The sequence below is a fragment of the Equus quagga genome, chromosome 6, assembly GCF_021613505.1.
Source record: "Equus quagga isolate Etosha38 chromosome 6, UCLA_HA_Equagga_1.0, whole genome shotgun sequence".
Taxonomy (NCBI): domain Eukaryota; kingdom Metazoa; phylum Chordata; class Mammalia; order Perissodactyla; family Equidae; genus Equus; species Equus quagga.
The window spans coordinates 59,386,540-59,458,628 of record NC_060272.1 but is presented as its reverse complement, the minus strand read 5'-3'; the positions used below and the strand labels follow the sequence as shown (position 1 = coordinate 59,458,628).

General features: G+C 37.9%; 1 protein-coding gene across 2 annotated transcripts; it reads left to right on the top strand.

Annotated features, from left to right (window-relative positions):
- Window positions 1-13,569: 13,569 nt before the first annotated feature.
- Window positions 13,570-53,681, top strand: SUCLA2 (succinate-CoA ligase ADP-forming subunit beta). 2 transcript variants are annotated; one of them, XM_046664796.1, is made up of 11 exons: window positions 13,570-13,707; window positions 19,859-20,039; window positions 26,652-26,751; window positions 26,944-27,106; window positions 31,674-31,802; window positions 34,440-34,578; window positions 45,910-46,071; window positions 46,166-46,308; window positions 48,189-48,309; window positions 48,772-48,860; window positions 52,904-53,681. In XM_046664796.1, the coding sequence occupies exons 1-11, from the start codon at window positions 13,618-13,620 to the stop codon at window positions 52,976-52,978; spliced, it is 1,392 nt and encodes a 463-aa protein (XP_046520752.1). In that variant the 5' UTR covers window positions 13,570-13,617; the 3' UTR covers window positions 52,979-53,681. The 2 variants fall into 2 exon arrangements, with proteins under 2 accessions (XP_046520752.1, XP_046520751.1); XM_046664795.1 differs by having other exon boundaries at window positions 13,590-13,755.
- The last annotated feature ends 18,408 nt before the right edge of the window (window positions 53,682-72,089 follow it).

The window sequence follows — 72,089 nt, the reverse complement described above, 5'->3', positions numbered from 1 at the left end:
ATCAAAACTGGAAATGGAGGTATTTATAACAGGCAGCTCTGTTTAATAGCTAAACATAGAGAAGTATAACATTGCTTAATCTTGTCATAACCTAGTCCCAGTCTTCTTTTATTTTGGGGGATAAACTAAAATACAATCCATTTTTCAATGGAGACCATCCTAACAGAAATAGATCCGGATTCCAGAACTACTAATTTACTTTTTTCACATTGCTTTACAATTTGGGCTAACATTTGTTGAGCACTTACTCCAGTCACTGTTTCAAGTACTTTTGCATGTTAACTCATTTCATTTGCATAATGACTTAGGGCTGGTATTGACGTACATCTATTTTAAAGGTGACCAGCGCTAGTGGTCTAGTGGTTAAGATTCCTCTGTTGGTTGTCATACTGTGGTGGCTGCATGTTTCTGTGATGCTGAAAGCTATGCCACAGGGATTTCAAATTTCTGCAGGGTGAGAGGATGGTGTAAGGAGGCAGCATTCTGCTCTGCTGTACACAGGGTCACTAGGAGGTGGAATCAACTTGACGGCACTAACAACGTCAACAATTTTGAAGGTAAAGAAATTGAGGCATGAAAACTTTAAGAAACTTTCCCAAAGTCGTATGGCAAGTAAGTGGTAGAGCCAGGATTTGAGTCCAGGTGGTCCAGCCCTAGATCCCACACTCTTATCCACAGGCCGTATGCACTGCATTATTGTGTCCTTCTTATTATATTACATATGCATGATTAGTGCACTGAAAAAAGATGTGTATACTAAAAAACAAAGCTATGACTGATTCCTATTATTATTTTGGTCCATGAAACTTTTACATTTGATCAACTTAATTTTTTTCTTTTGAAAATAATTTCTTTTGAGATAATTTCAAATTTACAGAAAAGTTGTCAGAATAATACAAACAACATTATTTTTCCCCGAGGAAGATTCACCCTGAGCTAACATCTGTTGCCAGTCTTCTTCTTCTTCTTTTTTTTTTTTTATGTGAGCCACTGCCACAGCATGGCCACTGATGAGTGATGTGGGTCTGTGCCTGGGAATTGCACCTGGGCTGCCAAAGTGGGGCACAGTGAACTTAACTACTAGGCCACTGGGGTTGGCCCTACAAAGAACATTTTTACTCTGAACCACTCATGCAAAAGAAAGCTATAGCATGATTCCCCACCACCCCAAATACTTCCATGCACGTTTCCACAATCAAGGACATTCTCTCATGCAGCCACAGCTATTATGGGCTGAGTTGTTTCCCCCATATCCTCACCCAATTCATATTTTGAAGTCTCAATGTGCAGGACTTCAGAATGGTATTTGGCGATAACATATTTCAAGAAGTGATTAAGCTAATATCAGACCATTAGGATGGGGCCCTTATCCAATATGTCTAGTGTCCTTATAAGAAGAAGAGACCTCAGGGCTGTACCTTCACCGAGGGACAACTATGTAAGGACAAAACAGCAAGAAGATGCCTGGAACAGACTCAGTCCATTATAGCCCTCAGAAGAAACCACCTCTGTGTAGAGCCAGGTGGCTTTGTGGTTAAGTTCGGCCCTGGGTGCAGCTCTAGCACCACTCGTCAGGCCATGCTGTGGTGGCATCCCAAATAAAATAGAGGAAGACTGGCAACAGATGTTAGCTCAGGGCCAATCTTCCTCACACACACAAAAAGGACATAATGAAACATGAAAAATAACAAAAGACTTTATTGTGAAATACAAAATATTTGAATAAATTTAAAATGTGTGCAGATTCATGGCAATACTGTGTAAATAACTGATATTATTTTGTGGGTTGTACCTAAGAGCTTATCTTTGAATTTTTTTTAAATAGTATTAGACCTTTTTCTTGCTTGTAGATTTGTCTTCTTGTTTGGCATTGCACTTTTTCTTTTTCGCTAACATTTCTTACTTCATTAAGAGAGATATCAGTTTCCAAACACGAGGATGCATATTTGTAACTGAGCTTTGTGTTGCATTGTGAAAACCTTCTACACTGTTGTTGTTTATTCTTGGCATATTGTCACATGCCTGTTGATAGCTGTTCCAAAGTTCTATGGGAAATGTGGGTTCAATCCTGCGCCACTATATAGACCATCATAAAGGGTAAGAGTTATATAATAAAAAAATGGGCGTACTGTGTCAATGGAGAAATGAAACCAAAGTCCACCAGCTGAAACTAAACTGTCAACCAGTTATTTTACCTTTTATGGCAAAATTGCCTTATGGCCAATTAGTTATGTGGTGAAAATATTTGTGGCAAAAACGTTTGCAGCAAAGATGTCTACTACACAGATGCTTACCGTGAAAGTGCCTAGAACCTGCTTTTTAGTTACTTTTCTTGCTTAAGCACTGACTAGAACTTCCAGCACTTTGTTGAATAAAAGTGGTAAGCCCAAACATCCTTGCTTTGTTCCCAGTCTTAGGGGAAAAGCATTCAGTCTTTCACCATTAAGTGTAATGTTATGAGGCTTTTGTAGAGGCTCTTTATCAAGTTGAGGAGGTTCTCTCTATTTCTGTTTATCTCAGTTTTTATCATGAGTGACTGTTGAAATTTATAAAATGTTTTTTCTGCTTTGATCAGTGATTTTTCTTCATTATCTTATTAATATAGTGGGTTGTGTATTTTCAAATATTAAAATAGTCTTGCGTTCCTGGAATAAATCCCATTCGGTCATGGTGTATAATTCTTTTTATATGTTGATTAATTGTATTTGCTAATATTTTGTTATGGATTTTTGCATCTATATTCATGAGAGAGATTGGCCTGTATTTTTTTGTTGTTGTTCTGTATTTTCCTGGTTTTGGTATCAGGGTAACACTAGCTTCATAAAATTAATTGGGAAGTGTTCCATTTTCTATCTTCTGGAAGAGGTTGTATAGAATTGGTATTAAATCTTATTTAAACATTTGATAGAATTCTTCAATGAAATCCTCTGGGCTTGGAGATTTCTTTTTTTGAGTTTTAAAATTACAAATACAATTTCCTTAACAGTTACAGGATCTACCAAATTAAATTGACTTACAATAGGGTTATGTCCCTATAAACCTATTCTAAGTTGGAAATATTGTGAGTCAAAAATGCATTTAGGGGCCAGCCCCACGGCTGACTGGTTAAGTTCACGTGCTCTGCTCCAGTGGCCCAGGGTTTTGCCAGTTTGGATCCTGGGTGTGGACCTAGCACTGCTCATCAGGCCATGCTGACATGGCATCCCACATAGCAGAGCCAGAAGGACCTAGAACTAGAATATACAACTATGTATTGGGGGCTTCGGGGAGAAGAAGAAGAAGAAGAAGAAGAAGAAGAAAGATTGGTAACAGATGTTAGCTCAGGTGCCAATCTTCAGAAAAGAAAAGCATTTAATAAACCTAACCTACCGAACATCATTGTTTAGCTTAGCCTACCTTAAACGTGCTCAGAACACTTACATTAGCCTACACTTGGGCAAAATCATCAAACACAAAGCCTATTTTGTAATCAAGTGTTGAATATCTCATGTAATTTATTGAATACTGTACTGCAAGTGAAAAACAGAATGGTTTTCTGGGTACTGGACTCTGCAGAGCGTCAGTTGGTTATTCTCATGATGGCAGTGCTGACTGGGAGCTGCGGCTTGCTGCCACTGCCCAGCATCGTGAGAGAGTATCTTACAGAATATCACTAGCCTGGGAAAGATCAAAATTCAAAATTTAAACTACAGTTTCTACTGCTTTTGAATCATCAAGTCAAAACATTGTTGTCAAACCATCGTAAGTCAAGGATTGTCTGTATCTTTTCCATATTGGGTGAGTTGTGGTGGTTTGTACTTTTGGCGACATTGGTCTATTTCATCAAAGTTGTCGAGTTTATGTGTGTGGTATTATTTATGGCACTCCCTTATTATCCTTTTGATGTCTGAAGGATCTGTAATGATACCCCGGCTACATTTCTCATATTGGTAATTTGTCTTCTCTAATTTATGTCTTCTTTCATGTTTTCTTTGTCAGTCTTGCTAGAGGTTTGTTAATATTGATCTTTTCAAAGAATCAGCTCCTTGTTTCAATGATTTTCTCTACTATTTTATTGTTTTCGATTTCATTTATTCCTGCTCTTATTTTTATTATTTTCTTCCTTCTGCTTGCTTGGGGTTTACTGTGCTTTTCTTTTTCTAGGTTCTTGAGGTGAGAGTTTAGATTATTGATTTGAGAATTTTCTTCTTTTCTAAGGTAAGCATTTGTGCTATAAATTTCCCTTTCAACTCTGCTTTTAGCTGTGTCCCACAAATTCTGATACATTGTATTTTCACTTTCATTAGTTCAACATGTTCTCTTTTAAACTCTAGTCCTGGACCCCACCCTCAGAGATTCTGATGCAGTAGGTCTAGGTGGAACCCAATAATTTGCATTTCTTTTTTTTAGTGAGGAAGATTGGCCCTGAGCTAACATCTGTGCCCAACTGCCTCTATTTTATATGTGTGATGCCTACTACAGCATGGCCTGATAAGCTGCGCATAGGTTCGTGCCTGGGATCCGAACCAATGAACCCCGGGCCACCAAAAGGAGCATGTAAACTTAACCACTACTGTACTGGGCTGGCCCTTGTATTTCTTTTTTTATTTGCAGAGAACGATTCACCTTATGGTAACACCTGTTGCCAATCATCCTCCTTTTTTCTTCTTTTTCCTCCCGAAAGCCCCAGTACATAGTTGTGTACAGTTTTAAGTTCTTCTGTTTCTTCTATATGAGCTACTGCAACCATAGCATGGCTACTGACAGATGAGCAGTTTGGTTCTGCATTGGGGAAGGGAACCTGGGCCACTGAAGTGGCACATCGAACTTAAACTGCAAGGCCATCAGGGCTGGCTCTCTTTGTTTTTAATTTCCTTTGAGACTTTCTCTTTGATCCAGGATTATTTAGAAGTGTTTGCTTAGTTCCAAGTGTTTGGAGATTCTTCTGTTATCCTGGTTACTGATTTCTAGTGGTCAGAGAACATACTCTGTATGATTTCATTTTTTTCAATTTGCTGAGATTTGTTTTATGGCCCAACATATGATCTATCTTGGTATATATTCCGCTTGAAATGAATGTGTATTCTGCTGTTGTTGAGTGGAGTGCTGTATGAATGTTGATTAGAGCATGTTGTTTGATGATTTGTTGAGTTCTTCATTTCCTTGCTGGTTTTCTGTCTAGTTTGTCTATCAATTATCAAGAGACGGGTGTTGAAGTGTCCAACTATAATTGTTGGTTTTTTAATTACTCCTTTCACTTCTTTTGTTGTTGTTGTTGCGGTAACATTGGTTTATAACATTATATAAATTTTGGGTGTACATCATTATATTTCAATTCCTTTGTAGATTACATCATGTTCCCCACCCAAAGACTGATTATAATCCATCACCACACAGGTGCCTAATCACCCCTCTCACCCTCCTCCCTTCCCCTTTCACCTCTGGTACCACCAATCCAATCTTTATCGCTATGTGTTGTTTGTTGTTGCTTTTGTCTTCTATTTATGAGTGACATCATATGGTATTTGACTTTCTCCCTCTGACTTATTTCGCTTAGTGTAATACCTTCAAAGTCCATCCATGTTGTCACAAATGGCCGGATTTCATCATTGCTTATGGTTGAGGAGTATTCCATTGTGTATACATACATCTTCTTTATTCATTCATCCCTTGATGGGCACCCAGGTTGCTTCCAAGTCTTGGCTATTGTGAATAATGCTGCAATGAACATACAGGTGATGTATCTTTATGCATTTGTGTTTTCAAGTTCTTTGGATAAATACTCAGCAGTAGAATAGCTGGATCATATAGTAGATCTACTCTTAATTTTCTGAGGAATCTCCATACTGTTTTCCATAGTGGCTGCACCCCCACCAGCAGTGTATGAGGATTCCCTTCTCTCCACATCCTCTCGAACACTTGTTGTTTCCTGTTTTGTTAATTATAGCCATTCTGATGGGAGTGAGATGATATCACATTGTAGTTTTGATTTGCATTTCCCTGATAGTTAATGATGTTGAACATCTTTTCATGTACCTGTTGGCCATCTGTATATCTTCTTTGGAGAAATGTCTGTTCAGATCTTTTGCCCATTTTTAAATTGGGTTGTTAGGTTTTTTTTGTTGAGATGTATGAGTTCTTTGCATATTTTGGATATTAACCCTTTATCAGATACATGGTTTGCAAATATCTTCTCCCAGCTGTTAGGCTGTCTTTTTGTCTTGTTGATGGTTTCCTTTGCTGTGCAGAAGCTTTTTAGTTTGATGCTGTCCCATTTGTTTATTTTTTTCTCTTGTTTTCCTTGCCCCATCAGACATAGTGCTTGAAAACATGCTGCTAAGACTGATGTCAAAGAGCATAATATGTTTTCTTCTAGAAGTTTCATGGTTTCCGGTCTTACATTCAAGCCTTTAATCCATTTTGAGTTAATTTTTGTGTATGGTGTAACATAATGGTCTACTTTCATTCTTTTGCATGTGGCTGTCCAGTTTTCCCAACACCATTTATTGAGGGGACTTTGCTTTCTCTATTGTATGTTCTTGGCTCCCTTGTCAAGAATTAGCTGTCCATAGATGTGTGGGCTTATTTCTGGGCTCTCAATTCTGTTCCACTTATCTGTGTGTCTGGTTTCGTGTCAGTACCATGCAGTGTGGTTACCATAGCTTTATAGTATGTTTTGAAATCAGGGAGTGTGATACCTCCAGCTTTGTTCTTTTTTGGGGGGGTTCCTTTGGCTATTTGGGGTCTTTTATTGTTCCATGTGAATTTTAGGATTCTTTGCTCTATTTCTGTGAAAAATGTCATTAGAATTTTGATAGGGATTGCATTGAATCTGTCAATTGTTTTAGGAAGTATGGACATTTTAACGATGTTAATTCGTCCAATCCAAGAGCATGGAATATCTTTCCATTTCTTTGCATCTTCTTCAATTTCTTTCAACAATATTTTATAGTTTTCAGTGTACAGATCTTTCACTTATTTGGTTAAGTTTATTCCCAGGAATTTTATTCTTTTTGATGCAATTGTAAATGAGATTGTATTCTTAATTTCTTTTTCTACTACTTCGTTGTTAGTGTATAGAAACACAACTGAATTTTGTATGTTGAGTTTGTATCCTGCAATTTTACCATATTCATCTGTTATTTCTAAAAGTTTTTGGTGTATTTTTTAGGATTTTCTATATATAAAATCATGTCATCTATAAATAATGACAGTTTCACTTCTTCCTTTTCAGTTTGGATCCCTTTTATTTCTTTTTCTTGCCTAATTGCTCCGGCTAGGACTTCCAATACTATGCTAAATGAGTGGTGAAAGTGGACATCCTTGTCTGGTTCCTGTTCTTAAAGGGATAGCTTTCAGTTTTTCTCCATTGAGAATAATATTAGCTGTGTTTTTGTCGTATATGGCCTTTATTATGTTGAGGTACTTTCCTTCTATACTCATTTTATTCAGAGTTTTTATCATAAATGGATGGTCTATCTTGTCAAATGTTTTCTCTGCATCTGTTAAGATGATCATATGATTTTTATTCTTCATTTTCTTTATGTGGCCTATCATGTTGATTGATTTGCTGATGTTGAACCATCCCTGTATCCCTAGAATAAATCCCACTTGATCATAGTACATGATCTTTTCAATGTATTTGATTAGCAGCCTGATAGACTTTGGCCTTGAATAAAACATTAGCGCTTCCTGTGTCTCTGCCTGATGGTCTTTGGTTTTGAACTGCAATATCAGCTCTCCCCTGGGTTTCCAGTCTATTGGGTCATCCTGCAGATTTTGGATTTGCCAGGCTCCATAGTTTAATGAGCTAATTCTTTAAAATGAATCTCTCTCTCTCTCTCTCTACATATTCTATTGGTTCTGTTTCTCTAGAGAACCCTAACTAATACAATATCTATATCTATCTCTATGTATTGAAAATTATGAGTTTATACCAATACTTAATTCCAAACAAGAGAAAATTCTAACTTTCTCTCTTTCTATATTTTAACTCCCTTCTTTGATAGAAACTTGGCTCCCACTGTTCTTAATATACGTATTTACTTGTTCAATTCCCCTTACAACAAATTTTTGAGAGATGGTAGAATACATTTTGTCAATTTTCCAACAGACAGAAGTAAAGTATCTTGAGGATGGAGTCATTTCTCTTTCTAATTCTCATCAGGTGCTGTATAGACTTGGGGTGGTGCTGACACTGCCTCAAGGGAGATGTTCTGGGAGAGCAAGATGGGAAGCTGCCAGGGCTGCCAGGGGCATAGCACGTGTCCTTGGGGGTTTTTAAAGCTGAGTCATGGAAAGTGACAATAATGATTATAGCTGCATTTGCACAACATTTTAAGGTGCTTTAACATACTTATGTTACTTATTCCTAACTCTAATCCTGTCAGATGGTCAGGACATTCTTTATTAGCCTATTGTGGTAGGCTCAATAATGGCCCTCTTAAAGATATTCAGGTCCTAGTCCCTGGAACCTGTGAATGTTAACTTATATAGCAAAACGTACTTTCCAGGTGTGATTTAACTAAGGATCTTAAGATGAGGAGATTGTTCTGGATAGTAGTGGGCCCTAAATGTACATGCATCTTTGTAAGAGAAAAGCAGACAGAGATTTGACACAGATAGAAGAGAAGGAGGCAGAGGTTGGAATGAAGCAGCGCAGGCTAAAAGGTACCAGTAGACACCAGAAGCTGGAAAAGGCAAGGAACAGATTTTCCCCTAAAGCTTCCAGCTGGAGTATGGCCCTCCTAAGGCCTTGAATTTGGCCCAGTGATAATGATTTCGGACTCATGGCCTCTGGAACTGAGAGAGAATAAAATTCTGTTGTTTTAAAGCCACCAAGTTTTTGGCAATTTGTTACAGCAGCTATCAGAAATGAAGACACTCACTTTTACAAACATAGAACCTGAACTCAGAGAGTATAAGTGACTTGCTTAAGACCATATGTCTAGCAGGTGGCAGAGCAAAAATTCAAATCTAGGTCTGTTGACTTTAAATGCAAAGCTCATCCATAGTGGCTGCCTCCTCCACTGCTGAGCCCCTCCCCTTCAGTGAGACAGAGAGGATAGCAGCAAGACAGGAGTTGTTGTCATCCTTGGATGCTTATTAGAAACACTAGGGGGACTTTTAGAAAATACCACTCTAGGTCCCATCCCAGAAAACTGAATTGGACTCTTCAGTGGCAGGACCCAAGCAAAAATATATATATATATACTTACATATATACTTATATATAGACATATATATATATTTTTTTAAGGATTTTATTTTCTCCCAAAGCACCCCTGTACATAGTTGTGTATTTTTAGTGGTGGGTCCTTCTAATTGTGGCACATGGGACGCCGCCTCAGCATGGCCTGACGAGCGGCGCCATGTCCGCACCCAGGATCCGAACCAACGAAACCCTGGGCCATGGAAGCAGAGTGCAAGAGCTTAACCACTCCGCCACGGGGCCAGCCCCTCAAGCAAAGATATTTTTAAAAGCTCTCTAGGTGACTCTAGGGTGCAGCCAAGGTTGAGAACCAGTGGCGTAGTGATACCAAGTTCATTCCATATATTCATGTGTACGAGAAACATGACTATTTTTCTACATCTGAACTTGAATTCTATTATTAACCCTTATTACATCAAGTGCCAGAAAACTAACCTCTGTTAAATCAGGATCTATCTCTCTCCCTTCTCCTTAGATCTAGGAGATAGATGCAGAGACAGGTCAGCAGAGACCCTCTAGTCCTTGGTGTTGCCATCTAACTAAGCTGGCATCTATCGATACATCCTTCTTCCCATGTGCTCTGGGACACTGCTCCTTACAAGCCTATCCTTCCTTGTTCCTTCCTGCTGGCTCTCAGTCCTTTTTTATATAACTCTCAATGGTTCTGGACGCCCTTGCAGGCTTTCCCAGCTCTTGTGGGGTCGGTACTAATTCTGGGAATACGACTCAACTCCATCTGCAGGGGTGCACCAGCCTGCCAGAGGTTTCCACTCCTTTGCCACCCCTGTGCTCAAGGGATTTTGGGTCTCCCCCCAATGCTCCTTGTTTTAGATTCCCAAGTCTCTTTGGAGGTGAATTGTGCTTCATCCTGGACACAGTGGCCTTGGCAAGTGCACAGCACAGGGACGCTCATCACGAAACCATCAGACAGTGTCTTGTTTCCCTTTCACTCTCCTCTTTACATCTTCTCTAGGGGCAAAGTAATTCCAATTCTATTTCTGAGGCTTAAAGTTTCCTTGAGTCCTTCTGGACTTTGGCTTTTGAAATTCAAAGTTCAGTCTCTTGCAATTGGAAGCCCTTGCATTTGGAACTCGAAACCCGTCCTCTGCTGGCCTGCACATTCTTCCCTTTAACTAATGAATGCTATTAAGTAAATGGAGTGAAAAGTAAGTGGTTTGAGAAAATGATAAGAGGATATGAATCTCAGTTTATTGTCTTAAATTCTCATCCTGCCATCCAGAATTGGCTTCAACTATTGTGCTGGAACAACCAAGTAAAAGCTGTGACACTGGGCAAGTTACTTATTGTTTCTGAGCATTAGTGTTCCCTTCTGTAAAATGTGGTGTTATTGTGAGGATTAATAAGAAAACATATGAGTTTCTCTTTCTCTAGGTGGTCTAGATGAGTGTTTCTCTTTCTATCATCTCTGAGACTTCAAGAAAACTAAGAGAAATCTTGTGTAAACATTTAGCTGTTCCATGTTGTGTTACTGATCTTCCTTCACTCCTAAACTTTAGTTCAAAAGACTACAGAACTTCCTTGACTTATGCTGGGGTAACATCTTGATAAACCCATTGTAAATTGGAAATATTGTAAGTTGAAAATGCTAACACCTAGCCTGTCTAACATCATAGCTTAGCCTCGCCTACCTTAAAAGTTCTCAGAACACTTCCATTAGCCCCCAGTTGGGCAAAATCATTTAACCAAACCTTATTTTATAATAAAGTGTTGAATATCTCACTTAATTTATTGAATACCATACTGAAAGTGAAAAACAGAATGGCTGGATGGGTACAGAATGGTTGTAAGTGTGTCAGTTGTTTACCGTCACGATTGCGTGGCTGTCTGCAAGCTGCGGCTCACTGCCACGGCTTAGCATCACGAGAGAGGATCATACGACATATCCCTAGCTCAAGAAAAGATCAAATTTCAAAATTCTAAGTACGGTTTCTACTAAGTACGTATCACCTTGGCACCACGGTAAAGTCGAAGAATTGTAAGTTGAACCATTGTAAGCTGGGGACCATTTGTATATATATCTGTTAACTGTTTCTCTCACAGAGGTTGGATGGGTAAAATGGAATAAAGTGAAAACCAGAGAATTCTGAAGATGTCTCATGGCAAAATAAAGGATAGAAAAAAAAAAGAAATGTATGTAACAATGGCACTAAAAACTATGCGTTCAGTAAATGGCTATTCATCTCAGCCCTCAGCAGAAGTTCAGTGAGCAGATATATTGAAAGTTGTTTCTGTAGCACTTTGTAATTCTATTAATTCTATAGTTAACAATAGGACAGTTTAGCTAAGGCTTTGCTTGGGCATCAAAACTTGGAGAGTTTAAAAACTTTAATGATTTTAAAAGACTGAAAAAATTAGTCTTCTCCCCCTCAGGAAATTTCTTTCCCCTTTTTCCTGCATTCCACCCCACCTTTCATGTCTTAGTAGAAGGCAAGGTCAAGGCAAAGATCAAGGACAGGAATGCCATTGTATTTGAGGAACAGCTCTTTCCCTTCTTCTTCCCCAAGCACTCTCCCTTCCCACCCTCCACCCTCACCCCAGACATCAGCATCTATTCTACTTAGCATATTCTGCTATGCTTTACTGCTCACTACTAGTTTCTAAGGTCCTTGTAGATAGGGATTGCAAAAGTTTTTGCTGTGAAAAGAGTAGTTTCTTGGGAAAGCAATTTCATTTTTAAAGACTGATTGTGTAATGATGAAACACCCAAGCAAGTAGGAGGCCCATCTTCATTTTACCTCACTCAATTCTTTAATGAGGTATCAGGAGGTACAGAGCTCTGAACATAATCAAGAAGCGCTTTCGAGGAGGGGGGGGGTGTACCTCCCCCCTTGCTTAGGCTTCCAAAGGAGCTGGGCCCCCTGGGGACCTGCATGTTCTCTTTCTCACTCGGTGCTCTTATTCCATATTTCTGCTGCTACTGTGTCTGCTTAATTTAAGCCAGGATCGCACAGGACATAGCAGTGGAGATGTTTCCGTTAATGGGTCACCTGTGACCTGGACTTGGCGTGTGAAGCAAAGTTAACCCAGTCAGGCTCTTAGCAGGGTTATAGCCTTACATCTTATTTTAGTACATTGACTTATTCTGGGTTTACCCACAAGCCCTTTAAATAACTGGCCTTGGACTCAGATGGTTGGTTGCCTGTGGTACCTCAACTACTGTGTTTACTATCAATTAAAAAGAGCTGGCTTGAAAATAAAGTGCGCAGTATTCATATCTGATGGGGTACGTGTTTCTAACAGAAACTGATAAGTCCCAGCCCCGCTTATCAGACAGAATATCCAGACTTTATATGATTGGCTCTGATGGGCAGTAGAAGGGTGGAGCAAGAGACATCTGAACTACCGATGTCTGTTTCCCCCTCCTTTTCTCACTGCGCAGAATATCTTAGTGATGAAAGAAGCCTTGAGGTCAGCCCCCCTTGAGTGCCAATGGAAAGAAAAAGTCCTTAAGAAAGTCCTGCCTTTAAGAACTCAAGAGATTTTGGGAGCTGCAAAAAGCCCCTTTCCATTCTCTAAGTTAATAGGCTGCTTGTTTTAGATTTGCTTTTTCTTTATACAATGCTATTCTGTGTATCGAGTCATTGTGCATCAGAAGTAGGTGCCAGAGGCTGGCTAATGCTTGTCAGCAATACCTACGTACTCCTAGGTTAAGATCTTGCCCACGGAAATCGCTTTGACACATTTAAAGCTTGATGTCCAGCGCAGAAGAGGTAACCAGTCGCTCGTCCAGTGGTCAATTCTTTGATGGGGCACATGTCATCTCAGGGTTTTCCTGCACAATGTGTGCATCTGACTCATCTACAGAACTCTACGAAATACAGATGTCCTGACTCCATTCCTTGGATGGGGTCTGGTGAAGGTATTTTTCAAAAAAGCTTCCCAGGCACTTCTGGTGCGTCGTATGGATTGGTACCTAGTGGCTGGCCATCTTCTCTTTGAGCGCCGGAATCGCTCTGTTTTATTCACCGCCGGATCCCAAAGGCTCAATGCAGTGTTCAGCACAAAGCAGACATCCAGTACTTATTTCTTGAGTGAACCCCATCTTACAGATGAGGCAACTGAGGCTCAGAGAAGTTAAGATCACATAGGTGGCGGCGCTGGTCCTTTTTCCACTACATCTCCCCAGGTCATGTTTAGGTTGCTTCAGGCCGTAAGTCGGATACTGAGGCTGCGGCGTCCAGTAGCAAAGGTAGCTTTGCTCTACACCCAACACGTCCACCTTCTCTTGAGTCAGTCAATTTCTGTCTGTCCAGCGCAGGGCGACTCCCAACAGCGGAGTTAACCTAAGGCCCCGCCCCAGTGGGTGGGGCCAGGAGCGGTGAGCGCGCCGGGAGCTGTTTCGTCGCCGGCCGTCTAGCGCTTCTGCGGCTGCGCGCGGCGCCCAGGGGACGGGGTCGGACTCAGAAATGGCGGCGTCCATGTTTTACAGCCGGCTGTTGGTCGCCGCCACCCTTAGGAGCCACCAGCCTCGGACAGCGCTGCGAGCCGCTGCCCAGGTATTGCGGACCAGCCCGCCATCGCTTCGAGGGTCGGCGGGAGAAAGGGTGAGGTGGGAGACCTGGCTCCTGTGGGCGAGGTGTGAGGGGCCCTGAGGCCACGCTCGGGGTCACTTCGAGTCGGTGACATTGGGTGACATGGGGTGTCCCGCCGGGCCCGCGGGCGGCTTGCCCGGGAGTGCTCTCCGCCAGGACTGCGAGCGGGCCCATGTTGGGGCCACTCTGCTCGGCCTTCAGTCCGCGGGAGCTCCGGCGCCCCTGCTGCGGCTGGTCACCGGGTTTCCGAGGGCGGCGGGGAGCCAGGGTGGGCTCGGTGGAGGGGAGGGGGCCAGGGCAGTGTCCGCTGCCGTTTCCGCGTCCGCCCAGGCCCCGGCCCCTCTTTGAGGAGGGGGAAATGCCCTTCGGACGTACTTTGTCTGCTTTGGGAGCTGTCATGGGTGGGACTGACTGCGCTGGAGCAGCAGGGCTTGCTGACCGGCCTTTTCTGGGACGAGGCAGGGAAGTTTCCCACCTCCCCATCGTTTCTGGGTACTGTTCTTTTTCTTCTAATTGTGTATTCACACAATTAACAAATTGTGGTAATACGATGTTACTTACTAGCTTACCAGTTGAGGAAGTAAGAAAATGATCTCCTGGATCACCTCGTTTCTGGAGAGCGTATAGCCACAGTTTTTGTTTGTTTTTTGAGCGTTTACTGTGTGCTGGGGCCTGTGCTAAGCGCTTTACATGTAGTCTCTTCTTAGGCTTTTCAGTAACACTGTAAGGGAGCCGTCAATATCCGCATCATTGATGAAGAAGCTGTGGCTAGGAGAACAAGTAATTTGGGCTAGGACAGGAAGCAGGTAACATCAAAGCTGAGGTTTAATTTCAGAACTCTGGCTCCAGAGCCTGTGTGCTTGAATCTGCTCTACACTTTTTCCAGAACTGAAGAATTGGCCTGTTCTTCCCAACGTGGACACCGAGAAACTTGTGGCATGGCGTGATCGGCTTCATAAGTCAATTCCAGAGTTTTAGGTTATATTCTTAAGTAACCTCAGACGTGCCAGAAATGAATTGATTTAGATTTTTTTTTTAAGCTATTCATGCTTTCAACCTAGACGTAGTGAATTCTGTGAGTTTGCTTCCTAACGGGAGCAAATTGTCATGTTGTGAAAGTTTGTATGTTTTTAATGTTTTTCCCTTTTTCTTTTTTTTTTAAAGATTGTCTAATATGAGCTAACATCTGTTGCCAATCTTTTTTTTTTCTTCTTCCCAAACTGCCCCCAGTACATAGCTGTATGTTCTAGTTGTAGGTCCTTCTGGTTGTGTTATGTGGGAAGTCCCTCAGCGTGGGTTGATGAATGGTGCCATGTCCCTGCCCAGTATCCAAACCTGCCAAACCCTGAGCCTCCAAGGAGCTCGTGAACTTAACCACTCGGCCACGGGGCCGGCCCTGCCTTTTTCTTTCTTTTTATTTTATTATATTTTTTAATTCTTTTTTTCTTTGGTTTTGTATGAGAGGGAGGTTAAAAAGGTTTGGTTTACAAACCTTGAACTTCCTTCTTATGGGTCTTAAAGGGTGCTGTCTGATTTTTAGGAAATAAGAAGTTGGTGAACAGATTTGTTTTCATCCTAATCATAATCTTTATACTTTTGGAAATTCCTTTAAAAGTCTTTGTCTCTCTGTATGAAGATAACCTACTATATTGTCTTAAACATCTTCTCTTCCACTCTTACCTTAAGTAATATAGCTTTAGAGTTTGGAAGGACCTTAGTCTAACCCCTTAGATGGGCACACAAAAGTGCAGGGTCTTGGGAATCTTGTTCAAGATCACACATTGAGTTTGGCAAATTTTCTTAAACATTTTGTTTGGTTCTCTGACCCTCTTCTAGTTTCTCTGTATCTTTCATCCAGTGTATATTTAATAAAAATAGTTTAGGTTAAGAGCAGAGTAAATAATTTAAGGTAGTTTCTTGTTTGTTGTGAATCGCACTCCCCAGTAACTATGTTTTTCCACTTCTGAATATGTATTTTTTTAAACTAGGTATGTGATTGGATGGGTGGTGGTATAGGGATTTGGCCGGGAATTGGTGGCCTTTTTTTTAAATTAAAGTAAAGTTGACATACAAGTTTATGTTAGTTCCAGGTGTACAACATAGTAATTTGACATTTATACATATTACGAAATGAACACCACAGTAAGTCTAATAACCATCTGTTATTTATTTAGCTTAATACCCTCTAGGTCCATCCGTGTTGTGACAAATGGTAAGATTTCCTTCTTTTATATGGCTGAGTAATATTCCATCGTATACAGTCATGCATTCCTTAACGATGGGGATATATTGTGAGAAATTCATCCTTAGGTGATTTTGTGGTTGTTCGAACATCACAGTGTGTACTTACACAAACCTAGATGGTTACCGCTATACACCTAGGCTATATGGTACTGATCTTATGAGACCGTCATTGTATATGTGGTCCATGGTTGACCTAAATGTCGTTAGGTGACGCATGGCCTTATATATACCGCATCTTTTGGCACTAAGAATCTTCTCAGTGATAATATCAAGAAGGATAAATACTTAAATGTGGGAATCCTTGTGATTATGCAGGAATTTGCATTATCAGCATAACTCAAAGTGATGATATTTCAAATTACGACTTCTAGTGGTTCAGGGAAGGGATCATCAAAATACTTCAAATTTTAAAAACTCTTTAAAGTGGTATAAAAGCTATCAGCAATACCTTGTGAGTACTGCTAATTCTTTGTAAATACAGGTATTTGAGAGAAATCATAAAAATTAGAATTTTGCACCATGGGTTTATCCTCAACTTTTTTTGGAAAAATTTCAAACTGATAGAAATACTCCAACAAGTACGGTGAACACCTGTATTGCCTTTACCTAAATCTCACCTTTTCTGTATTTGCTTTATCTTTAAAAAATTTTATGCATATATATTTATATACATAGGTGTTTATAAAATTACGTTCGTTTATTTTTGCTGAACCATTTGAGAGTAAGTTGTAGGTATCGTGGCACTTCATCCCTAGGTGTTTCAGCATATGTCTCTTGAGACTAAGGACATTCCATTAAATAACCAGAATATAGGTATTATATTTAGGAGATGTAACATTGCTATAACACTAATATCTAATATATAGTTTACATTCGTATTTCCCCAGTTGTCCCCAGAGTGTGCTTTATAGCTGTTAGATTTTTTTTTTTAACTAAGATCAGGCCTCTGTGGTGTTTTCTCTGGTCTATCCAGCTAATCAGGTGCCACCTAGTGACTGTGATTGCTCTTTTATGTGGTGCAGCTGTTTATACGTGTCTGCGAACTCTGGCTGGGACCAGTCGGCCTTATTCTTTTAATGTCCCTAGCACAATGTCTGGCATATAGGCCTTCAAAAAATGTTTGAGTGTATGACTATTTTTGCCAAGCTTATGCTGGTACTCCCCTCCCCTTATTTTTATTATTATTTTGAGGTACAATTTATGTGAAATACATAGTCTGTGTACAATTTGTGTACAACTTAAATGGGTAGCTAGATTTTTATGTATGTATACATCTGTATAGCCATGACTCAGATGAAGGTATGCAATGTTTTCAGCCCTCAAGAGGCACCTGTGTGCTCTCTCCATGTCAGTATTCCCCAACACAAGGTAACTACTAATTCTGACTTCTATCACCATATGTTAATCTTGACTGGTTTTGAACTACATAAAAAGAAATCATATAAGTATGTATTCTTGTACCGGCTTCTTTCCCTTAAAATTATGTTTGTGAGATTAATCCATTGTTGTATGAGCAATAGTTCTTTTTTGTTATTGCTCTGTAATATCCTGTTATATTAATATACTAAAGTTTATCTCTTCTCCGGTTGATGGGCACTTGGGACATTTCCATTTGTTGTCTATTATAAGTAAGCCTGCTATGAACATTCTTATATATGCCTTTTTTAGACTAAGCACCCATTTCTGCTGGGATTTCAGAAGGTAGATGTATCCTGAAGTTTGGGAGGTTGCTGGCTCTTAATAGTAAGGTGCCGCTAAATTAGGGAATTGAGCTACCCAGGTGAAATGTTATCCAGGATTTTAGCTTACCAGTTGAATAAGAAATATGTTGCTATTATATGTGATTGACTGTTAGACTAGTGGTTTTCAAACTGTAGTGTACTTAGGAATCAACTGAATGACTTGTCACAAATGCAGATTTCCTGGGGCCCAGTCCAGAGATTCTAATTTTGTAGATGAGAGTGGGGCCCTCGACTCTGCATTTTAGAAGCACCCTGGGTAATTTTGATACAAATGGTTCGTGAACCCCCTTTAAGAAACAGACTGTTTATATGAGACTCCTTTAAATTCAGTTCTTGTGATATTGTGTGTTTCAAATGAAACATGTTTCAATATTCTGCAGTCTCTGTGGAGACAATGGAAATGAATGGAGAACACCTAAATGTGTGATTCCGGTGCAATCTTTCAAGGCTTTCATACGCTTAATTTGTTTACAATTTGCCATATAAAGTTGATCAGATTGAGGAGTTTGGAAAAAGGGAGGGAGTTGTTTCTACATGTTGTTAGGGGTTAAGACTAGGTTCTAACTTAGTGGGGCTTTGGGACTAATAGATGCCAGAGATCTTACTGATCTTCATCTTTCCTTCAACACTTCTCATTGTTGTGGCCCTGCCACAGGAAACTGAAACGCCAGCTCTCATACACCTTTCTCTTTCGGCTATGACTTAGAAGCTGGTGGAGGGACGTCTTATTTCTTTTTCCTACTTATTTCTTTTTGAAAGAATATTTCTTACTCTGCTCCACTGAGGGACATTTTAGTGGAAAAAACACTAAAATAGTACTTCCTCTTATCCTTTGTTTTCTCTCTCTTTACTCTTCTTACCATAATCTGGTGTATGATGTTTGCTTATTGTCTCTGTCGTCCTGGCCCGCCCTGCACACCCTGCCCCCCAACAAACATGCATTAGAATGTAAGCTTTAGGTATAAGGATTTTGTTGGGTTCACTGCTGTATTTCCACTGCCTAGGTGCTCAATAAATATTTGATTGAGTGAATGAATGTTCTACATAGATTGAAAAAGGGAAGAGTTTGTAGTTGGCAATGCTTTCTGGAAGCCTTAGCAGTTCAATTGTGAAGGACAAACCCCTGAACTGGGTTTGTAAAGGAGGTATCAGTTAAGGGAATCATTTAGAAGGAATGCCTTAAAGATGACGTTGCAGTTCATTTCTCTGAGATGTTGTTTGCAGACTATTAGATGGAAAGTTTCATGGAGGAAGTTTACTGGAATGTGATCTTTGGATCAATACCTGTGGGAGAGTGAAGGAAAGATCATTGAGTAGAGGGGGAAGTAGAACTGTGATGCAGTTGTGGTAGGACCTCTGTCATTCCTTTGGGAGACCTCCAACTAGGATGGTCCTTCTGAATTGTCCCAAATTGGGGTAGAGTGCCAGGTCTTTATATTCCTCCCTTGACCCTCATTGACCAGTGATTGGATGCAGGCTGACAATGGGAAGGAGGTGTGGCTTTGGGCAAGGAGGCGCCAATGAGAGAACTCAGCTGAGAGCTGTCTTCAGCCAATACTCCTGACAGCTGGGTCTATTTATGCCCTGGTCTTAAAGGGAGGATCTGGACAGCACAGCACAACACAGCATGCACTACAGATGAAGCAGGATTTCGAGTCTTGAGTGTATGAAAGAGTAATGATACCATCTCATTCAATTATCCCATATCTAGTGCCAGGCAGTTTGTTAGGTGTTGGAAGAATGGTGAAGAGAAGAAAGTTGGGAAGGATTTTTGGTTTGTTGGAAAAGATGAGACTGATTTCAGATTTGTTGAATTTAGCATGGAGGTACAAATGCTCTGTAGGTCATTAGAGGCATGGTAGTAAAGCTCAAATGAAATACGAAGACTAGAGATGATGAGGAAATAGTTAAAACTACAAGGATAACATTTGATATTTAGCTGGAAGGTTAGCTTTTAGCTTTATGTTGTAATTTAGGTACTCTGAATATTATATTTTGAAGATTTAATTTAGCAGTTTTATTATAGTCATGAACAATCAAGTACTCTAGATAAACAGTATTTTGAGAAGGTGTTTTCAATAAGAATAACTGCCAAATGACTGTCATAAACATGTCCCCAATTTCTCTAGGTTCTGGGAAGTTCTGGATTATTTAACAACCATGGACTCCAAGTACAGCAGCAACAGCAAAGGAGTCTTTCACTACATGAATACATGAGTATGGAATTGTTGCAAGAAGCTGGCGTCTCCATTCCCAAAGGACACGTGGCTAAGTCACCAGATGAAGCTTATGCAATTGCCAAAAAATTAGGTACTAAATTAAAAAAACTTGTGACACCTTGACATGGGAATTCTGAAATGATGTGAACTTTACTTTTGGTTTAATAACAACTTTTAGCTTTTACTTTATTTTTTAAAAAATAAATTTTATTTACTTAAAGAGGAAGGTTGAACTTTAAGATTGTTGACATTCTAAAATTATTATGAGATTATTATGAGCTCCCACAGTGCTAGTAATTTAAGAATCACTTATTGGCATGAGGAAGCTGGAGTCCTATTTTTAGTTAGACAATAATGATAAGGAAGGAAATTTTGTTTACTACTCTGTAATTTAAAAGGCTGGTGGTGTGATGATTCTTCAAGGAATTGGTGAAGGAAAATCTTCACTGTTTATGTGGTTGTAAAGAGGGGTCCAATATCCCTCTCCCTTTTTTTTTGACATGAAAAAATATGGAACCAAAGGGGAAAAAAAAGAAGTTGAGTGCTAGAATGTAAGCTCCATGAGAGCAGGGTGTCTTTGTCTTCTTTTGTTCACTGATCTATCCCAAACTCTTAGAAGAGTGCCTGCATTCTGGAAGAGTACCTAGACACTTAGGTATCAATAAATATTAATATTTGTTAAGTGAATTACGTAGTTGCCCTTCTTTGCAAGGAGGTTCTTTTATTGATAACAGAAACCTTAATAGCTTTTGTTAATTTGAATTTATATTAGTCTCTTAATTAAAAAATAAATTTGGGGCCAGCCCTGTGGCTGAGTGGTTAAGTTTGCACACTATGCTTCAGTGGCCCAGGGTTTCACGGGTTTGGCTCCTGGGCGGGGACATGGCACCACTCATTGGGCCATGCTGAGGCAGGGTCCCACATAGCACAATCAGAGGCACTCACAACTAGAGTATGCGCAACTATGTACTGGGGGCTGTGGGGAGAAGAAGAAGGTGGGGGAGGGGAAGAAGATTGGCAACAGTTGTTAGCTCGGGTGCCAATCTTTAAGGAAAAAAAATAAATTTTGACTCTAGAAAGTGTGTTTCAAGTTACATTCTTAAAGATTTAATACGAAAACATAGAAAATAAGTAATGTACTAGGAATACACTGCATTTTCTTTTTAGGAGTATTTAAATCCCACCAATTTTATGTAGGTTAGCACAATCTCTCTTGTATATACATTTGTTTAATAGAGCTTTAGATGTGCTGTCTTGAAGACAGCTTTTATTAATTTTTCAAGAAAGATATGGAATATTTAAAAAGATGTTTAAAATTTTTAAAGTTTCATCTTGGTTTATACTTGTTTCTACAGTGGGTTTTTCTTCCATAAGTGAGGGCATGTGTAAGTTGAGAAAATTGTCATATATTATCAGCTATGTTTTTGAATGAGATGACCGTGACTTCCTTGACTTGGAAGCATGATTTTTCATTTATGGTTTTTCTTTTTGTTAATCCAAGAAATTCTTTTTATTCAGATTATAAGCAAACTTCTTTTTATTCAGAAAAAGCCTTGTGTAAGTTCATACTAATTTCAGTGAAATTTTTGTTAATTAATAGTGACCTGTAGTTTGGACTTGGACATAGTAAAAGAGGTGCATAATTTTTACCTTTGAAACACCATATATTAGAGGCTCTTAAGGGTCAAGTTTTAAAGAAAACTCATGATTGTATTTTGTATTTACGTAGTATTTCTTGTAAAGGTACTTTTTAATAACTACCTCCTTGAAATTTAGTCTTACCTATATGAACTAAAGATTAATTTCTAAAGAAGACCCAGCTATAAGGAGGAAGGAAAACTTGGAAATGTAATTGAGAAAGTATAAGTTTTTCTTGTTCTACCCTTCTTTCCTTAAGGATGAATTTCTGACCCTTTGACTTTGTTCTTTTATTTTTGTTAGTCTTATCTCTTGAGTGATGCTTTTTTTTTGTTTACCAAGTCTTTCTGTTATAATAATGCTGAAGATATAAAATGTGTTCCATACAGATGTTAATAGGGCCTCATTTATATATAATGAAGTCAGTAAATGCTATTTTTCTATCCCCAAATTATTATAATTGGTTTTTAGTTAATTTTTCACATATTTTCTCCTTTAGTCAAATTTCATTGTTTTGTGAGAAAAAATAATTTGTGTAGAAACTTTCATAAAATGAGTAGGATTTGTTTGGATGCCAATTTCCTGATTTCTTCACTGTGTAAAAATCTTTAATGATCCTTAGCTTTGGAAGAAAAAGTAGTTATGTACAACATATATTATAACTGTGGTTATTTCTAGCAAGTCCTCTGGGACCAGGACTTATAAGTAGTAAGGAGCAGGTAGGCAGCTCTGACTTTAAGCCCATTGGAACAGAAGGCGTCTTGTTCATCTAGAAAGTGTGTTCTTGTGAAAGAACACTGCAAATGATGATTATAGTATGGGAGCAGGATTAGAGACTAATGAGGACCTTTAAATCTAGAGCAGCGGAAATCTACTTTTTAAAAGATATGTTTAGTAACAACTATGAAGACATTGAGGACAATTTTATCTTTTGTGGCAAGTCATTAATATCAGAAGATATTGATTATGGGACCTAATTGCACAAGGTGTGGTATGAGGTGCTTTAGAAATGCGCCTGGTTCTATCCATTTAGCTAGCAATTCCCAATGCTGATTTTGGCTACCTCAGGGTGATTTTTGCTGCTTGAGTTACTGCAAAATTCACAAGATGCTAATTCCCATTTATAAAAAACTCTTACCTTACCAACGGATATACAAGGGCATAAATGCATTACAAGTGTGCCAAACTATTGCTTCCCCTTAGTCCTGTGGGTGGTAGTAGAAACTGGATTAGCATGGGGACTGCACCCACTGAGTCCTACCGCTGATGAGCCTCCTGAAATAGCCCTGGCCTCTCCCAGGATTCCCTACAAATTCTGTCATCTGTCTTGATATGAAAAAAGTTGGGAAGTGCTGTCTTGGAGGCAAGTGTTAGTTGTAAATAATTGAGTTAGGGGTGGAAGAAAGATTGGAAAGAAACGTAATTCTAAAATTTTTAAAGACTGCAAAATGAAGGTTGGTGAGCTTGAATATCACAGGGAAATTTCTGGAATGGATTATCAAAGGGATGGTTGTTAAGCACAGAGGAATGAAATAGTTGTAATTCGGGGTCAGCTCTCAGAGCAGATTGCCATCTCTTTCTTAAAGTTAGTAGTCCAAGGAAATATGCTTTCTGTAAGGCATTTGGCAGAGTTCTTATAATTTCCCTATTGATTGTAGAAATGTAGTTTGGATTCTGGTATAGTTAAGGTGGAATTTCTGTCTGGTTAAATAGATATGCAAAAGGTGCCAATTAATGAATGTCAGTCAAGAGGGAGATTTCTAATGGCATACAGTAGGACTTTACTTTCTTTTTTCTTCTTTCCAACGTTTTATTACATGACTGTGTACAAAGAATGCTTAAAACATTTGTGGATGACTAAAGCTAGGAGGGATGGTGAAAACATTTTAAAGGCAATCTTGGGATCCATAAAAGATCTTGTCTGACTAGACTAAAGGGCCAAATCTACTAAGACTGTAAGCTCTGTGAGGGCAAGTTAGGTGTTCTTTGCTCATTGTTGTATCTACAGCTCCAGCACGGTGTCTGGTGTATAGATGTAACAGTTGAATGAATTAATGGAATTGAATAAAGTCTTTGTTTCAATCAGTTGTCCTCAGACTTCTAATCTTTCTTCTCGTCTTGATAGTTGATGAAGCTGTATGTATTAAATTTTTTTTTTTAGCTTTTCTTTTGTTGTGAAGGGCTTTTTTTTTTAGAAGGAACTTTTGAAGAATCGTCTCTGCCCTTAAGGAGTTTATATTCCTAAAGAAAGGAAATTGATACTCTGGGGGAATAGCCTCTGTCTTGTAAAATGTTTTTGAAGAAGTAGAGCTTCATTACTCTTACTTAATAGGTTAGTATGTTAAGTTCCCAGTTTAATCAGTAGGAATGTTTGAATTTAGTCCTGCAAAGCACCAGTTTAACTATTGACCATTTTAATGTTACATGTACACTGTTTGGATTACAGTTATCGTCTTTAGATATAAATGAATATTTCTCAAGTGCTAGAAAGTCATGACTTGGTGGGTAACCAGAAACAGATAAAATGGCTAGTGGCTGTTCCATTTAGTCTTGGTACAAATTCTCTAATTTGCCATAGTCCCTTAGGCTACCTGTTGTATTCTCCATAAGAAAGTTATTGTTGCTTTTAAGGAAATTTCTAATTTCTAAGTTTTCTGTAATTTTCATCTAATATTAATTGTTACACTTGGGAATGGTGAGGACTGTGGCAAATTGAAAAGAGTGTCTTGTGGAGACAAGGCACTTCTAATCAGCTCTAGTTGCAGAGCCCAGTATTTCCAGTTCTGAGTTTTTTCAAGAGCAGCACAAAATCTAGATTTATAAGAATTCTCTGCATTCTTAAATGTTTTTTTATTCAGCATGCAGGAAATATATGCTAGGAACCCTCCCCGGAGCTTGTAAACATCAGTGAACACAACAAAGATTCTGCCCTCCTGGAACTATATTCTAGTGAGGGAGGCAAACAAACGATAAACATGAGAAATTACATATTATGATTGAAGGTGTTGACTTCTATGGAAAAAAAAGTAGAGCAGGGTAAGGGGGATTGGTCACAGGTGGGCAGGCTGTAGTATTAAGTAGGGTGATTGGAGTAAGCCTCGTGGACAAAGCGAGATTCAAAGAAATCTTGAACAGAATGAAGACCGTTTCCAAATGGATATCTGGATAAAGACTATTCCAGGCAGAGGGAGGATTAGAGCCAAGTCCTGAAGGCAGGGGCATGCCCAGGAACAGTGGAGACTAGCGTAGCTGGAGAGGAGTGAGCAGTGAGAGGGGCTTAGGAGATGCAAAGGGTCAGGGTGCTGGGAGGATTTTATAGGCCTTGTCGCCCACTGTGGGACTGTGGCCTTTACTCTGAGTGAAAAGGGCATTCAGTGCAGTTTTCAGTAGAGAAGTGATGTGCTCACTTTGGCTACTGGTTTGAGAATATTCTGTCAGAGGCAAGGGTAATCTAGGTGAGATATAATGGTGGCTGGGGCCAGGGTCCAAACTGGAAGTGATGAGGAATGGTCAAGCTTCTCTGCATTGATTTTGAAGATAGAACTAATGTGATTTCCTGATCGAATGAATGTGGGGCATGAGAAAGACTTCTTTTTAAAATTTGACCTGGGCATAAGGCCATCTTCTGACTTAAGTGGAAGTCTCCATTCCCAGTGTAGACTCATTTGCATTATTAATTTTCTTCGTTCTTTTTATTTTTGAGGAAGATTAGCCCTGAGCTAACATCTGCTGCCAATCCTCCTCTTTTTGCTGAGGAAGACTGGCCCTGAGCTAACATCCATGCCCATCTTCCTCTACTTTGTGTGTGGGATGCCTATCACAGCATGGCATGCGAAGCAGTGCCATGTCCACACCCGGCATCCTAACTGGCAAACCCCGGGCCCCCGAAGTGGAATGTGCGAACTTAACCGCTGTGCCACTGGGCCAGCCACCTGCATCATTAATTTTCTAAACATTCTTTTGTAATAATTGTTTAAGTGTAAATTTTAGGTCATTTCTTATTGATTACAAGCTACATTTGTTATCTCCTTGATTAGGTGGGAGTCCCCTCTCATTCAGCTTGGTATGTGCATTAGGGGATGACTTTTCCCCAATAGTAGACTTCCCATCTTCAGCCTGTTCAACTGTATGTTTATGGAGTGGTTGTTATATTCCGGGGACTGCTTTGTGCTAGGGATACAGGAATAAGACAAGGCCCTTAACCCTGACCTCAGAGGTTATTTTGCCATTATGTAATATTACTGTTGCACTGCTACTATGGGCAAAATGCCCTGAGAAGCAGAGTGAGGAGGCTCTGACATTCTGCCTGTCTGGGGAGACAGAGAATGCCCTCTAAGAGGTATTGCCCTGGATCGTGAACGATGAGTAGTACCTAGGCTAAACAGCTAGTTTGCTGATTTTTTTGAGCAAATTAGAAAGGAGAAGAAGAGACCAGTCTATGTGTTAAAGAAGAAAAATTCAGAGTCTTTATTAAATAATTCTTTGTAAGACTTATAAGCATAACATTCTGGAATCTTTTGATAAACATACCTTAACTCCTGATAGTACTCCTCACAACAGCTCAAGAATGTATATTGACAGGGCTTTCTGTCACTGGGACAATGTAAATTGATAGCAGTGTTGGCACTTTCCCCTCAAGTCATGGTATATTTCTGCTCAAAGTAGCATTTATGGCAAATTTTCACAGAATAACAAGTTTACATGTCAATAGAAAGGAAGGGAAGTCTTAGGAAGACATTTGAGTCTCAATTTTGTACTTTTAATACCTTCCAAAGTGCTAGATATTTGAAGTGTCAAGGAAAGGTACAAGTATTTTCACTTTAAGAAATGGTTTAATGTGAATGACTGATCTTTTTAAGTTGTGGATCGTCAGATGGTAAATGCTATAGAGTTCTAATCTAGAAAATCTATATACATGGAATGCCTCATTTTTTTAACATTGTGGATAAATGAGACTTTACATTTAATAACACTGCTTAATATGTATGCTTAGTAACAAAATATTGTGTCTTGTTTCTTGCTCCTGCTCCGTGCTTCTTATCTAATAGCAGTGTTATTCTTCTAGGGTCAAAAGATGTTGTGATAAAGGCACAGGTTTTAGCTGGTGGTAGAGGAAAAGGAACATTTGAAAGTGGCCTCAAAGGAGGAGTGAAGATAGTTTTCTCGTAAGTCATTGTTTTTTAAGGAAAAATCATCATTATTAAAAGTAAAAACCATATTGTAAAAGATGCCCCTTATTATTGAATTGATGAAAGTATTGAAGCTAATATTATATGAGATAAGATTTTAACTATCATGTGCTTGTGTTTTTCTCAATTGGAGGAGAGAATAATTTTGAGTTCTTTTTCTCATTTCAGTCCAGAAGAAGCAAAAGCTGTTTCCTCGCAAATGATTGGGAAAAAGTTGTTTACCAAGCAAACAGGGGAAAAGGGCAGAATATGCAATCAAGTATTGGTTTGTGAGCGAAGATATCCCAGGAGAGAATACTACTTTGCAATAACAATGGAAAGGTCATTTCAAGTGAGTAATTGTAGACATGGTACATTTAGGATGAATTTATTATATTCAGTTTCAAAAGTGATTATTATTTCTCTTTGTGTGGGAAAGATTAAAATGGTACGATGCATAATCTATTTTTATATGTCATGAGCACAATATTTTTGTTTAATTTACGAAACAGTGTAGTTAATGCCATTGAAATATAGTATTGTGGTTAAAAAAAGCTATAGGCAAAATCCTGCTGGAATAAAATCCACAGGATTTCCAAATAGTTAATTTGCTAAGAGCAGCTTCAATCATCTCAGATTCATCTCTAAATTCCATAGACTGAGAAAAAAATTTCTAGCAGAGTAAAATATTCTAACCAGAGAAAGTCTCTGAACCCACTAAGAATGTGTATCCCTGGCTTCATCTTTTTCATTTTCAACCTCTTGGTATTTTTTATAGTTTGGAGTTATTTCAGTAGATAATTTAGTACTTGGTAAGTTGAAGAGTGACATTCAATAGCAAACAGTATGATTCTAAAGAGCATAATCCCAGCTCTGCTCTCCTCCGTGAAACCTCAAATGCTAGCAGTGGACTAAAGGCATCAAGTAAAGAGAAAATCCTTTCAGAGACCTGGTGCTTGGAGAAAGAATTGATAATCATTTTATAGTATAATTACCTGGCTGTTTGAGTGCATTGGTTAAGTTTTATGAGCTGAACCAGTGTGGTAACTAGATCGTCTTGAAGCAAGCTGGGTACATATTTTGAAGCCCTGGTAAGGATTTGATGTAGAATATTACTAATTACACAATTAGTAATGTAACAGAAATTGTAAGGGTCAAGAAAAGAGTTTTCTTATGTAAAACAGCTTTTTAAGAAATAGCTATTTTCTGTATTGTGATTTTTTTTTCCTACAGTTAGTTAAATCTCCTAGTAATATTTGAGTGATAATATAAAGTGTCTTTTGTAACTTTTAATTTTTGTAAGAAAGTATTTCTTAAGGTATAACACTAGATGGTAGTAAAAACCCACTCAGAATCTACGATTAAAAAAGCGTTGTTTTATTCATAAGTGATGTTTTTACCTCTATAGGTTTGTCTGTATGGTAGAAGTCAGTAGGTTGCTTTAGAAATCCCATGACAGTAACCTTATATATTACACTATATATTACACACATTTGCAAAAATTATATTTTACAAATTCACTTATTTTCACTACATTTTCTTTTCCTTTTCATTGATGTTGTATATCAACATCTATCATTTTGTCAGTTATCATGTTTTTACTTTTTGTTATAGCCAGAAACAAGGTTTATATGCCTGGACGATTTGAGTCCTGTAATGTTGCTCATTCAGAGTAGCTCATCTTGATTGGAGTAAATGTAGCAAACTGGATGTGTGTTATTAAAGATACAACCATAACACATTGAATATATTTTATTAAAGATATGTCAAAGCATTAGGGAAAAGGATCAAGTTTGAGTTCATTATAAGAACTTGAATTTTCAGAGAACTATTTGATTTTCATTAAGGAAAAAATGTTTTTATTTCATTTGCAAAAGTAATACATAGTTGTAATAATTCAGACTAAAAATTCTATCGTACTAATAAAACCATTTGGCCAAAGACATTATAGTGTTCTTTGATGTTATCACCTTAGGCCAATGTGGAGTTGGTTGGTGTTACTTTTTAGGGTATAGTAAACTTTTTTGGGAATCCCTGTGGACACGTCTCTATTAAATAATAATCAATCAGCTGTTTAAATTAAAAAGAAAAGAGCATTTTTGACTGAATTACAGTCCTATGCATAAGAGTTAATTGATCATTAAAAATTGCTTCTGTTGCTTGTTTTTAGGAGATAGATTATAGGCTCTGCTGGTCTTCTTTAGCAGGTGTCACAGGAAGCCCGGGTGGTTATCCGCCGTAGGCTTGGTGGGCCAGAAAATCAATTTAAGTATCTACTCTCTGTTTTGGCACTTTTTAAAAATCAGATTTCTTAACATTTGCCCAGCGGCTTTTGGGTACTTTTGGGCTGAGACAAATCTAATTTAACAAATCACATTTGCTACTTTAATTTATTTTTCTAGTAAAACATTACATTCTGCTGTAAGTGACTTGTACGTTTAACTGTGTCAGTTTTTTGCTTTGCCTGGAATAGTAGATATGAAATGTGCTAGAAGAATTCCAAATTTTATTTTCCATACTTTTATTTTTTCAAAGAGGTCTTTATTAAGTGGTTGCTTTGTCATATAAGTTTAAATTCAAATCTATTTTAAGGCAGAAACCTTTTGCAAGACAGACAAGACAAGAGGAATTTAGGTTTAGAAAGTGAAAATAACATTAATTTATTTGAAATTACGCTATTTGCTAGAACTTAAATTGTTCTGAAAGTTTATTACTAAAATGTAAAAGTTAAAACCAAATTGTTTAAACAGAAACAGCTATTCATTCAGCAGTCAAGACCAAATGCAAAACTGTAAGTCACTGTTTTAACTGATCTCTAGTTACTCATGTAAGTTTTCTTCTTACCTGCCAGCTACCGATTTTGAGGTTCCTTTCTTATTGGTCAGGGAATTAGTACAAAGAGAGGTATTCACTTTCTTTTGCATATTATTATTTCATATGTATTTTTAGCCTTTTCTCTAACTTGCAGCCAACTCTTGAAGACTTAATCGTTATACTTTAGTGATAACTTAATATTATCTTTTTCCCCCAGTACTGCTGCCTTTTATGTGGCTCTTCATTTCTCTTATCAGTAGATATAAAAAGAAAAGGAAAGAAAAACTAAAAAAGTTTAGATACTTTTTAAATTAAAAAGTTTGTTGGTTTCTACCTCTTATGTTGAATAAAATTATATTTTGGGGTTATTTATAGATTAATTTATCTATATTCTAGTTCAGCAGCATGACAGTAGTTGAACAGGCTCTTCTTAAATCTGAGTTTTCTCCCCTCACTTTAAATCTTTGTAAAAACTTATGAACTCCCTTACTAGAGAGGAAATGAAGAATACCTTTTCATTTGAAATTTATAGAGGAACTAAAAATTAGACTATAGTTTCAAACATTTCTCTTTACTTAGGCTTGCTACTATTCTCTTCCGAAGTCTCAGAAGGCACAATGAATTCCTTTATTAAAAAAATTTTGCATGTGTGTTGCAGTGCACTCAGCATCCACCTGAGTCATCTTCTTTGTGTTAACTATCTAGGGGCCTCCTGTGAGTCACCTCGTTAGCCTGGGCTCTCAGACGTAGTGGAGGGTTTAGAGGTTGCCTCCCAGACAACGGAGACAAAGGCCAGCCATATTCTTTCTTACACATGTATATTGAAATCTCCTCACATAGTACAAAACTTATAAGGTACAAATACGTACAGGGAAATATAAATCTCCCACCCACCCCTGTTTGTCAGCCACCCAGTTTTTCTCCTTGGAGGTTACTACTTTTTTTTTTAAACCATTTATTGCCTAAATAACAGTTACCTCTCTTAAAAACTAATAGATTTTCTTTTCCTTTGGCTATTACTTTATTTTGAGGATTTGAAGGATTATTTTGTTCTCCAAATAGAGTGAATACTATTCCTTTACATTATACCTTGAAATGAGTTTGTTATTGAAACACTAGGTGCTGGGATAGAAAAGTGAAATTAGTCTTTTGGGTTTTTTTTCTTTTTTTGTGGAAGTCATGCCTTTCTTTTTGGATTAAGAATAGTTCATTTGAAAAAAATTTTTTTGGAAACTAGTGATGCATAAAATAAAAGTCTTAACATTTAATGTTTTATTTCTCATCTTTTTTCTGTTTGAATAGTGGGTGGGTGCACATTTAAACATACTTATAAAAAACAAACACAATTCAGAATAGAATCTAGGGTTTTATATCATTGTTTTCCCACATAACACTACTGAGATCATTTTCTTATGTCATTATATCATCTTTAGTAATACCGTTTTACCATTTCTTTGTTTTTGCATGTTAGGATTGTTTCCAGTTTTGTGCATAAATTAGCAGATCTATTACATAATTTGCTGTAATTTTTTTTCTTGATTTATTTTAGGGACTTAAAAGTTAATAGCTTAGTTATTTAGTGTTTATATCTTACTTCTTTATATTGTTCATGATAATAGCCAGGGCTATTCTTTCAAGGTAGGTAGCTTTCTTTTTTACTAACTTGCTATAGGGCTAGAGCTTATAAAATCTTATAGACTTTCCCTTTTAAATGTGAGTAATCTATTTTTATGATTTTCTAATGTTATTTAAACAATCCTTTACTGTCCCTTCAGTTCTTATGAAAAATGCATAGATTATATTTCATATATATGTATATATGCTTATATTAACTTATTTGGTGTAAGTTTTGTGTATTTTTTAAATCTTTTTTCTTCACAGGTTAGCCATTGTCTTCCTTTTCATTTCTTTTCCATCATTTCAGTTCAGCATTTATAAGGGGGTACTGTGCAGGAGATATAAGAATAAATTCTCAAGGAAATTTTAAAATAGGAATGGGGAGTGATAGATGAGTAAGTCTGATAGTGGGCACAAGTAGGTTTTAAAATTTTATTGATGGGTCCAAAATAAAATCTAGACATTTTGGCTGTTTCCTCTCCTGCTAGGGTCCTGTATTAATAGGAAGTTCTCAAGGTGGTGTCAACATTGAAGATGTTGCAGCTGAGACTCCTGAGGCCATAGTTAAAGAACCTATTGATATCGTAGAAGGCATCAAAAAGGAACAAGCTGTCCGGGTATGCTGTATTCCGAAAAATGTCTAGCATTTGATTGGATAATTGTAGTACTTAAAGAAAGAGAATTAACTTTGTACAAGTGAAGTGATTGATAAAACTTTCAAAAAAGTTTTTTGAGTGTCAAGGCATGTTAATATCTGTTTGAAATGGAAACTTTTAGAAGTATCTATAATATTATTCTTCGTATCCTCCATAAATATTTCAATATGTATCCTTAAAAGATAAAGATTCTTTTAAAAGAGCCACTCTACCATTGCCATGCCTAGTAAAATTAACAATAATTCCTTAATATTATCACTTACCCAGTCATTTAAAATCTCTAATTGTCTCAAGTATTTTTTTCTTTTCTTTTTTTTTTTGAGGAAGATTAGCATTGAGCTAACTACTGCCAGTCCTCCTCTTTTTTGCTGAGGAAGCCTGGCCCTGAGCTAACATCCGTGCCCATCTTCCTCTACTTTATATGGGGGATGCCTGCCACAGCATGGCGTGCCAAGCAGTGCCATGTCTGCACCTGGGATCCGAACTGGCGAACCCCAGGCTGCTGAAGTGGAACCTGCGAACTTGACTGCTGCGCCACTGTGCCGGCCCCTCAAGTCTTTTTTCTTTTACAGTTTGAGATGGGATCCATATAAGGTCCATCATTACTATTGGTTAATATGTCTCGTAGGTCTTTTTCTAATTTATAGGTTTCCTTTCCCTCACTCTCCATCCTTTTCCTTTCATCTGTTGAAGAACTGGGGTGATTATTCTTTATTGTTTTTCATAGTGTGAATTTTACATCCCCATGATGGCATTTAACATCTTCTCTCTCTCCCCTTTATTTCTTGTAAATTGTGTGGAATGGTAGGGACACTGGCTTACATATCCCTATGATAGATCAGTGATTTTATTTTTTGAGGGGAAGGTTTATGGACACTTTTAAGAATCTGATGAAAGTTATTGGCTTTCAGTGTATGCACATACACAGTAAATTTTGCCTGCAATTTTGCTAGTTTTCTGTACTGTCCTTCTTGTGTGCTTCTTCCTTTCCTTTTGGTTCTGCCTGCCTCCCCCTCCCAGAAACAACCCACCAAGCCTGTGAGAGTTGCTTGGTAATGTTTACAATACTGATATTGAATTAAATTGTTTAGTTTGAATATAAAAAATAAATGACTCATTTTAAAAGAAAAGTTTGGATGTTAAACTTTGAATGAAATTAACCTGTGTTAGTGGGAAACTGTGTCAAAGTAAGCTTTTGGTATTGAAGTACAGTAGGGCAGGAATTTTGACTGGCACAAAGGTTTAAAGGAGATAGAGAAATTTCCCTGATAAAGCATGAAGCAAGTCATTTAGCCAAGTGAATGGTATAAATGTTTAAAGGGACAGAGATTTGATTCATTAGGTAGTTATGTGAGAGTGATGACTAGAGAGTTAAATTTAGATAAGAAAGAAAATACTTGATTTACAAGAGCACTTGAAGGAATAATCTAAGATCATAGCTTTTTTGAGCAATGAACAGAAATAGTATCTAGCACAGTGCTTGGCAAATTAATGTCATACGAGGTTGATCAGAATTATGTTGCAATTCTCACATGTTTGAATCTAAAACAGTGAATTGTGACCTGGTGAAAATCTTTCTTAATGAAATAGTACTTTATTTCTTCTTATTATTTATTTGAAATGTCTTAACCAAAAATGGCATTTCTTAGCTTTATTGTCCACTTGATGCATTAGCATCTGACTTTGCAAAAATCATGTTCACCCTTAAATAATTTAAGATTTCTGTTATTGAAAGTCACATGTATTACAGCCTTAGATAGCAGTTGGAAAAGAGGAAAAAAACTCCCTCCGTAGTGCTCCTGAGCAGTGGCAGCAGTTAGAATAAACATACAGGCATGTCACTTCTGTACCAGTGGTTCAGGATTGCTTATGGGACTTTAAAAATTATGGATGCTGGTCCACTATAGAACTTGTGAACCAGAACTTCTGCATTGGGATCTTGGTATATATATATTTTAAAAAGCTCTACAGGTATAGCTAGTTAAGAATCTCTGCTCAAGACTGTGAACTACTCGACTAGATTAGAAGCTTAAGTACCTGTATCTTTTGGGCCTAGCACACTGCATATATTAGGTGCTCAGTAGATTTTTGAATGAAGGGGATAATACTTGTTAACTTCATGTGTCCTCGCTGCTTGCTAGACACTCTTCATAAATTACCTAAAAGGTAAAACAGGGTCATTTAATATTTTGGCGATTGTTTGGACCATTGGGATTGTCAGTCCACCCTTCATATGTAGTTTAATGAAATAGAAGCCTCTTCTTCTGGTTTAAGTTGACCATAAGGTTTGGAGGCAGTATGGAGGCTATGGAATAAACACTAGAACTGGAATCTAGGTGAATGGCAAGTCACCTGCCCTCTCTGAATCTCTTTCTTGTTTGTAAAGTGTGCATACTACCTGCCGTGTAAGAATTTTGAATAAAAAGTTTTTTTTAACCATTTATAATAGTAGCTGCTACTTCAGTGATTAATGTTTGACAACAGATGATTCGTACTTATCATTTAAATGATAAATTACAAGGTTTTCTTATTTACAATAATTCAATGTTGACCGGACATATGCAACATACCCATAATAAAGAGCCAAATTGCTTTCAGCTTGCACAGAAGATGGGATTTCCACCCAATATTGTGGATTCTGCAGCAGAAAACATGGTCAAGCTTTACAACCTTTTTCTGAAATATGATGCAACCATGGTAGAAATAAATCCAATGGTAGAGGATTCAGATGGAGCTGGTAAAGTATCTTCTTTTATCAAACATTGATTATGTATTTATCCACTTATTGTATGGTTCAGTAAGGAAGTTGAACTCATAAGGAAGTGAACTTATTCCTATTAGAAGCTTGTTTTCTAATAAGTAGAATGAATGTGAACAAATATTAGAGACCCATTAAAACAAACGCCTTAATATATATTCATGTACACACAGAAGGGTTAAAGCTTTACTGTCTAATATGGTGGCTACCAGTCACAGGTGGCAATTAAAATTAATTAAAATGATCAAGATTAAAATCTTCATTCCTCAGTTGCACTAACCACCTTTCAAGTGCTCAGTAGCCACATGTGGTCACTGTATTGGATGGCACACGTGTAGCACATTTCCATCACTTCGGACAGTTCTATTGTCAGTGCTGGATTAGAGTATCCAGTGTGGTATGAGTAAATAGCTCACTATTTGGGGAATCAGCCGTCTTACTCTCCACAAGTTTCAGACTTTAGAGACATCTTGGATCTTTACTGTACAAAGAGTATATATTCTGATACTAGAGCCACTAGAGAAGTAAGATTAGCTTATTACTTTGACAGCTGTTCTTTTGCCTATGTTTGAAAGGTAAATAAGTTTCTGAATTATGCTTTCCATGTATAGTTTTTAAAAGAAATATAAGTTGCTTTATTATAGCCTAAATTTTTCTTGATATTTCATATTAACTACTTCTATTGCTGTAATTTATTTGATTTTGTTTCCAATGTCTTTGCACATTTCTAATCTTCTTAAGCATTTGTAGATCATCTTTCACTTTTATACTTCTAATTAGTTATATTCTTTATTATAGAAATCAATTTTTGGTTGGTCATTTGTATGGTTATACAAAGAAGAATGAGTAAATTCTCTTGTGATAATGGAAGTAGTTTGTAAAATGAAAAATAATTCAATTTTTTTGAAGAGTGAGGGCTGATGCACGTTTTAAAAATGAAGTGTTCAGTGAAGGAGAATTATCTGTATAAATCAGATATTTTTGATTATATAACTTGATAACATGAAAGCAAGATCCCTGAATTTTTTTCACTGTGAAATTCTGCAGCTGTCTTCTATTGCTTAGGGAATGTCTTCATTCTCTTAATTTAATAAATAATTTTTTTTCTTCTTTTGTATTCAGATATTCTTTGTATGCGTTTATATATGTTTTGAAGGAGTTTGTTTTTTTCCCTGATTGTGGGCATTGTATATTTATTATAGAAAATTTGCAAAGTGCCAAGAACTATAGATAGATAGGAAAAAAGAACTCCTAGAACCTCATTACCCAACGCCCTTTTAATATTTTATGTAGTTCATTTCAGTCTTTTCTGTAATTAGAATCATGCTCTCTATTCAATTTGTATCTTTCCCTTTTTAACTTAAAACTATCTAATTCAATTTTATGGTAAATATTTTTCAAAAATAGAATTTTTAAAGGCTCATGTTTTATTCGTATATAAATCTTCGCAACCTTGGTTATCTTTCATATAGATTCTCAGAAGGAGAATTTTTGGTTCAAAGTGTAATAATATTTTTATTATTTGTTTTGATTATTAGGTCAGAATAATAACATGTAGAGATGTATTTTGCCAGATTGTTGTCTGGAAAAGTTGTTCTCATGTATGAAGTGTTCATTTCATTGCTTATTTGTGCCAGAAGTGAGAAGTTATATTGGATTTAATCCCTGTCAGACTGATAACGAGGAAATGGTGTCTTGTTTTTTAATTCTTTGATTACTAGTGATGTTGAGGATTTTTCATGTTTACTGGGCATGTTTTCCTCAGTAGGCTGAGAATTTTCTCTTGACGTCCGTCGGTACCTGTATTAGTTTCCTGTGGCTGCTGTAACAAATTAATTACAAATTGCAAGCTACCAAACCAGGTGGCTTAAAACAACAGAAATTTATTTTCTCACAGTTTTGGAAGCCGGAAGTCCAAAATCGTTATCATGTGAGTTCAAGGCGTCTGCAGCTCTTCACCGTCCTGAGGCCCTAGGGAAGAATCCATTCCTTGCCTTTTCTAGCTTCTTGTGGCATTCCTTGATTTGCGGCCACCTCATTCCAGTCTTGCCTCTGTGGTCACATTGCCTTCTCCTCTTTTGTATATCTAATCTCCCTCTGCCTTTCTCTTATGAAGATACTTATAATGTCATCTAGGGCCCACCCAGATAATCCAGGATAATCTCAAGATCCTTATTTTAATTACATCTGTAAAAATTTTGCTATGTAAGGTAACATTCACAGGTTCTGTGTGTTAGGACCTGTTATCTTCAGATGGCCGTTATCCTGCCTACTATAGCACCCAAAAAATGTGGATAGTTTTTCTTTTTTTTTTTATTTGCACCTGAGCTAACAGCTGTTGCCAATCTTTTTTTTTTTCTGCTTTTTTATCCCCAAATCCCCCCCACTATATATTTGTATATTTTTAGTTGTGGGTCCTTCTAGTTGTGGCATGTGGGATGCCACCTCAGTGTGGCCTGATGAGCGGTGCCATGTCTGCGCCCAGGATCCGATCCAGTGAAACCCTGGGCCACCGAAACTGAGTGCGAGAACTTAACCACTTGGCCACGGGGCCTGCCCCAGTTTTTCTTAATTAATTTGATGAAGTCTTTAATTTTTGAAAATTTATTTACATGCTTCAAAAATCAGAACAGTATAACAAATTAAATTTCTATCAGTCACATCCCTTTATCCTGAAATTTTGGTCTCTCTCCCCATCCTTATCTACTTCTGTTCCCCTCCTCCTAATTTTTTAGTTTCTTGTGTTTTTTCCAGTGTTTCTTTCACAAATAAAAACAAGAAAATATGTTCTTTACTACCCCCTTACAGAAAAGACTGCATACTATGTACATTCTGCATTTTGCTTTATTTGCCTAATATTATATCCTGGTAGTCTCTCCATATGTATGGCCTCTGTATATTAAGGAAGTTAATCTCTTGTCTGACATTTGATAGGAATATTTTACTAAGTTTGTCCATTGTCGTTTAGTTTTCTTTGCTTTTTTTGGACATATTGAAGCTTTATGTTTTATCATGTAGTCAGATCTCATTTTGAGTTCCACTGCTTTCATGCTAAAAGACTTTTTTCCCCTAAGAAAAAAATAAGACTATTTTCTTTACATAGGTATTTTATTTTTTCTTAGATTTATTTGTAGAAATATATTTTTGGGTGCTATTTTGAATGGGATCTTTTATCCTGTTGTGTAAGATCAGTAAATATTCATCTGCAATATTTTTTGTTTCACTTTTAAATCTTTAATCAATCAAGATTTTATTTTAGCTTCGCTTCTTTTTTCCAAATAGTCAGTTTTCCTAAATTCATTAAATAAAACATCCTTCCCTAGTGATTTTGGATATCCCTCCATATCATATCCGTATCAAGTTCTGATTCCATGGATCTCATTGTTCTTTTCTGTATCAGTAATTGTAAGTTTTAATAATGCGTGAGGTAAGTCTTCCCTTATATACTTGTTTAAAAATACTTTTTTTCAGGGAGGCAGTTCTTACCTATTTATTCATTTAGATTTGTGTTATTTAACCCTCTATGGGTCAAGGACCTTTTGAGAAATGCAGTGAAAATTGCATGAAAGCAAGTAACCTGACCCGAGGAAACTGCACTGGTGTTCCCATATGGGCACTGTTCGTCATGCAGTCGAGAAGATCACAAACTCCCAGAAGTCTTTGGTCCTGGTGTTGGTACTTGGATGTCAAATTAGTAACTCCTGTTGCTAGGTAACCTTTAGAATTCTTTTGTCAGGGTTTCAGAACAAATCATTCTTGAATTTTCCTGGACTTGCATGAATCCTATAAATTGTTGGGGAAAAATTAATATCTTCCTGGTAGTTTTTCCAACTAGAAATATATTATTTTTCCATTTATGTAGGTCTTGATTTATATCTTTTTAAGTAAAACTTTTTTTATGTAGGTGTTATATTTCTTCTTAGATTTATTTGTAGAAATAGATTTTTGGTTGCTATTTTCAATGGGATATTCTCTGCTATTATATTTTCTTACTGTTTATTGCTGGTGTACAGACTGTTGATTTTGTTCTTAATTCTTAGATTTTAATTCTATTGTTGTATTTATTTTCCTTAGTCTTAAAAATACATTTACTGCATTTTAGCTTTCCTCCTGTGTTTTGGTTTATTTTCAGTTTCTTTTCATAGTACATAGTTTTGAATTTTGACCATGCAAAAGAGACATTCTGAGTATACATTGGTTTCCTTTAGTAAATTTTTTTCAAAAGTATATATTTTTTCCCTCTTTAACAAAAACGTAACAAATACTGTGTGCCAAGCATTATTGCGAGCACTTTACAGATATGAAGCCCTTTAAGTTAATTTAATGCATAACAGTCCTGTGAGGTAGGTACTACTACTATCATTATTTTATAGGTTAGGAAACTGAGTTACCAAGAGGTCAAGTGGCTTGCCCAGGGACACGTGACTTGTGATGGAGATGGGCTGTGAACTCAGTCAGGTGCAGAATTTATGATGCAGTGGTATGACGGGTATTTTTGGTGGAGAGTAGTATATAGGCAGTATTAGAGTAGGAAGAGGTTAGTGGTAGGAATCTTTTAGGTTAGGAAGCTGTATCAGTAGTCCAAGCAGAAGGTAACAAAGGCAGTAAGAATGGAAAAGAGAGGACTTTATCTTACAGAAGAGTCTCAGCTCAGGCTCTGTTAGCACATCTGCATTCCTCATAGTAGCTTCTTTGTATATTTTGAATGGAGGCTTGGACCAGTGTTGACTGTGTGGTTGTAAACATCTGCACATTGATAGGTTTCATATTTAAGGTACATGTTGACTTTCAAAAGTAATATTTAAAAAATATAGGTATTCGTCTCCTTTAGTACTAAGTTGCCATATGACAAGATAGAATATAAATTTGGGGAAATTACCATAGTATTTCTAAAAATAGTAGTTTAGGACATTTTGAACAACTAAATTTGGAATTATTTTCTTTGTGCACAATTTTTTTGTGAGCATATCTGCTGCATAGAATGAAGTCTGCCTCCTAATTTGTACTAGTTTAATTGTTTGAATAATTGTAAGATGAAGGCTTATAGTCTCTAAACTTATTTTGCTAGTAATGGTCTGAAAACATAGGGTAATAGAAAAATGATATCTTTGAAAATAATTGCCTAAATAGCTTATTACGTCATTGCTGTCGTTGGGGTTTCTGAGAGGTCCTCCAAAGATTACCCCTCTTCCCTGCCAGAGTTCTAATCAAATGGATCCGGCAGCTAAATGGCAGAATTAGAACTATATATATATATATATATATATATATATTTAAATAATATACCTATTCAGATACTAGGCTGTAACAGGGCAGTCCTTTCAGGGACAGACTGTGCCCTGGGAATAGTGGTTGGAAACACTTGCTCCCTGCGGGAAGCTCCCTCCCTGGAAGAAAGGTTGTGCTGAATTATGCGTGCCTGGTTTTATAATATTGAGATTAACTAGACAGGTAATTTGCTTCCTTTTCTCTGGGAAGAAGTGAGTAAAGAGGCAGTGAGAGGCCAGATTGTTATACTAAGTGAATCCTTTGAATGGTAAACATCAGAACTAGGGAAGATTTGATCTCCTCAACATTCCTCAGTGTTTTCTTTTTTTTGTGTATGAGGAAGATTGGGCCTGAGCTAACATCTGTTGCCAGTCTTCCTCTTTTTGCTTGAGGAAGATTGTTGGTGAGCTGACATCTGTGCCAGTCTTCCTCTTTGTGCTTGAGGAAGATTGTTGGTGAGCTGACATCTGTGCCAGTCTTCCTCTAATTTATGTGAGACGCCACCACAGCATGACCTGATGAGCTGTGCTAGGTCTGCGCCCAAAATCTGAACTTGTGAACCCGCCACCACTGAAACGGAGCACACGAAGTTAACCGCTACACCACTGGGCTGGCCCCAGTGTTTTCTTTTCTTGACCATTTTGCTTAACCATTAACCCTATTATCTATCAGGGTGGACGTGGAGCTCTTGAGGGAGGAGATATTAGCTGCCTGTTCGAGTAGTTCTGTTGTGGCTTTGAGGCTGCCATCCTAATTCCAGCCATTGTTCCTTTAGATATTCTGGAGCACCTGTAGGTAATTTGGATTTTTGCCCCCAGAAGCTTCTAAAATGGGTCAAAATAGTATACTATTATCAGCTCTAAGAAAGTGTTATACTCAATTCTGAAAATTCTCTCTTTTCTGTTTCCAACAGCAGATTTTGCCCAGTCATGTTGTCTGTTGGAATATCAGAGGTTCTTCAGTGAGGTTAAATTATGGTATTAAGATACTCTAAAATACTCTAAAATAGGAAACTGCATAATGACATACCTGCAATTTAAAACTGGCATAACTTCGAGAACTGAAGTCCCAAGTCATATTCTCTTTTCTGAGTTAGAAGTCCAAAGAAATTAATATTCTTTCTAATTTCTTGAATATTTTGACTGATTATTGGTTAGAGAGGTTATGAATTCTAGACAGAGTTTGGGTTCTTTCAGCCATGGCAGTTTGGACTGTCTCTCATGGGAATGGGTAGAGTTTCTTCATGGTCTCAGAAGTTATAATTCGGCTCTTTTATGTGCCTCACTTTTAAAGGAGTGCAAAAATGTTAATAACGCATACAGGTTTATCACAGCTTTGACCCCCCAGTTACCAAATTTGGGAAAAAACCACCAAAAATCCTAGCCATTCCTATTGCTGGGAACAGTGATCCCAGGTACAATTATGTTCCCAGAAGCCTGTACTCAGTTTTATCAAAGATCACAGCAGAAGCTGCGTAGTTGCTGAGTAAAGGAGAGTGCAGTGGTATCGGTCTCACCAGGATGCCCGTTGTCCTGATTATTTTACCTGTGGACTTCAGATCAGTTGGGAGAAATCTCCCAGCAAGACATTGATTTTGGCACAGTGCATTTGTGATTTCTAGGGAGAAAAAACTACCAATGTCTAATCTCTTAAAAATTTCCTCCCTTTTGAGCACCATGATTTTGGCACTCCAGTATGAATTGAGTATGGATTCCGTTTACTGATATAACACCTGCCCTTGCTTGTTAGCAGGCATTGTCAGTGGCTGGTTCTACTGACTGTTATTGAGCTCAGGCCTAAGAAATCTGCTTCCTAGGGATTCACCCCAAGTATGCTTCCATTGGAGAGTCACCCTCAGCTACTTCCTGAGTGAACCTGTCTTGATCTTCTAGAGTCTGTATGCCACAGGCCTAAGTGAGGACTAATACCTTTGCTGTGTGTTCCTCATTATTTTTTGAACAGCACATTAAATTTTTAATTTAATGGATATATATACAATCCTGCACCCTATAGTTAGAAAAACTGTTTTTTTCAAATACCAATTGAAAAATGAAATCTTGGGGCCGGGCCTGGTGGCACAGCAGTTAAATTCACATGCTCCGCTTTGGCAGCCTGTGGTTCACGGGTTCAGATCATGGGTACGGACCTGTGTACTGCTTATCAAGCCATGCTGTGGCAGACATCCCACATATAAAGTAGAGGAAGATGGGCACGGATGTTAGCTCAGGGCCAATCTTCCTCAGCAAAAACAGAGGAGGATTGGTGGCAGATGTTAGTTCCGGGCTAATCTTCCTCAAAGAAGAAAAACAGAAATCTTGAGCCACAAAGTAAAAAAGTCTCAACAAATATCCAAGAATTAATAACACAGATCATAGACTCTAAGCACAAAGCAATAAAATTAGAAATTAATATGAAACATTATTCATCGTCATGGTTTTTAAACTTTAAAGAAAATACTTTAAAATAATTCACAACTTAATGAAGAAATCATAATGGAAATGAGAAAATATTTAGAATTGAACAAACTGCCAGGTATGTAGTGCTTATTGGGAGGAAGAATTATCAAAAGTTGTCAATTGTCTCTTAGTTAATATGTAACTTAAATGTAATTATCCAAGAATTTCAAACATGAAAAATTTATCATTATACAATTCATATGGAAAGTAAAAGTATAAGAATTGCCAATACATTTTTTTCTATTCAGTAGCATTAATTTAGTATGATTAGTGATGTTTTGCTGAACTAAATCACTGCTTACTGTGAATATGGTATGGTGTGGGCTTTTTCCTCCTAACTTTTTATTTTGATACAGAAATAAAATAGTACAAGGAAGTCACAAATATCCTTTATTCGGAATCACCAGTTTACATTTTGCCTTATTTGTTTTAACATTCTCTTTCGCTCTGCTGTGTGTAAAAATATATATTGTTGGAACCATTTGAGAGTGAATTGGAGAGATGTTCTTTTTTACCCCTAAATATTTTGATGTCTAAGACAAGAACATTCTCTTACATAACCTCAGTACATTTATCGAAACCATGAAATTTAATGTTGATAAAATATTATTTTCTAATCCATAATACACACTCAAATGTATGTTATGTGTCCCAGTTATGTCCTTTATACCTTTTCCCCGCTTCCCCCTCCTCCTGTCCAAGATCCTACTCCAGGATCACATAATGAATTTAGTTATCATGTCTGACTTTAAACAGTTCTTCACTGTTACTTTGTTTCTTGCCCTTGACACACACACACTTGTTTTTGAAGAGATAGGGTCATTTATTTTGTAGAATGTTCTTCAGTTTGGGTTTCTCTGTGTGATGTTTCCTTCTGATGTTGTTTCTTCATAGTGCATCGTATCAGGAGGCACATTATGTCGGTTTGTTTCAGTATTAATCATATTAACTTGGATCAGTTGGTTAAGATAGTGTCCATCAGATTTCTTGATTATAGAATCACTATTTTTCCCTTGGTAATTATTAGGAAATTTGTGGGAAAATATTTTGAGACTACGTTCCTCATCAAACTTTTGCTCTTTAGTTTTGACATCTACCGATGATTTTCAACTCCATTCCTTCTGTATTTCCTAGTTGGCATTGTATTGTAAAGAACAGCTTTCCTGTCTTCCTCATTTGTTTCTTCACTTATTTGTTTGTACCAGAATGGGCTTGTGGATTCTTATTTTGTTTAGTGAGTTATAATCTATTTTAATCATTATTTTGTTTCTTAGATTGTCCCACATTTGGCTAGTAGAGGTGCTTTCAGACTGGCTCCTGTAGCCTTTTTGTTCTTTTAACTTTTATTCTTGAAATAAGTATAGATGATAGGAAGTTGTAAAAACCATACGAAGAGTCCCATTTCTCCTTCACCCAGCTTCACCTGGTGGTGACATCTTATATAGCTGTGTGTATCCAAGCAGTTAATTGGTACTGATATATTACTGTTAACCAAACTAAATACCTTATTCAGTTTTCACCATTTAAAAAAAATCTGTAGTCATTTGTGTGTTCGTGTCTATCTATGTGTATGTATAAATTTATTTAATTTTATCCCATATATGGATTTGTGTAACCGCCACCACAATCAAGATACAGAACTTTGTGGTATGGTGTTCCATCACCACAAAAGAACGCTCTCATATACCTCTTTGTATTCACATCCTCCACACTATTCCCTACCCTGTCCCTGTGCTCTGGAAACCATTAGTCTGTTCTTGATCATTCTGTCATTTTGAGGATCTTATATAATTGGAATCATACAGTATGTAACCTTTTGAGATCGACTTTTTTTGCTAGACATAATGCCTTTGCACTCCAGGTTATTATCCAGGTTATTGTATGTGCCAGTAGTTCACTCATTTTTATTGCTGAGTATAGTATTCCATTGTCTGGATATGCCCGAATTCATTCAAAACTATTCATTCTTTGAAGGAATTGGGTTGTTTTCAGTATTTTGCTATTACTAATAAAGCTGCTGTGAACATTTGTATATAGGTTTCCAATGACCGTAAGTTCTCCCTTTGTGCTTTTCATATATCCCTTTTAATATGTCAGGGAAGTGTTTTTTGAGCATTTCTTTCATTTTTGTGCAACAAAATGTTCCAGGATTATCTTTTACTTACTTTCTCATAGTTCTGGAATCAGCTTTTTCTCTTAGGGACCCTGGTTCCTTTAGTGAAAATGGTCTTTAGAAGCCAAGATATGCATGCTACCTATGCTTGTTGCTACTGATGTGTCATTGCTTCTAAGCCTTTTCAGCAAACAGAGCCTAGAAAAAAGAGAGAAAAAGAACACATATACATAAAATACACATGTATTTATATCTATGTCTATTTTTAAAACTCTCTGAATTTATACTAATACCTCTAATTCCACTCCAATACCACAGAATTCATTCTAGTTCTACCGCTTTCCATATTTTTAATTCTTTTGGCCAGCGTTTAGAAAGCTGGCTCTCATTATCCTTAATATATTTATTCATTTACTCATATATTTCTGTTGTACTTTCCCTTTCTGTAGATCAAAGTTTCTCAACCTTCGCACTGTTGACATTTTGGGACCAGATCATTTTTGTTATGAAGGGGCTGTCCTATGCATTGTAGGATGTTTAACAGAGTGTTTTCCCAATAGCACTCAGATGCCAGTAGCAATCCCCAGTTGTGACAACCAAAAATGCCTCCAGACATTGCCAAGTGTCCCCTGTGGGACAAACAGCCCCTGGTTGAGAACCATTGCTGTACATCCAAGTTTCCACATGTTATGTCCCTTGAACCTGAAGAACTTCCTTTAGTATTTTTTCTTGGTGTGGGTCTGCTAGTGATGAATTTTGCTTCTGTTTGTCTGAGAATATCTTTATTTTGTCTTCCATTTGGAAGTATATTTTCACTGAATATAGAAATCTGGCTTGATTTTTTTTTCATCACTTCAAATATTTTTTCTTTTCTTCTCCCCTTCTTCCAGTATCACATATGCTAGATGACTTGATATTGTTCAACAGGTCACTGAAGTGCAGTTTTTAATTTTTTCCCCCAGATGGGATAACTTCTGTTTATCTGCCTTTAGGTTTACTGACCCGTCTTCAATATGTGGTTAAGCCCATCCAGTGAATTTTTTATTTCAGATATTATACTTTTTAGTTCTAGATTTTCCATTTGGTTCTTCTTTACAGTTTTATTTTCCACTGAGATTACCTGTCTGGTCCTTTATTAAGGCTGTATTTTCCTTTAAATCCTTAAACATGCTTAAAATAGCTGTTTCATAGTCCTCTGGTAATTCCAAATCTGAGTCATCTTAGGTTTGGTTTCTTTTGACTTTTTCTCTTTACTGTTGTTTAGGATAAATGTAGAACTAGTAACTTTAATGGGGCAGTTTTAATTCCCAAATATTCTTTTACAATAAACAGTTTGAATTCATTGTGAACATAAGTTGAAATACTTTCAATGAGTAACGCAATGTTTTTCCCCAAACTAAAGAACATTTGGTTATTGAATAGTTTATTGTGTCTACCTTGAAATTAAGATGACTTTCTTTTTTTCCTTCAAAGTGCTGTGCATGGATGCAAAGATCAATTTTGATTCTAATTCAGCTTATCGCCAGAAGAAAATCTTTGACTTACAGGACTGGACCCAGGAAGATGAAAGGGACAAAGATGCAGCTAAGGCAGATCTCAACTATATTGGCCTAGATGGAAATATAGGCTGTCTAGGTACCATATGTTTTTATGTTAGAGTTGAATTGGCTAAGCTTAATTATTTTCCTTGTGTTTGCTGCTTATACAAATCGTTTTCCTCTCTTGATAGTAAACGGTGCTGGTTTGGCTATGGCCACAATGGATATAATAAAACTTCATGGAGGGACTCCAGCCAACTTTCTTGATGTTGGTGGTGGTGCCACAGTCCATCAAGTAACAGAAGCATTTAAGCTTATTACTTCAGATAAAAAGGTAAGAGCAAGGCTAATGTTTTAGAGTTTGAAATGAATTGACTTGTGACTGGAAATTGAGGGATTGGAGACATCCAGGAGAGATTACTCTGTCAGGGTTTTTTTTTAACGAAGGCACAGAAGGATGTAGTGCTAGCAGTTGAATGGAGGAAGGGTTGCAGTGAGCTGTGTAGTGTATGCTTGCTTGCTTGTTTGGTTAGAAGACCAAGAAGACAAGCTGTTTCTAGCTGGAAGGAGAGAAGAGATTTGAAGATAAAGAAGAGATTGAGTCTAGCTAAAGGAGAGACGACCTGGAGGAGATACAGTATAGCAAATAGGTTAGCTTTGGAGAGGAGGTTACTCCTTCCTTGACATGTTAGTGGAGAAAGGAAGATCATACATAAAAGTTAGCTTGAAGTGGGGTGGGAGGCTTCTGAAGAGAGTGAAAGGTATGAGGCAGACTGCTAAGGAAAGAATTGCTGAGGAAGAATCATTTTACTGCTCTTCAGGTTATGCTAGTGCTTCAGGGTTTTGTTTGTTTTGATTTTTACTTTTTTGCTTTTCCTCAAAGTTGGAATGGATAAATTAATTGGCTGGAATCACCCAAGAATGCAGTATTTGAACCGAATGGCAGAGGTAGACTGAGTATCACAGAGGAATGGGGATGAGAGAATTAGCATGTAGGTGACATTATCATTGAATTGCTCAGCCATCGGTTCCAGGCTCAGTAGTACAGAAAGTCAGATCTGTTGAGAGCACATAGACTGGGAAAGTAGAATGAGATTGAGGGAGTAGAGGCTTTTAATAGGAAAAGATTGGGTTTGATGGAGTTGGAGATGAAAGACGTTAAAGGTGAAAGGAGAGGAGATTGACATGAGAGTGGGATTTATGCATTTAATATTCTAGAAACATTCATTCTGGTCAAGCCAAGTACTTGTCCTTGGTAGTAATTAGTTGAAATGGGCTGGAGGTAAAAGTGACATGGTAGAGATCCAGTCACTTTGAGGCTAGAGTGTTAGATGATGTCTTGTGGTGCATATTGAAGCTATCCAGAGTGAGATGGAAGGGAAGGAGATAAGAAGGTGCCAAAGTCCACCAAGAATTCTAGTTTATCGTAAATTCTAGACCTTTGTTTCTTGAAGGGGACATAGGAGGTAGATGGAGAAGGTTGCTTGTAGTTAGAGGCCACTGGCCCAGAGGCTCCAGCTGTTCTGGAACCTTCCTAGCTGCTTGATTGAGGGAGACAATATCTTGGTGTGTCTCTAACCCATTTGGATCTCACTGGTTGAGAAGCTTATGTAGCTAAAGAAACTAAGGTTCTTTTTAAAAAATAAAATAGATTTTTTGGTAAAGGATAGAAAAATAGTGATTCAGACTATGAGTATGATGATGTAAGAATGCTGACCCAGACAGGCGCTGAAGTTTGGATGTGAAGCGTATGCAGGAGTAGGCATACAGAAGTTGAGTGCTTTTGAGGTCCCGGTTTGTGTAAAAAGTTGGTTGAGTTGATCGCAATAAATGAAGAAGAGATGATAGTTAATGAGCACTAAATTGGAGATCTTGCATGTGACACTGTCGTGTTATAAACATGATCTAGAATAGTCATGTTGGTGAATGACTTCGTTTAATAGGAAACAAGTAAATGGAATCAGGAGATCTTGTTCATACGGGATAGGCGAGAAGAGAATATGAGCCAAGTGTTGAAATTACTCAGGGAAGGGAAAATAAGATCTGACGGGTGGTAGACTGCGCAGACTTCAGTGATGAGAGTTACAGAGAGTAGGGTGGTTTCCATGGAATTAGTTTTTATCATAAGGCATAGATACTAGTATTTCCTTGAGCAGGAAGGGCAAATACTCATTCTTTTAAAATTTTAATCTACCAAAACCATTTTATTCACAGGTACAGGCTATTCTGGTCAACATTTTTGGAGGAATCATGCGATGTGATGTTATTGCACAGGGTATAGTCATGGCAGTAAAGGATTTGGAAATTAAAATACCAATTGTGGTACGGTTACAAGGTGAGTGTAAAAGATATCTTGTAATTGTTCCATGGACTCTAATTGTTTAAAAGTTCGTAATTCCAAGGAATTCAGTTCACTTAAAATATAATTTTCAAATAGCTGTATCTTTTAAATGAAAGTATTATATAATAGGAAGTTTTAAAAACATGAGTTTAGAAAAATTTTCTAATGTTAGGGCAAAATTGTTCATAGTCTTGCTTGGTATAATTTGATATAGTGTTTGTTGTGCTTTGTCTTAAATTCTGAATTGCCTCAATTACCATTGATATAATAAGGCGGAGTGTTTATGAGATAATTCCAAGCTTTTACAGTATTTTCTTTGGGTTAGAAGCATTTATATTAAATGATAGAGGTTCTCCTTTGATGAAATTTCATGCTTGTAGCGTATTGTGAGAAATATTTTAAATGGTTTTGTGTAGGTATTTAAAACATCTTTATATTTGCATAAATTATTTCCAGGTACACGAGTTGATGATGCTAAAGCACTGATAACGGACAGTGGACTTAAAATCCTTGCTTGTGATGACTTGGATGAAGCTGCTAAAATGGTAAACAGGCTATGTTAATCTAAGGACAAATTTGCAAAGTGTATAAAGGATTTATAAACATTTAGATTCTAAAATGAACCAGCTAATATTGCTAATAATTAGTGTTTCAGCTAAATACTTGGAGTATTGAAGGGGTTCCTTATTCCTATTGTCACTTTGTGCCCAATCTTGTCTCATCTCTATTCTTACCTACTTCCTTCTAAGCCTGTGATTATTTTGAAGCATATCTCAGACATTACAGATATACCTCATTTTATTGTGCTTCCCTTATTGGGCTAAGCAGATACTGCGTTTTTTACAAGACTTTCCACAAGCAAAAAGCTGTCATGCTGACAGCTCAGATGATAGTTAGCATTTTTTAGCAATAAAATATTTTTTAATTAAGGTATGTACCTTCTTTTTAAAAACATAATGCTATTACTCACTTAATAGACTAGAGTATAGCGTAAACCCGTAACTTTTATATGCACTGGGAAGCCAGAAATTCCTGTGACTGGCTTTATTGCAGTGGTGTGGAACTGAACTTGCACTATCTCCTAGGTATGCCTATATATCATTTCATACATGTCATCATGTATCTATAAAAGATAAAGGTATAGATAATGATATAAGGGAATTATTGTTATTTGTTTCAGGTGGGATAGAAGTTATTATGTTTGTCTTATAAAAAAAGAATCTAGTCAGCATTGAAGTTTCCCTGATTCTTTCAAATGTTTTTTCTAGGTTCTTTGTTAGGATGAAAATAAGCCTGTGCATTGCAGTTGGTTAATATTTCACTGTTTCTCTTAATCTATAGATTCTTCCTTGCTTTTTCTTTTCAGAATTTTATTTGTTGAAAAACCAAGTTGATGGTCTTACAGTGTTTCTCATGGTCTGCATTTTAATGATTGTATCCCTGGGGTGTCATTTAACATGTTCCTCTGCCCCTGTATTTCCTGTAAACTGATAGTTCATTCTGTAGGTTTGATAATATTTGGATTTGTATTTGGGGAGTAGGGAGCAAGAATATTTTATAGTTGGTGTTGTGTAATTCCATAAGGAGGGTGTAGTTAATGTCAGATTATTTCTCTTTTTGTGATGTTAGCAGTCATTGACAGTCATAGCTGAGATCCAGTATTTTGTTTATGCAAAGTGGTGATATTCTGTGTCATTATTTTATTTATTAAATTGAATGCTTATAAAAAGCGAAACTTTCTTGTATCAGCTATTTGTTATCACGAAGTACATTGTGCTTAGGAAAAGCATGATAACTGCTTGATTCTTTGCTTTTATTGATTGGTTTTCAAAATAATAAGTTTGTTCCATTAGGTCCTGCAAAGGTGACTCAGGCTTTTTTCTTGTTTTTTGTTTTTAGGTGTGTGTATGTGTGCACATGCACTATTTTGAACTCATGGATTTAAACATACGAGATGTGATTCAATCCATTTCAGTTATTTTTATTGATGCTCAAATTGTCCCATCTTTGGTCAGTGGGAACCTCTTCACGCTGACTCCTGAGTCCTTTTTACATGCCTTGTGGTATGCTTTCTGGTATGATGAGATGTTTCAGGCACATCTTCACATTTCTTGCTCCAGACCTGGAATCAGCCAAATCTTATTTCGAGACCACAAGTTGGGCTCTAAGGGTACTTATGGCTACTGGATTGTCCATTGTTTCTAGGCTTTTTAAGTGGCAGATCTAGGAAAAAACGTATTTTCTAGAGGTAAAATCATGAGTACATACTGATATTTCCAGTGCAAATCCAGGCGTACAGGTTTTTTCCTATCTGATATGTTTCTCCTTTCTCCTGAGCCATCTAGCATAAATATTCATTTGCTTAGTCCCTGAGTACAGACGTGACAGTTTGACAGTAATAATACTAACAATATGATTACTGAAAGCAGTTAAGACTTGTATGTGTAGCTCGCTCTATCCTTTGGAGTATTTTCCGCAACTGATTGGATGTTAAAATTTGTGTGAAATAGTTACCTGTGTGTTTTATCTGAGCTCAATATACAGTTAGTTTCATTTATTTATTTTATGTTTTTTAAAGATTGGCACCTGACCTAACAACTGTTGCCAGTCTTCTCCCCCCCACCATCTTCTTCTCTCCCAAAGCCCCCTAGTACCTAGTTGTATGTTCTAGTTGTGAGTGCCTCTGGTTGTGCTATGTGGGACGCTGCCTCAGCGTGGCCTGACGAGTGGTGCCATGTCTGCACCCAGGATCGGAACCAGCAAAACCCTGGGCCCCCGAAGTGGAGCCCGTGAACTTAACCACTCGGCCACGGGGCTGGCCCCTATTTATTTATTTTTTAAGGAATTTCTTTTTTAAAACTACCTTTGTTTCATACTGTATAAATATTTGCATGGTTCCAAAGTCAAAACTATAAAACAGGGTATATTCAGAGAATCTAGCTTTTATACCTATTCCTGTTTTCTTCTTCCAGCTTTTTTTTTTAAGAAGTTTTTGGTTCATCCTTCTCCTTTTTTAAAACACAAGGAAATAATGTGTGTGGGGTGTGTGTGTGTGTATATGTATGTATGTGTTTATATGTATGCATATATCTTTCCACTTTCCCACATTATATGATGGGTAGCATGTATTTCACCTCATTTCTTGTAGTTAACAATATATCTTGGAGCACAGTCTATAGTAGACCTAGTAATGTTTTAAGTGAGAAATTTTGAATCTTCCCCACCTGTGTTTATAGACATTTCATGAAATACCTTTTGGTTTAATCAATAATAGGCTTTTGAGATTTGCTGAAGTAATGTCATATTGTTTCTTAAGAATAATAAAGGTCTTATGTCCTTCTTTGGGAAAGTACCTACTAGTAAATAAAATTCAACAGCAGTTTAGGGATATAAGAAGAACTTATATTCAATCCTGAGTTTGAATTAAGATTTTGAGTAAGGGAATGGTAGAGAGAAGGTGTTTCAGAAAGCCTGTTTTGACTTGGAGTTACGGGAGAAATTGTTGAAGGAAGAGAGTGAGGGATAGTAGGAATCTGCTAGTGCAATACTTAGATGATGCGAGGTGAGGAGAAGGTAACGGATAGGTCATAACTTGTCTTTGAAAATGTGTGCGTTTGCAGTGAGAGCCTGAATTAAGAAAAGCTCTGTGTGCATGGAGAGAAAGAAGAATCAATATGACCTTGATCAAGTCGACCATGAAAGATGGAAGTAAACAGTTGATTTAAGTTGTGACTGCATCTTTTTGTACTGAGTAGGAGGTTATGGAAATCGTGACAGTATTAATAATATGATGATGATATTAGCAACTGCTACCATTTATTAAGCATTTTTTATACATGCAGTGCTAAGCTGTTTTCTTCTAGTATTATTTCATTTTATACAAGTTTGGTGATATAATCTCCATTTTTATAGGTGAAGAAACAGAGGCTAAATAAATTAACTTATTTGGGATCACATGTCATAAACATCAGAGTGAGATTTGAACTCAGGCTGCCTAAAACTTTAAAACCTTCTCTTAACTACTCTGCTGGGGAGGAGAGAAGCTAAATTTGTTGTTTGGTTTTAGATATGTTTAATTTGTATGATATTTTGTATGGTACCAGCTGGATGTTCTCAGACAGATTATAGAGAGAACATTGGAATTCAGGTTGATAATTGTTAATTTACTGATAGAAGATAAAATTTGACATTGTTAAATGTTAAGATTAACATTTTTTAAAACAAATTTTTATTTAGATATGCTTTGCATTGTGTAGTATACAACTAAGACACTGTTTCTGTCTTTAAGATACATAAAATTTAGGCAATAAAAAAGAAGTATATACATATATCATTCATGTATATTTTATATATATATAAAATCAGCAGATACTGAATTGAAGTGTGGCTTATGCAGAGTGTCAGATTTGACTATCCTTTGAGAGTGGAAAGCCTTATAACAGTGTGAAATGATTTATAACAATGTCAGAATAGCACAGATGTCTCAAATGAAAAAGACTGAATGTGCGTTAACGTCACATTGACCAATATTTCTGATTTTATGTGTTTGTGAAAATAGAGACAAAAATGTTTTGTTTTTTCCTTTCAGGTTGTAAAGCTCTCTGAGATAGTGACCTTAGCCAAGCAAGCCCAGGTGGATGTGAAATTTCAGTTGCCAATCTGATCTGAGAACCCGGTGGGCGGCTGAAGGTGTTAAATGTGCTATAATCGTTCAAAATACTGTGTTCTGTATTATTATTGTTCCTTTTCTCTCTCGTGTGTGGAGATTGTAATTGCCATCTAGGCAGAAAAACTTTTAAAAGCATTTGGTCTGCATTTAATTCTACTGTTCAGAATGGACTGTTTGTGTAAAGAATGTGTAATGCAGTTATCTACTTTCTTTTGTTGCAGCCGCCTTTTTCACTTCTACAGAATGTCACTTGCTATATGCCAGTTTATTGTTGGATATAACATTCTTCATTGATGAGTCTTATGAAATAAAATAAATATGAATATAAAGCTTTATTCTTTAGTGTTAGAAATATATCTAATAACTAGCCTCATGAGTAGAGCAATGTATTAAAACAATGTTTTATAAGAAGTGTTCATCTTCAAACCAATACCTAACTAAATGTATCAGTCACTATTTATAAACAGAACTTTCAGACACTCCCCAGAATATTCTTTTAAGTATTTCAGTGAAGTAACTTGTTAATTATTTGAACATTGTTTTAATTGTTACAAAACACTGTTAACTGCAAGTCTTCATGATCCTGTAGTATTGAGAAGAAACTGTAGGTTTGTATCAAATAAGGGTATATTTACTAAGGACTTGGAAGACAAAATTAACTGTGTCAATTTAAATTAATAAAAATCTCCCAATGTGATTTGGATTACTGTCTTTTTTCGTTTTTAAGTAAACACAGTAGAAGGTGATGTGTTCATCATGGCACCAAACACCTCTAAGGAACTCATTTGTAGATTATGAACTGGGGCATGACATTACACATTATAAAGCTTCCTACAAACATTTCACTGAATTCTGTTTATGTGTGTGCCATCTGATACCTTCTCTAAGGAAACCGCACCATGGGCCAGCCCTGGTGGCCTAGTGGTTAAGTTCAGTGCACTCTGCTTCGGCAGCCCAAGTTTGGTTTCCTGGGCGCGGACCCTAAACCACTCATCTGTCAGGGGCCATGCTGTGGCCCCAGCGGCTCACATACAAAAAGAGGAAGATTGGCAGTGGATGTTAGCTCAGGGAGACTCTTCCTCAGGAGGAAAAGAAAAAAAAGAAAGAAAGAAACCACGTGACCCTTTGTGTCCCTATATGTATTTGTGTGTATATATGTATGTATATCTCGATCTTTTGTTCACAACAGTTGATATTTAACTGTTAACAGTGTAAACACATAGCATGGAAGAATATTTCAGCCAGCAGTAGACTATGTATCCATATTGGTGAATTTGAGAACTACCTCTTTTCATGTTCGTACAGTGTGAGCAGATATGTACACTCGGAGAGGCAGCGTAGCATAGTGACTGTGAGCGCAGAATTTGAAAGTAGGCTATCTGGCTCCACTACTTACTAGCTGTATGAATTTGGGTGAGTTTATAAATTTCAGTGTACCTCAGTTTCCTTAGTTCCTTTCTCATCCTCGCTAGAATTATTTAGTGGGGACAGGGAGACAGAGAAATGATATATAGGGAACATGTAAAATATATATTTAAACCAACTATACATATATCATTACTTATTTATCAATCAGTCTGTCTGTCTTGCCTATACATTAAACGACCAAATCAGAGCCATTAAACCATTTAAAAGCCTTTATAGCTTTTAATTAAAAAAAAATTTATTCCAAAGAAAGCCAGCCAATAATCAGTTCAGAAAAGATTGGCGTTTGTGTTAGTTGGCGTCTAGTCAGGAGTTAAAAACAATTTTTGGTATTTTGGAGAGGATATAATACAGGCTGTTGGTAATACTAGTGTTTTAGTTATCTAATCTTGCATAAAACTTAGTGATTTTCAAACAACATTTGTCGTCTCATAGTTTGTGTGCATCAGAAATTTGGGAGCGGTTTAGCTGGGGGGTGGTTCTGGTCCTGCAGTCATTTGAAGGTTGGGCTGGAGGACCTCCTTACAATATGGCGCACTCACGTGGCTCTTAGCCAAAGGCCTCAGTTTCTCCCCATGTGGGCCTGTCTCCAGGCTACTTGAGTGTCCTTGTGACCTGTCAGCAGGCTTCCCCCAGAGCAAGTGATCCAAGGGAACAGGGAGGAAGCCACAATGCCTTTTGTGTTCTAATCTCAGATACTTGTGTTCTCATCTTATTGTCACTTCAGCCATATTGTTTATTAGAAATGAGTCACTAAGTCTAGCCCATCAGAAGAGAGGAATTCAGCTCCCTTCTTGAAGGGAAAAGTATCAAAGAGATTGTTGATGTATTTAATTTAAAACCATCACCACTTGTGCTGGGAAGCTGAAAGAGCAAAGAGCGGATACTGAGTGAGCTCAGAGATTAGTAATGCTAGGACTGAGGTGGTAGGAAGAATCCAGGAGTTTGGAAGACTTCTCGTGCTTGGGACACTGAGAGGGAGAGTGCCTGGGCTGCTGACGTTCAAACCCTGCTTAAGTGGTGGACTGGGGACAACTACAAGAACATGGAATTAGGGAAGGCAAGGAAAGACTTTAGGATAGCGTGATCAGTAGCATTAATTCCAGCTGAGAAGTCAAGTAACATGAGGACTAAATAGTGCCCAGTGGAATTAAAACAGGATATAACTAATTTTGGTAAGAATACTTATGTGTAATGGTGGAGGAGGAAGTCAGAGTTTTGTAGAGAATGGACCGTTAAGACAACTGGCTGGTAGCTCCTTAAACACCCTCCTGTCTCATCCCGCAAGCACACATAAACCCGTGAATACTCTTCATACAGGCTTGATATTTCCTTCCCTACGGTCCTATCTGCTGCTTGTGGAAAAAGCCTGCTTTAACGTTTTAATTCTCCAAGTTAAAGTTGAGTAAATGCATTTGAACAACTCCAGTTTCTACATAGAATATAACCAATTTTGACTATTATATCAACTTTGCAGAACCTAGGACAGTAAGCCTGATAGATACTGGTACTTTGTAGCAGATGGGATTGTAAAAATCCACACGTTAAGGGAAAAACAAGCAAAAACCAAAAAGGAGAAGCCAACACTCACAGCTCCAGTAAAACACTGAAGGTGTTAATATTTTGGTGAGTTTCTGTCTGGCAAAGAATTCTACTTAAAGAAATTTTAAAATCATGGGAGTAAATGTTAGCAGGCCGTGGGTCAGGTGTGCAGAGCTGTAATTAGCATCATGCTCTTTGGTCCTGTTGAAAGGTAGAAGGGTGAGAAAAATCCTGTGGAAAAATCAGTTTTCAGATTTATGTAATCTATCGTGTGTGGTAAAAAACTGAAATAAGATTCAGAGGTTAGCAATAGAAAATGAGGCAAGATAAAAGGTTGGTAAATCAATTTTTGTTTAAAGTTCGATTTAAAATGAAGAGGTGAAGTGAAGGGATAAAATAATAATGACTTAAAAGTTGGTGTCCAAGTGACCTCCTGAAGAGGAGAAGACTGGGGAATGAAGGAGCGCCCGCAGAGATGTAGAGGAAGCTCGAGACAGTAAAGCCTTGTGTCCTTGAGCGCCAGGACTTGACCTGCTGTCTCAATATCCTTGGGATTGAGCCTATGGCAGTCTTTGTTCTCCTTTTCAAAAAGCCAGCTCTGTCAGTGTCTTTTTCCACCCTAAAGAAATTTAAGGGCCTTTGTTATTCATAACTTTGCCTCATAAGGAGATAAGACCACGGGCGACTTTTTCTTTCTTCATAAGTAACCAGCTTCTCTCTGTTTTTCATTTCTTTCAGTCTTGTGTGTACGTTGTTGTTCTCCTGCATGTTGCCGCCCTGTCATCTTTAGCGGGGAGGGAGCCCTGACATGCATGCCGCCCCCACTTGCCTCCTTCAGTTGACTTTCTCACTGCTGGTCTAGTCAGAAGCCAACTGTTATACAGCAAGCAGCCATCCTGGAACAATGAGACATGAAGGGCCCACCTCAACAGCATCCTGTAGGAGAGTTGTCCCCCACGTCACCTCCACTGTCTGTCATTCCCTCATTACACCCTTCATTCCTTTGACTTTAGCCTTTAGGTTTCCTACATGAAGAAGCAAATAAGTGAGGACTCCTGGACTTCAACTTACCCGGTCTGTGGGAGGCAAAATAATGGCCCCTTCACAGGTGTCCACCCACACCCTCATCTCTGGTGTTTGTGCATATGTTACATTACATAGCAAAGGGACTTTGCAGATGTGATTGAGGCTGCAGACCTTCAAATAGGGCGATTATCCCTGGAGGCCTGTTTTAGGCCCTTTGGGCTTCTATAACAAAATGCCATAGGCTGAGTGGTTGATAAGCAACAGAAATTTATTTCTCATAGTTCTGGAGGCTGGGAAGTCTAAGACAAAGTACCAACCGGTTCAGTGTCTGGTGAGGGCCCACTTTCTGGTCACAGAGGATGCCTTCTCACTGTGTCCTCACATGGTGGAAGGGGCTAGGGAGCTCTGTGGGGTCTCTTTTATAAAAGTAGTAGTCCCATTTATGAGGGCTGCACCCTCATGATCTAAGCATCTCCCAAAGGCCCCACCTCCCAATACTATCACATTGGGCATTAAGTTTCAACATAGGCATTTTGGAGGAACGGTCTACAGCAAGGCCCAATCTAATCACATGAGCCCTTAAAAGCAGAGAACATTCTCCAGCTGGAAGCAAGAGAGATGTGGCCGAAGGGGAAGTTGAGAGATGCCAAGCATGAGAAAAATTCAATATGCCATTGCTGCTTCTGAGATGTAGGGGTCCTCGTGCAAGGACCAAAGAGAGGCCTTTAGCTGAGGGCAGCCCTAAGCTGACAGCCAGCAAGGAAATGGGGATCTCAGCTTGACAGCCCAAAGGAACTGGATTTTGCTAACAGTTGGAATGCATGTGGAAGCACACTCTTCCCAGAGCCTCCTGAGGAAAGCATAGCTGGCTGATAACTTGATTTTGGTTTTGTGAGGAACCAGACAAGCCCACCCGGACTTCTGACCTACAGAACTGCGAGGTAATAGATCTGTGTTGTTTTAAGTCGCTACATTGGTGGTAATTTGTTGTGAGAGCAATAGGCAACTTAATATACTAACATTGCTGTATATTAGTCAAACTGAGGTGAAGGGCCATTTTTAAAAAGTTAGAAATTTAAAAATTTCTAATCTGTCATGGACTGATTCTTTTATAAAATACAATAAAAACTATTACTAGAAAATGAAATTTTAAAAAAGCATACAAAATATAAGCCTCAATTCTGTTTTTTTTTTCCTTATTTAACAGCATAAAAGTCCTTCCAATTGCTATGAAAGTTTCTAAAGACTTACTCTTAAATATCTACCCATCTCTTGCAGATTTGTGAGCTGTCTGTGGATCGGCATCAGTCCACAGATCACATTTTGAGCAGGACTGAGAAAAGCTCCACCACATCCAATTTGTGAGGCTGTAAACACACAAATTGGAAGTCGGATGTAAACAGACATCTAGGGTTGAGAGGCTCAGCAATGAATAGTTTCTAGTCAACATTATGGTACGCACAGCCTTGTAAATTTGTGAAGCAATTGCCATTAATCAAAAAAGCCACATGGCTGCTGTGCGCCCCAGAGCGGTCAACTCTAACACAGAAATCAATCAGTTTAGCAAGTTGGGGGATGCAGTGAAACTGACAGGGGTAACCTGAGCTTCATGTCTGGTTTTATGTTGCTAACTGAACACTAACATCGTTAATGTCTTTGGTGGGGTTGACTGACCACCAGTTGAGACTTTGCAGTCAGGCCGTTCAGGGTGACAGTTCCAGAGTGATAGGATGGACATTGTATAGGAAGGAAACTGGGGGCAAACCTTGAATAGTTCATGATTATTGCTATTATCAGTTCTAAAAGTGGAAAGGCATCTTTTTATTGTCTTTGATGTATGTATTGGATGAAACTAGCATCATTTTAGTAAGAGATGTTTGTTTTAGTGAAAATGATACAAACTCCTTGCAAAAACAAATAAAAACTCCAATGATACAGAAAGTGCAAAGACAAGTAAAAACAAATTACAATGCCGGAGGTAACTACAGTTAACAGTTTGGTAAACATTCTTCTGGTCTTCTTTACATAAGAGCGTATGTGCACAGATATATGAGTATACTTTTACATAAATGGGATCAAGTTTTATATAATGTTCTACAATGTGCTTTTCTTCAGTAAACATGTAGGCATCTTTCTGTGGCATCCGGTATAGGTCTATATCATTCTTAATGGCTGCACACACAAGAGAATGTATGTACCATCGTTTTACATAACCCAGTCTCGCGTTATTCACATTTGGTGTCTACATTTTTAACATTATAAACAACAGGGGTGAATGCTCTGGTGCGTGTGTTCAGCATGTGGTTAGTTTCTCCTTTGGATAAAAACCTATACGTGGAATAACTGTGTAAAAACATGACTATACTTAACATTTTCATGGCAGTTGCTGAACTGCTTTGCAGAAAGTCTGTACTGGTTCTCTTCCCTTCGCAGGGCATGACAGTTTTTTTATACCTTTGTCAACAGAGCATTGCTAATTCCAACAGGCAAAAACACATCCTCGCTGTTTAATGTTGGTTAGGCCTTTCATCTCTTTACCAGTCCTTTGTGGAAGAGCTTGTGTGTGTAACTTCTGTTTCATGTTCTTTGACTATTTTTCCAGTGATTGTTCATTCTTATTTAAGAACTTTTGCATATTTGAGATTAACCATTTGTCTATTCTGTATTACGTATGTTTTATCATACATAATTTTTTTTGCTGTGGTAAGATACTTAACATGATATCTATCCTCTTAACAAATTTTATTTATTTATTTTTTTGATTCCTGTATAAACTACATTGTGTTCACCACACAAAGTCTAATTACCATCCACCACCATACACATGTGCCCTTTTATCCCTTTCTCCCGCCCCACTTCCCCTCTGGTAACCACCAATCTATTCCCTATATCTATTTGTTGTTGTTGTTTTAACTCTTCCACATTCGAGTGAATGGTATTTGGCTTTCTCTGTCTGACTTATTTTGCTTAACATAATGCTTTCAAGCTCCATCCATTTGTCGCAGATGGCAATATTTCATCTTTTTAATGACTGAATAGTATTCCATTGTGTATATATACCCTATCTTCTTTATCCATTCATTCATTGATGGGCATTTAGGTTGCCTCCAAGTCCTGGCCACTGAAAAAAATGCTGCAATGAACAAAGAGGGCACATATATCTTTTCAAATTAGTGTTTTCATGTTCTTTGGATAAATACCCAAAAATGTCATAGTTGCATCATATGGTAATTCTATTCTTAATTTTTTGAAGACTCTCCATACTGTTTTCCATAGTGACTGCACCAGTTTATATTCCCACCAAGCAATGTATAAGGATTTCCTTTTCTTCACATCCTCTCCAACACTTGTTATTTCTTGTCTTTTCAATAGTAGCCATTCTGATGGGTGTGAGATGATATCTCCTTGTAGCTTTGTTTTGCAGTTCCCTAATAACTAGTTTATTTATTCCCTAATAACCGTTTATTGAAGAGACTTTCCTTTCTCCATTGTATGTTCTTGGCTCCTTTGTCAAAGATTAGCTGTCCATAGATGTGTGGGTTTATTCTGGGCTTTCAATTCTGTTCCATTGATCTGTGTGCCTGTTTTTGCACCAGTACCATGCTGTTTTGATTACTATGGCTTTGTTGTATATTTTGAAATCAGGGATTGTGATACCTCCAGCTTTGTTCTTTTTGCTCAGGATTGCTTTGGCTATTCGGGTCTTTTGTTGTTCCATATGAATTTTAGGATTCTTTCTTCTATTTCCGTGAAAAATACTGTTGGGACTTTCATAGGGATTGCACTGAATCTTTAGATTGCTTTGGAAAATATGGACATTTTACCTATGTTAATTTTTGAAGTGCATATACCGTCTTGTTAACTATAGGCACAGTGTTGTACAATGGATCTCAAGAACTTATTCATCTTGTATAACTGAAACTTTATAGCCGTTGAATAGCAACTCCTCATTTTCCTCACCCCTCAGCCCCTGGGAACAATCATTCTACTCTCTGTTTCTATGAGTGTGACTATTTTAGATACTTCGTATAAGTGGAATCATCTGATATTTATCTTTCTCATGTGCAGCTTTTAACATAATCAAATGCACCAGTCTTTGTGGTTTCTGATTTTCATGACATGCTTTGGAAGGCTTAATTTATTTTGGTATAAGGTCTGAACTTGAGTTATGAATGCAGATTTTTATTTCCTCCAAATGGCCAATTTCCCAAACACTATTTATTTACTATTTCATCCATTCCTCACTGATTTTGGAATGCCATCTTTATTATATATCAACTTCTAGTATGTTCTTGGGTATATATGAAACTGGCATTTACAGGGACACTTTCTATTTATCTTTTACTTGGGGTAGAAGGTAGGAAACTGTTGAAACCATGACAGAGGGTTTCGCAGGCTAAGCACTGTTTATTCCATCAGTCATTCAGCTATCAAAGTTATCACTGTTTCCCTGTGAAAAATTGAACTTTCCTCTTTCTGATGATTCATATTCTATTAGAGGAAAAATAAGCTATAATATTTGACAACAGGTATAAGACAGTGTGGGCTGATAAGGAGGAAATGGAAATACTGGTTTGAGCGATGATCTACTTAGTGTCTGGTGTGCCACGATCCTTGTGAAGGAGGAAAGCACATGTCTGAATCTTTTTATCTAATCCTTTTTCTTCCTTTGGAGGAGGTCATCAAGAGGATGTAACCGCTGGTTGACCTGCGAGCTGAACTGAGCAATCAGAGGCTCCCCACCGGCTCCCCCGTCCTTGGAATGTTCATTCTGCCCACTTTTCCCTCAGTGGGAGGCATTTTCAAGGACGTGGCCTTGAGGGAGCGATGTGTGGTTGAGACCATCTGGACTGAACATGTGACTGAACCCGGTCAAGGCCTCTCGAGAAACTTTACAAATTCTGGCAGTTGGGTGAGGGGATCTACTTGTCTTGTGGCCGCCCGAGACAAGCCTCAAATGTAAGTTCCCTTGCTCATTAAGCCTGCCACCTGCTAATTGGGAGTGCTCCGCCTCTTTCTTCCGTCTTTCCTTGACCTCTGTGTTCGGGCGGCAGTTTGCAAACCAATACTCTAGGAGCGATATCGAAGAGTGACGGCCAAAGGAGTAGTTTAAACAAATTGGTCAGGGCTTTCTTAAAAATTGTGATTCAACTAATATGGACTATTTTTCAGCTTGTGGGAACCTTTTCATTATGGGTTAACTTTTTAAAAACCATAGACTTACTTTGCCCAGGCTGTTGATTCTCATGTGTTTGGTATCACAGGTCGGTGGGAGCCATTTGGCAGAGATGTGGAACACGTATGGAGCTGTATTTGACTCCACTCCTGGCAGACACAGCATGCCAGACATTTGGTGTCTGTCATGGCTCCTTTCCATGGTGTTGAGTCCTGTGGTTAGATTCTGCCCTTCCATGCCTGTTCTGCTGTATTGACTGTGTCCTGAGACCAGTTGCTTGACTTAGCCTTAAAGGCACGCCAGACAAAGGCTGTCTTTTGTGGTCCAGCACTTGGACTCATGCCCATCTTATAGAGGTGTCATTGTTGACAAGGCAGTGTAGAAAGAGGAAAGTCCATACATTCCATTGCATGTGGTCACTGGGAGGTCACATGAGTTAACTTCTACGGGTGCCACTCAGCCTGCTAACTTGAGCGGGGTTTGGCAAGCCAGTCATTTAGGGACTTGTGAGAGAAATGCCATTTGAAAGAAGTCTATTGTTTTGAAATTTCATTCGGTGAGAAAAAGGCTGATTGAATTCCAGGCTGGTTCTCCAGGTGAGAAAGTTCTATCAAAAAAAAATAAATAAATAAAAACTAAAGGATCTATTGTTTCTCAATTCAATGTAATCAAATATGCAGTATCTTACTGAGAAGCGGGCTACCCAGTGTCAACATCCTATGAGGTTAATGGCAGTTAATTATGGGCCAGGCAATTACCATACATTCAGTTTGCTTAAACAGTAAATGGAAGGCTATAGGGCAGTCTATTTATAGTATAAATGGTGTTTGTATCAGTTGATCAGCTAAAACGTACTAACATACTTTCTGAAATAAGTGTGGCAGGCACAAAAAGTTCCTACTTGATGCCCTGTTTTGGTTTTTATTTTTGTTCCTATTGCAGGTATAAAACTGTGTAAGCAACGAGATCTTTTCTGCAGCCTCAGCTGACCGAGTCCAGTGGTTCAGTGTACATAAAAAAGTCTTTTGGATCCCTGTTAAGCATTCAGTTCCTAGGTCTCCTAGATTCTATGTCTAGATTCTAGAATCCAGGTCTAGATTAGAATTCAGTTGACCTGGCGATGCATGTGTTTAATGAACTCCTTAGGTGATTTTAATGCAGATGGCCCTTTGGAAAACACTGGATTAGGGCAGGGGGCAGGAGAAAATGCATCTATATAGTTTTATGCACCTACTACATATGAGACTTGGTCATGCCAGGATACCTCATTTCAGTGGTTCCTTCCCAAACCTCAAGTACTGTTCTACTTGCTCTAGAAATAATATTTGTGTGTGTGAGAACCCACACTGAGGGAATTGTTGCTTTGGTTTGAAGCTTGTTCTTATCCTTTAGATCTCCAGGAGGAGATACCATTTTATGCCTTAGCACAATGCTACTCAAAAGTGCCAGTCTCCAAAGATGTTTGTTACTGATTTGCAACCAGGTAAAGATCTTCTGCCAGGATGGAAGTCAATTTTGTCAATAAGCACACTGTTTAGTTCATCTGATATATGTTTTTATTTTGGTAGCAAGATTTTTCCAATAAGGGAAGCTTCAGTGCTTTCCTTTATGTTCTAGGGTAGGTTCTCATCTTGTCACAGACTGGTAACAGATGGATTCAGGGACCACTCTTTGAGTAGCACTGCCATAACAGACATTCAAACTTTTGGGGGTAAAAATAGAACAGCTTTGAGTGGAGGGCTGATGAAGAAGCTGAGTGGAAAAGCTCCAGGGAGATAGTATTGGAGCTACCAAATACCACCCTGCTCACCAGGCCTGGCTATTTCTAAAAACTGCCGTCATTCATGCCCATAATTTGACTTGGTTTCTTTTCTCTGCCTAGCCTGTCCTCTAGTGGAAGTGGCAATGAGCAGACAAAACCACCTATATTGCCTGAAGAAGAGGACTAATTTAATTAATCTGCAGCCCCTGGATTGATTGTGAAATCTGTTTGAAGATGGAAGTGTAGACTAGTAAAATGCTTCCCTTGAACTTGAAGCTGAGTCTTTGCTGGGACTGTCATGAGCACTTCCGAACATCAATTTGGAAGAAACATCCTTCACTTTACTATTGCATCTACTGTTACTTATGCAGATTCAATGGCTTCAATTCTTAAATTGTTCGATCTAAATGGGCAGACTTGAAAATAAGTAACTAAAAGAATTGGTAAGGTTTCTTCCAGCTGAAAGATTCTATGATTCTAGAATTCTTTCATCTACACAATTATGCTGGGGATTTACTTCCAGTATGCATTCAGTTCATTAGACAAATATTAACAGAGCTCCTCTTATGTGCTATACAATGTACCGGGATACAGTGGTAGGCAGTGATGAATAAGAGATACCATCCCTCATGGTGTTTATAATGTAGCTGGGGAGATAGACATTAAGCAATTAAATCAAAATAAGCATGTGAATAAACATAGAACTGAATTGTGAACCTAATGAGAAATGAGATGACAAATAGTTTGATGATTCTCAGACATAAATTTCAGTTCAACTGAATTCAGCAAATGGTTTTTGAGCACCTACTCCGTACCAGGCAGTGTGCTGAGCCTCAGAGACACAGAGATGAATAGGAGACCATTCCTGACTGCAGATCCACTTGGAACTGTGCCTGAATAGCACCCACATCCCTCTCCTCAACTCCCATTTGATTCGTCGGCTGGTTTGTGTCGCGTTGGCTATTTCATCTGCTGTTTACCCCGCACTCCTCGTGTAGCCGTGAGATAGGGCCATCTGGTGCCCATTTGTCTGAAGATGTAGAATTACCCTCTTGTGTTGTGAATTTGACCTACGGAAAATCTTTAAATGAGCATGGCCTTTGAAACTCCCAACTGAGCTGCTGAACTGACACAGACTCAGCAGAACTGAGAATTATTGTTGTACCTCTATCATAAAATCGTAGCCCTACATTCAGAGTGATTACAGGCTATGCTCATTCCTTTATTCAGCATGTCCTGGTGACTTCTGTGGGCCAGGCACTGTTTTGGGCACGGGGGGACATCAGTGAACAAAACAGATACGAGGCCCTGCCCTCTCGTGTTCCTCTCAACTTAAACATTTTCAATATTTCATTGAATATGAGGAAGCTCATTCCCTTACTGGGAGCCTCTCATTTTCAAACAGTTCTAAATATTTGAAAGATCTCTATTATATTGACCCTAACTCTATCTCCTTGCGGCTTTTACTGCTAGTCTAAGGTCTTATCTTTGAACCACTCAAGATAGATCTAATCCGTCTTTCACAGGCTCCCCTTTGAAAAAAAAAGTATTTGACATTTAACAGATGAGGACCCTGAGATGCAAAGAAGGTCACACAGCTTCTCTATGCCTTGCTGGTTTTAAAACAGAAGTGATGTTAGGTTTTAGAATATTTTGTCATTTGATAGTAGTTGCTGGAAGAATCCTGAACTCTATTCAGCAAGGTTCTCCTTCCTAATATTAGGAGAACTGGAGAAGGGGCAGTTCCTGTGGCCTCCCACTCCTTACCACCCCACGCTATTTTAGATCTTTCTCTTCCCATCTTCCCTTCTGGTTGCCTCCCTTTCCTCTCTGTCCTTTAGTTTTCTCTTTGCTTTTCTCTTCTGCTGATGCACCCGATTTATTCTCCCAGACTGCAAAGTCAATGACCTCAGAGCTACAGCATTCTCTGTCCATTGGGGGGCAGACCCAAAGTACCTCTGAACCTGCAGAGGGGGGCGCAATGACAAGTGTACCCCGTATGTAAGCTGCCAAACTGAAATGTATTTAGGGGAAATTGCTCCAGCAATAGATTTTATGCCTCAAGTTAAGAGGTGGTGAGAGAGAGTGGGGGGAGCAAAATGGCGGGGTGAGCTGACCCGGGATTCTCTCCCCTCCAAAATACAACAAAAGATTGGAAGAACTGAATTTCAGAGAATAAACATAATGCCAGCTCGTTAGAGACCTACAATACCAAGAAGGCGGAGATCATAACCTTGCTTACACCTTTGGAGGCGCTGGAACGGTAGGAGAGAACATTGCTCCCTCCCCTAGAGTCTGCGATCGCTGTGGCGCGGGGTCGGGAAGTAGCGGGGGAGGGGCCGCGCGACCGGGGGATCATCCAGGACTCCTGCCGCTGATTCAGTGGAGACCCGCTGACGGGGGGAAAGCTTCCGTCCATGGGGACCCTATAAATCAAGGGCCTTGGGAGACCAGAGAACAGAACTGTTCTGAACCCAGACCGGCGCGTGTAACAGCCCCTCCCCCCTAACAAAGCCAGTGGGAGCAGCCATCTTGCCCCAAGGCGGAGAGCTAACACACCGCTCTCGACCCCCATCTAGTGGCGACAGGCTGTAACTGCAACGGAATTCTACCACCATGAGAAAAAACTGCTCCTCTACCATCCAGCAATTTATAAAAGCCCCAGACCAGAAGGAAAACAATAAAAACACAGAATTAAGTCCTGAGGACTTCGAATTAGGTAAACTAAGTGATAATGAATTCAGAGCAGCTATAATCAAAAAACTCAATGAGATAGAGAGAAAGATAGAGAAACAAGCTGAGTTCTGGAGTTACTTCACAAAAGAGATTGAAATCATAAAGAAGAATCAAACAGAATTACTTGAGATGAAAAACACAATGGACCAGATAAAACAGAATACGGATTCCCTGAATGCCCGTGTAGACAACCTAGAGGAGCAAATCAGCATAATCGAGGACAGACAGGCTGAATGGCGCCAGACAGAGGGAGAAAGAGAACTAAGAATTAAAAAAAATGAGGAAAATCTCCGAGAGATAATGGATTCAATGAGGAGTAAGAACATAAGGATCATAGGAATTCCCGAGAATATGGAAAAGGAAAATGGAGCAGAAAGTGTGCTTAACGAAATTATTGAAGAGAACTTCCCAAATCTAGGGATCAACGGAGAAATGTGTGTAGAGGAGGGTTTTAGATCTCCTAGATTTGTCAATGTAAAAAGACCCACCGCAAGGCACATAATAGTAAAGATGGCAAATAGGAATGATAAGGAGAGAATACTCAGGGAAGTAAGAAAAAAAGAAGAAAATAACCTATAAAGGAGCCCCTATCAGACTGTCAGCAGATTTCTCTACAGAAACCCTACAAGCTAGGAGAGAATGGAGTGATATATTCAAAGCTTTAAAGGATAAAAACCTTCAGCCAAGAATACTCTATCCAGCAAGAATTTCCTTCAGATATGAGGGAGAAATTAAATCTTTTCCAGACAAACAAAAGTTAAGGGAATTTGTAACTAAAAGCCCTCCACTACAAGAAATCCTCAAGAAGGCTCTCATACCTGAAAAAAGAAAAAAGGGAGAAAGGGGACACAATCCACAGACTAGGGAGACCGATGGATAGAACCAGAACAGGATAGCAAATATTCAACTATAGCATTAGGGTAAAAATAAGGAAACTACCAAAACAAGGACAATCTTAGCACTCTAACTACAAATTAATAAGACGAGTTGGAATAAAAAATGAAAATAATTATTTAGGAGGGGAAGAGCAAAGGGTCTAAATCAGTATTGGTCGAGTAAGTAAGAGACCACCAGAGAATAGACTATATTATACACGAGATTCTAAATACAAACTTCAAGGTAGACACTAAAATAAAGTACAGAACAGAGTCACAAATCATAGATAAGGAAAAATCTAAGAAACCCAGCATAAGAAATTGCAATATTAAATGGGTAGTCTAAAGCACACAGGAAAAGAAACACAGGAAAACAAGATAATGAGCGACAGATTGACAGCATTAAGTCCACATGCATCAATAATCACTCTCAATGTGAACGGATTGAACTCTCCAATAAAAAGACACAGAGTGGCAAAATGGATTAAAGAACAAGATCCAACAATTTGTTGCCTCCAGGAAACACACCTCAGCCCCAAGGACAAACACAGACTCAGGGTGAAGGGGTGGAGGACAATACTTCAAGCAAATAGCAAGGAAAAAAAGGCAGGTGTTGCAATTCTCATATCAGACCAAGTGGATTTCAAAATAAGATAGGTAAAGAGAGACACAGAGGGACAATATATAATGATCAAAGGGACACTTCATCAAGAAGAAATAACGCTTATAAATATCTATGCACCCAACACAGGAGCACCAAGATTCATAAAGCAACTATTAACAGACCTAAAGGAAGATGTTAAAAACAACACAATAATAGTAGGGGACCTCAACACCCCACTCACATCAATGGACAGATCATCCAGACAGAAAATCAACAAGGAAATAGTGGAGCTGAATGAAAAACTAAAACAATTGGACTTAATAGACATACATAGATCACTCCACCCTGAAGGAGCTGAATACACATTCTTCTCAAGTGCACACGGAACATTCTCTAGGATAGACCATATGTTGGGAAACAAGGCAAGCCTCTACAAATTTAAAAAAATTGAAATAATAACAAGCATCTTCTCAGATCATAGTGCTATAAGGCTAGAAATTAATTACAAGAAAAAAGCTGAGGAAGGCACAAAGATGTGGAGACTAAACAACACACTACTGAACAAGCAATGGATCATTGAAGAAATTAAAGAAGAAATAAAAAAATACCTGGAAACAAATGAAAATGATAGCATGCCATACCAACTCATATGGGATACAGCAAAAGCTGTATTAAGAGGAAAATTCATCGCAATACAGGCACATCTTAACAAACAAGAAAAATCCCAAATAAGCAACCTTAAAGCACACCTAACTGAACTAGAGAAAAAAGAACAAATGAAGCCCAAAGTCAGCAGAAGGAGAGAAATAATAAAAATCAGAGCAGAAATAAATACTATTGAAACGAAAAAGGCAGTAGAAAGGATCAATGAGACAAAGAGCTGGTTTTTTGAGAAGATAAATAAAATTGACAAACCACTAGCCAGACTTACAAAGAAAAAAAGGGAGAAAGCTCAAATAAACAAAATCAGAAATGAGCGAGGAGAAATAACAACAGACTCTGCAGAAATACAACAGATTATAAGAGAATACTACAAAAAACTATATGCCAACAGAATGCATAACCTAGAGGAAATGGATAAATTCCTGGACTCCTACAATCTCCCAAAGCTCACTCAAGAAGAGGCAGACAATTTGAACAGACCAATCACAAGGAAAGAGATTGAAACAGCAATCAAAAACATCCCAAAGAATAAAACCCCAGGACCAGATGGCTTTCCTGGGGAATTCTACCAAACTTTCAGAGAGGATTTAATACCTATCCTTTTCAAGCTATTCCAAAAAATTAGGGAAGATGGAACACTTCCTAACACATTCTATGAGGCCAACATCATGCTGATACCAAAACCTGACAAGGACACCATGAAAAAAGAGAACTACAGGCCAATATCACTGATGAACATAGATGCAAAAATTCTAAACAAAATTTTGGCAACCAGAATTCAGCAATTCATCAAAAGAATCATACATCAGGATCAGGTGGGATTCATACCAGGGACACAGGGATGGTTCAACATCCGCAAATCAATCAACGTGTTACACCACATCAACAAGCTGAGGAATAAAAACCACATGATCATCTCAATAGATGCAGAGAAGGCATTTGACAAGATCCAACAGCCATTTATGATAAAAACTCTGAACAAAATGGGCATAGAAGGAAACTACCTCAACATAATAAAGGCCATATACGACAAACCCATAGCCAACATCATACTCAATGGGCAAAAACTGAACCCCATCCCCCTGAAAACAGGAACAAGACAAGGATGCCCTCTATCACCACTCTTATTTAACATAGTACTGGAGGTCCTGGCCAGAGCAATCAGGCAAGAAAAAGGAATAAAAGGAATCCAAATAGGGAAGGAAGAAGTGAAACTCTCGCTGTTTGCAGACGACATGATCTTATATATAGAAAACCCCAAAGAATCCATTGGAAAACTGTTAGAAGTAATCAACAACTACAGCAAAGTTGCAGGGTATAAAATCAATTTGCATAAATCAGTAGCATTTCTATACTCCAGTAATGAACCAACAGAAAAAGAACTCAAGAATACAATCCATTCACAATCGCAACAAAAAGAATAAAATACCTTGGGGTAAATTTAACTAAGGAAGTGAAGGACTTATATAATGAAAATTACAAGGCCTTTCTGAGAGAATTGGATGACGACATAAGGAGATGGAAAGACATTCCATGTACATGGATTGGAAGAATAAACATAGTTAAAATGTCTATTCTACCTAAAGCAATCTACAGATTCAACGCCATCCCAATCAGAATCCCAATGACATTCTTTACAGAATTAGAACAAAGAATCCTAAAATTCATATGGGGCAACAAAAGACCCCGAATTGCTAAAGCAATCCTGAGAAAAAAGAACAAAACGGGAGGCATCACAATCCCTGACTTCAAAACATACTACAAAGCTACCGTAATCAAAACAGCATGGTACTGGTACAAAAACAGGTGCACAGATCAATGGAACAGAATTGAAAGCCCAGAAATAAAACCACACATCTATGGACAGCTTATCTTTGACAAAGGAGCTGAGGGCATACAATGGAGAAAAGAAAGTCTTTTCAACAAATGGTGCTGGGAAAACTGGAAAGCCACATGTAAAAGAATGAAAATTGACCATTCTTTTTCACCATTCACCAAAATAAACTCAAAATGGATTAAAGACCTAAAGGTGAGACCTGAAACCATAAGGCTTCTGGAAGAAAACGTAGGCAGTACACCCTTTGACATCAGTATTAAAAGGATCTTTTCGGACACCATGCCTTCTCAGAGAAGGGAAACAATAGAAAGAATAAACAAATGGGACTTCATCAGATTAAAGAGCTTCTTCAAGGCAAATGAAAACAGGATTGAAACAAAAAAACAACCCACTAACTGGGAAAAAATATTTGCCAGTCATATATCTGACAAAGGCTTAATATCCTTAATATATAAAGAACTCTCGCAACTCAACCACAAAACATCAAACAACCCAATCAAAAAATGGGCTGGAGACATGAACAGACATTTCTCCAAAGAAGATATACTGATGGCCAATAGGCACATGAAAAGATGCTCATCATCGCTGATCATCAGGGAAATGCAAATCAAAACTACACTAAGATATCACCTTACACCCGTTAGAATGACAAAAATATCTAAAACTAATAGCAACAAATGTTGGAGACGTTGCGGAGAAAAAGGAACCCTCATACACTGCTGGTGGGAATGCAAACTGGTGCAGCCACTATGGAAAACAGTATGGAGATTCCTCAAAAAACTAAAAATAGAACTACCATACGATCCAGCCATCCCACTACTGGGTATTTATCCAAAGAGCCTGAAGTCAGCAATCCCAAAAGTCCTGTGCACCCCAATGTTTATTGCAGCACTGTTTACAATAGCCAAGATGTGGAAGCAACCTAAGTGCCCATCAACAGACGAATGGATAAAGAAGATGTGGTACATATATACAATGGAATACTACTCAGCTGCAAAACAGAACAAAATCATTCCATTTGCAATAACATGGATGGACCTTGAGAGAATTATGTTAAGTGAAATAAGCCAGCAAGAGAAAGATAATCTGTGTATGACTCCACTCATATGAGGAATTTAAAACTATGGACCAAGAACAGTTTAGTGAATACCAGGGGAAAGGTGGGGTGGGGGGTGGGCACAAAGGGTGAAGTGGTGCACCTACAACACGACTGACAAACATTAATGTACAATTGAAATTTCACAAGATTGTAACCTATCAATAACTCAATAAAAAATATATATATAAATGAGAAAAAAAAAAAAAAGAGGTGGTGAGAAAAGCTCAGGGAAAGGAACACATGCTACTTGGTAAACTCCAGCAAAGTCGGAGTGAGTATTGGGTAAGGATGCAGACCCCAACTGTATAATGGGATGACGCTTTTATAACCACATTCCAAAAAAGCTGTTAACACTGCCTG

Bases quoted from the DNA above. Each gene is read 5' to 3' on its own strand.
- SUCLA2 (XM_046664795.1), top strand. From the start codon at position 13,618: ATGGCGGCGTCCATGTTTTACAGCCGGCTGTTGGTCGCCGCCACCCTT. The intron at 48,310-48,771 runs GTGAGTGTAAAA...AATTATTTCCAG, and splicing joins AATTGTGGTACGGTTACAAG to GTACACGAGTTGATGATGCT. The intron at 48,861-52,903 runs GTAAACAGGCTA...TTTTCCTTTCAG, and splicing joins TGGATGAAGCTGCTAAAATG to GTTGTAAAGCTCTCTGAGAT.